We start from the raw sequence: 67,910 nt of genomic DNA on the forward strand, positions 1-67,910 counted from the left end.
TAAGTTTTTCTGCACTACGCGTGGTAATCACTTGTTATTTATACTGTTGATATTGCTAATTAACTTGCAATTATCAATAGTTGGTCCATATGTCGTCGATATTTTGTTCTTAAGTGTAGTTAACTACAACGTGAATTGATTGACAAAATATGTGTTCCATCAATGATCATAACTAACAAAACCAAACATGTATAACTTTTTTTTTTCCACCAAACAAAATGCAAGATACTTTCTATTTATTAAATATCTGAAGTCTTAGCCCCAATACATATATTATGATTATTGTCTTGCAGTAAAGTAAAACATACCAGATATTGACATAGTAACCTTGTTGCAAAACACACATCCTGTTAACCAAATAACATGGATATTATATGATATAATATCAAACTCTAGCATATAATTCGAGTGCATCCTCACGAATATTGGACGTGAAGTATGTAAAGTATGCACCAAAGTTGAATGGCTTGTAGAGCAAAGGATGCTCTTTGTCTATAAATTCCTGAGGCACTTCAATCACCACCTCCTCTTTTGGCAAGGAGAATAGGGCATACGAGTACCTCTCTTTGTCACCACTCATCATAACCCTGTGGGTCACTGCATGAAGCCTCCCATTGCTCCAAGCCTTAATTGCATCCCCAACAAAGACCACAACAGCTCCCTCCGGGACCATCACTTCAACCCATTTGCCTTGTTTGGTCAGAATCTGTAGGCCTTGCACACCGTTTTGGCACAGAATGGTTAGGGTGCTTTTGTCAGTGTGAGGTACAAGGCCCAGGGCAGCTGATGGCGACGCCGACAGTGATGTTGATGACGAGTTAGCATTAATGTTGATGTTGCCTGGAGTTGGAGGAGGAGGAGGAGGAGGAGCTTTGTACTTCATGATACGAAAAACACTGGTGGTATTTTGGACATGGGAGTCATAGTGGTTTCCTAAACCAAAGCTCTCTAAGATCATCTTAAGGATGATGAGATTCAAGTCCATCATCTTAGAGCACATGGATTTCATTGCCTCACTACAACACAAGAAAACAAAATACATATATAGTCAACGGTAAAAACAACATATATCGTTTTCTCATTCAGTGAAGTTTATAAGTGCAAAGGCGACCACTAGGAAATTATAATCAATCAAGGAAATAAGGGTGCCGGAAGATGTATATGACATGTGGTGCATTGTATCAGGTTAGGTTAACTTGTAAGTACAATCATACAATTGTGCATAACAATACCCATTACTTATTATCCATAACTAGCATATATATACTTGATGTACCTTGGATTTTGAATAACAATAGTCTTAAATAATCTAAATTACGAAGAAGAAAATTGATTTAGACATGGTGCAAAATAGGGAACACTACTGTAGCCATTTTGGTAAGTACACATCTGTAAAAAAAAAAATGAGGAGTATGCACCTACCCATTTTGGTAAGTACACAAAGACTTTTCAAAAGATAACTCATCCTAGTACTACTCTCACACAAACTCGCTCGTGACATGGGATTATCAAGGTCATGAATATGCCCCAACCCATTATTATTATATATGGACTGTTGTGATATGGGTGTGATATATATTGAATCAAATTATATACATATTTGTTGACTATTGTATATAATCCAGGAAAGTGCAACTGGCTGCTGGGGGGTTTAAATGAAGCAGTTACATATTGCAAAAGAAACTGATGATCTTTCCCCCTTTCCCTGTGCTGGAGTTCTACAAGGGCATGTGCAGGCATGATAGCCAGGACTATATAACAATCATATAAAGCTGGCACTCCTTTAATTCAATCTGTTTGGAAGGGATAAGCCTTATTAAATGAGGCATTGGCTGGTAGCGAGGCTGTTGGATAGCAGCCATTGTCATGTCAAATTTTTGGAGTTGTAATGTCATCATATATAAACTACTCTTTAATGCTTTTGCTTCGTTTGAATGTGAGCCAACTTATTAAGGAAAGATTTTCAATCATATACAGTAGTAAACCCTTAAGCTAGCACAACAATTTTCTAATGTAACCTAAACAGGTAGTGATTAAGCTTCTGTTTCGTTGCAATTAGTATTAACTTATAACTCCTCAAATGGCTATTCAAACCTTTGAAGCCATGCATATGCACGATCTATGACCTTTCACCGGTTTCAACTTTTGGCAAACGAAAGTACATACGACCTGAGAGAAAGTTGAGAGATGATAGAAAAATGGGACTAAAACTTATTCTCGCTCTCCGTTTTTCATTTTACTCTCTTTGTGTGAGTACCTTGAAACAAATAGAACACTAATTTCAAGTGCAAAACACAAATTGAGAGTGAGATTAGCAGACGTCCTGGAAAACAAAAGCAAACTGAAAACTTGGCCTTGGATATATCTTGATGAGAGCTATGCATGCATATGTACACAAAAAAAGTCTAATGCAAGCTATGATCAAAGTCAAAGCAACATGTTTATCTATAATTGCAAAGTTTAATTAAAAAGCAAGAAAAATCTCACCAAAATGCAGGGTTTTCTTGAGGCCACATGAGGTTGGTGAAGGCCTGAGCTGCGTCGAGGCGGCAAGCGTCATCGATGCCGAAGCTTTCATTCAAGGGAATGACGGGGCTCTTGCCTTCGTAGCTCTGGTAAGGCTTGGGACTTGTGTGCTTCTTCTTGGTCTCTTCAGGCAGATCAAACAAAGCTTTCATTGCCGTCACCATTTCTTCACGTAAACTCATTGGGATCTCATCCTTCACTAGCAAAAGAAAGCAACCATAATCCTCACATGCCTCTCTCACTTTGTTACTCATAGCTTTCCATTCCTCACTCCCTTGCTTTACCACTAAACCATCTGAAAAATCAAGAATTGGGAGTACTTGATCATCCCTCTCCATCACTCTCTCTCTCTCTCTCTCTCTCTCTCTCTCTCTCTAACTGTCTCCCACTCTCCGAAGCCTCTCGTAGTTTTTTTATCAGAAAGGAATCACTCAATTTATAGGAAGCTAGTTCCATATACTGTAACTCCCCTTCCCCCACCAAAAAAAGTACAAAAATTAAACGTGTCTACACTTTTATCTGGTTATTTGCGCAGTACTACTCCATTATCTATACTCTTTTTTTTGCTTTTTTTTCTTTTTTTCTTGGGTTGAATATAGATTTTACTTATGTCACAATGGCATGTCATCACTTTTGTTATTTAGTAACTAAGAAGAGTAACGTTAGAGGGATTGTTTTATTTTACCACAATAAAATGTAGTTCACTTTATGTAATGTCATCTGTATATGGTAAATTCTTTGTGATAAATTTTACCCCAAGTAATTAAGAATCATCAACATATGAGAAATGTAGTACGTTGATATACTATTACAAGAATTAATGATTAGAAATTAACAGTTCAAATAATTTTCATATGGGTTATACTTTTTAGTGTTTCTATAAAAAGGACTTGTAGTTCAAAGAGTTGATGGTATTTATCCTTGTACCCGCGCGTGGTTTTTGTTCGAAACCTTCTTCTCAATAGTGTTTGACAAAAAATATAAATCTATAAAAAGCAGTTAAAAAAGTGGACGTCAAATACGTACCTTGTTGAAATTTTAAGATGTAGAATACATACCTTGTTGAAATTCTAACCAACAAAAATGAATACATACTACTAAAAAGGTTGGTCTGTAAAATGTGAATTGTTAAAACAACCCTACAACCAATTTTGTCTAGGTTATCGAGAGTGTGAATCTTATACCAGAAATAAGGGATTTTGCATGTTGTTATAAGTAGTGAGGCTACTTCTTATATTGTCCATTAGTTTTATGGTGGAACTTTAACTCTCTTCATAGTATGACAGTAGGTTAATCCACTTGTTGAGCTCCCACATGTCCTCACGTCAGCCAATATGTATTATCAACGTAGTGGCTTAAATGACTCCAGATGTGGGGGAGTGTACTGAAAACGTGAATCTCACATTAGAGAATTAAAGAGCATTGCATGTGCTTATATAAATTTGAATTACCCCATATATTGTCAATTGATTTTATGATAGAATCTCAACTTTCTTCGTAATCTTCACGTCTTTGTTGAGAATTCTTATAGTGATGGTAAAGTATAAGTAGATATAAGCCTATTGGTGTTATCTCAATTTGTGAAGGTGAGTGGAAAAATGGGTTAAGACTAAGTTAGCACTTTAAAAAGTAAGTAGAATTACGTACAAAGAAAAATTCACTACAAAGAAATAATTACTGCATCGATGGTTAAATTTCCAGTTATACAATTAAGTACAAAGAAAGAATTACGTACAATTCACAGTTCTCTGAGTTGAACTGTTGAAGAGTAAAGAGTTACGTACGAACTCACATGAGCGCAGGGCAGGGTGCAGATCCTCAAATAAAAGATAGGAGAAAGATTTTCTTCCTTCTTAATCTCTCTCTTTCATTCTCTTTCTTTATACTTGAACGGTTACAATTAAATCACTTCAACATCTTATTTTGAATTTTTTTATAAAGACAATAAGACAAAAAGCAAAGTTTGATAGTTGAAGGGGAGAAAAGGTGATGAAAATAGGAGGGGAGATAATCCTACTAAAAAAAGTTGTCCCAATTTAGTTTAAAGCAAATTCTATCATTTAAAAATGCATCAGTAAAATAATTTGGAAAAATAAAACCATTTTACAATCAATGCTAAATTTGTTCTTATGCACTATGATGTGGCTCCTCCCTTCTGTTCTTTCGTCTATAATTTCTTTTGGAAATTTTGAAAATGATTAGTGAGTTTAACGCGATGTACTATAAGTTGGAATGTATATGAAGATATGTATTGCAGAATTAGAACCCACAACACCACACAAAAAAACTTCAAAGTTTCCTGATTGATAATATGAAAGATAACAAACCTAATATCCTAGAGGTCCTATTCTAAATAGAAAAGATTTTAAAAATTAACAAAATACTATAAGCGTCTCTAAAATTAAAATTTTTAACAAAATACGGTTTTTTACCAAAAAAAAAAAAAAGCCATACATCACGTCAAATCGGTGAGTTTAATATCCATCAACATTTTCTTCGAAACAGTGGATCATGAATTCAATTTGAACGCCTGAGCCCAAATCAGCACTGGCTGATCTATTTTAGAAACATTGAAAATGATAAGTGAGTTTAATGTGATGTACATACTATAAGTTGGAAAAGATACGTATGAATAGATTAATGATGCGTAGTAGAGTCAGATGATTAGACATGCACCAAGAACTATATATGTATGCATGACTCGACATTCGACAAGTCGGCAAGTTACACATGGTTGTGTATGTAACATAAATTGCTCTATTAAGGCTTATTGACACAATGAATTTGGTTTCCAATTCGGTCCAACCACCATGTGCTATGGAGCTCACGACATTTATAGGTAAAAGATTCGTATTAGAAAGTCCATTCAATTTGTGGACTAAATTGAGATTTAGCTTCCAAGTCAATCAATCAAGGTATTATTCTTGAAAATCTTTGAGCTGTGAATTAAATGATGGAACACAAGTATTCCTTGGTGCGTTCACTTTTTGTTAGGGTTCTTGGTCATTTAATGTCACAATATATGACATTGATATCTCCCTCATATATACTAGATCAACAACTCAATTTGCCGACATGCACGTTAGGCCATTTCTAATATATTAAAAAATTTAGACTCAAACCTTATATAATTTAACCGTTTAAATATATAAGTTCAATCATTTTCAATGCTACAAGGCCGATCCTAAGGACAACCAGATAAGGCAACTGCCTAGGACCTTCGATCTCCCGCGGGGCTGTATGTGTAATATAAATAAATAAAAATTAGCCATATTTAACAAACAAGTAGTGGTTGACAGAAAAAAAGAAAGAAAAAAAAAGAAAAGAAAACAAGTAGTTGGGGTGGTGGAAATAAAGTGTGTAATATTTCTTGATGTTTGTAGTTTGAAACCCAGGGTTGTGCTCTACTTTACTATATATATATATATATATATTTTCAAATTTATTCCATACAAAATAAAAGATCCAACGTTAACCAATCGAGCCTATCCAACTATAATTAGGAAGCATAATCCATCCAAATACACTTAAACCTCCATAAATTATTAGCATGGAGAATAAAGAAAATGGATTAATTTAGCAAATATTAAATAATTGATAAATTAATAGTGTATTAATTTTTCGGTTAATTAATAACTTATTCTTTTATCAAGGAAAATTAGTTATTATTGTATCAAGGTATTCTTTATTTTCTTAAATATTGTACATTGTATATACTCTTTTTGTTTTACGAACTAACACTTCTATGTATTTGTTTAACTACGTAAAATTCATAAATCTACTATTTTCTCAAAAATAAATTGTACATTGTTTAATGTGCCACACTATATTATTTTATGAACATTTAACCAAGCAAAAACACTATGTATCAAGAAATTATTAATTTATATATTACGTGAGATGGATTTCTTATAATGTATTATTTTATAAACTTAATGAATTATTAATTTATCACATCATTCCCAAATCGAGACAAGCCAAAAAATATTATTTATGCGAGGTTATTAATTTATTGGATTTTAAATATCGAGGTTCTACTATACATCTAGGAAAAGCAGACGTGTTTTCCTTTATCTCTCCCTTTTTTAATTCTTTTAAATCTTGCCTTTTTACTTAACAATTAGGTTTCTTGAATGCATGCATTGCTTATAGAATATTGTTGACCATATCAATTACGTACATGTGCCTCTAGAAAGAAGCTTTACAAAGTTGGAGTTGATCATACCCTACCTTCGGCATTATGTCACAAAAAAAAAAAGAATTAAAAAAGAGTTAGCAGATAACCTTGACTCTATAAACTTAATTAATACTTTTGTGGCTAAAAACGCAAGGTAAATAATATTTCAGTAATGTGATACAATTATCAAATTTATGTTTTCATGAAATTTATATTTGGTGTTTTATTCTTTGTTACATTCTTGCATTATCTCAAGCATGATATAATAATCAATTAGTAATTATTTATCCAAAAATAAAAAAACCTATATGAATGTAGCTCGCCTTGGGCACTGAAATTTCAGGGTCGGCCATGTTAATGTGCCGCAGACTTAAAACTCATATAAATCTTAAAAAGTGAAACTCAAATTCGAATTTTAATATGAAATTAAGGTCAGAGTAGCGATTCAAACAAGAAAAATATGGCTTTTAGATGACGAGTGCAATGATGCTGAAATTGCTATTGACCTAACTACTCAAATTGTCAAAACTCAAACGACTCTAAGTCTATAATGTATTGACTCAAATCTTAAAATTCAAAATATAAGAATACAAGTCGGTGTTCGCATTAGAAGAGAAACACAAAAACTCAAACCTACCAACTTTTCTGAACTCAACTATAAATTTAAAAATATAAATCTTGCACTGTTGGCCTGTTGGCTTGTCAGATATATATTAGTATACTCGCAATTTGTAAAACTTATGTAAATTTATTTTTCTTTTATTATTTATTGGGAATTGTTTTGGATAGACTTAGTAATTTTTTATACGATCTGTTAATATGATACGTAAACGATACGAAAATAACGGGTTTTGGGTTGGCACGATAACTAATCAGGTTGTTATCGGATCACACGATAAGGATCCATTAATAACGAGTCCTTAACAGATTTACACAAGGATGACACGCGAGTAATTCGTTTCGACATGTTAAAAAAATTGCTATTTTGATGATTTTGACATTTTAAACTAATAAAAAAATTTACTATAAAATACAATAGCCATAATGTATATGTATATATTATATATTAAATACATATTATTGTATTATTATTCGATATAAATTTAAAAAATTTAAGTTTTATTTATATATTTATTTTTATAGTATATAATAGTCAAGGAATGAGATTAAAAAAATTATAAAACACATTAAAGATAAAAATATCAAGTAATTTTAAAATACCAAACACATTAAGAATTATAATAATTAATTTATAAGTGCAAAAAATGTGTAAAATTAGGCAAACGCTCGTAATCTCATCCTCTATGCTTTGAGGATGCGTACATCGCCGTTTGCATTTTTCGAACCGTAAAAATCCTCATGAATCGTATTTTTATGGGAGTTCAGAATAAATAAAATTCATAATCACTAATGTACAAGTCTAAAAAATGTGAAGCATATATAAACACTGGTGATTGCATCCTCAATATTGAAACCTAGCTCCCTTCATTTTGCATATCCTTGAACATTAATGTATTAGTGTTTTTTTTTTATGTTTTTCATCATCATTCGAATCAAATACTAATGAGTGCTGTGAATAATGAGTTAAGTGTGTTGGCTGACAGGGTAATTGATTCGTCAGTAGTGCATCATGGACAGTTAGAGACAAATGCAGACGGATTGCTTCTAGAGTTACAACCAACCAATAATATTGGTAATACCTCTGTTTCCCCACCTTGCAATTTGAGTAATACTCTTATAGGTGAGATTGGAGATAAGGCTAGTGAAGGAAATAATATTGACCATGTTGATTCTAATGATGATGAGGATGCCACACCAGGTTTTGGCTTGACGACAGAGGTTAATGTTGTGGATACAGGTAAGGATCCTAATGACTTTACCCCAGTTCTTAGTAAATCCCAGTAGAAGAAATAAAAGAAAAAAAATAAAAAGCTGATGCAACTAGGTAAGAAGAACCCTATGTTACTAGGGCAGGAAGACAAGTTATTTCAACCTCCAAATGAAGCCAGTTGACTGGAATATTCGTGGTATTGGTAATTCTGATACGCGTACGGAGCTTTCCAATGTTTGTCATTCCCATCATCCGGATTTGTTTTGCATTTCTGATCCTATGGTTACTTTTAATTCTATTCCTTCTATTTATTGGAATTCATTAGGTCTTTCTTTGCTTACTGCTAATAACAGGGGTGATTTACTGCCTAATATTTGGGTTTTGTATTCTACAAGTTATTGTTCTCCTACTATGAATTCTTCTTCAGGGCAACAAATTACTTTTCAGGCTTCTTTTGATGGTGTTCTTTCTCAGTTTACTATTGTTTATGCGGCTACTACTACGAGTCTTCGTCATGTTTTATGGTGCAATCTCTTAAGTATTTGTTCCAATACTATACTACATTAGATGGCAATTGGTGACTTTAATGCTACTCTTGGAGCTCATGAACAAATAGTGGGTCACTTGTCTGCTCAAACTTCGTGTGAAGACTTTCGTAGTTTTACTGAGCTTTGTGATTTTACTCATATGGGCTTTTTATACTTAGTGTAATGGTTGGAGTGTCTGTGGTTACTTGGAGAAGCATCTTGACCGCTCTCTTTGTGACACACGTTGGTTATAGTCTTGGCCTCATACGAGTTGTTCAGCTTTGCCCAGGGAAGTTTCTGATCACAATTGTCTTGTTTTCTAGGCTTTTGATACTCTTCCTGAATGACCCTGAACTTTTCGATTTCAATCCATGTGGACTTTACATTCAGGCTTTTTTTATTTGGTTGCTAAGTGTTGGCAGTCAACTATTGCATACGGGTCTCCCATCTTTGTTACGTTGGAAAAGCTCAAGGTTATTAAGCGTTGTCTTCAAGATTGGAACTCTAATGTTTTTGGTGATGTCCATAGAAATGTCACTATTGCTACGGAAAGACTTCATAATATCCAAAATATTATTTCTTCTAATGGGAATTCTCAAGAGAGGTTTAATAAGGAAGTTGCGGCTAAGGCAGGTGTTCTAGATGCTCTTCATATGCAAGAAGCCTTTTGGCGCGATTGTGCCCGTGTTAATTGGCTTACTGAAGGTGATTGTAGTACTGCTTTTTTCCATGCTTATGCTCAAGGTAGGCTTTCTTCTTCTAGGATTGTTACTCTTTTGGATGGTGAAAATGTACTCTCTTCCCTTCTTGATATTGTTGGTCATGTGGTAAACTTTTATCAGTCTTCATATAACTCTTCGTTCGCTCTAAGTGGAATCGAGGATGTTTGTGGTGTAATTCCACCTATAGTTACTGAAAAGGAAAATCTTGCTCTTTTTAGTTTACCTTATGCTGATGAAATTAAAAATGATGTTTTTTTCCATAGATCCCTCAAGTACTCCAGGACCGAACGGCTTTCCAGGTTCTTTCTATCAGTCATGCTAAGATATAGTTGGTTTAGATATTATTACATTTGTATAAGATATTTCTAAGCGAGGCTGCCTTATCCAAATGCTAATTGCAATTTTGTGGTCTTTATCCCTAAAGTAGAAGGGGCTGCCACCATTACTCAGTATTGGTCCATTGCTCTTGCTAACTTTCTGTTCAAAATTATTCCTAAGATTCTCGCTGTAACGACCCGTCCCGGATTTTATGGTTTTTATAATTTTTAAAGCGTGAATTTACGAAAATGTCCTTCGAGGCAAAAACATTGACTTTTGTTGACTGTCTGTTATGTCGCATAAGGCTCCTTTCCTTGATGTACCCTTGTAGTACTCGTCGTTACGAACGCATGGGCACAAGCGTAATCGAATTTGGAGTTAAAACGAAGACTTTACGAGATTTCGAACAATAAGGGCATTTTGATAATTTTTCAATTGGATATATTTATCCATCATGGACCATTAGGGGGACGACATGTGGCAAGTTACCCCTATTTTCTAGGGTGTTCCTTTTTGTCTTGTGACTCTTTCCCTCTCTTATTTCTCATTTTATTTTTCTTCTTTCTTCTTCCCTTTTTCTTTTCTTCACTCCCTTCTCTTCCTTTCTTGCTGAGACACACACACACACACCCCTACACATCTACAACCCTAGTAAGGCATCACCCCCACCATCATCCCTTGCAATCCTTGTGAGCCATTGGACCTGAAAATAGGAGAAAAACACCTTGAAAACTCCCACCCCGCGCTGCACAGTGCCATCATTGTGCAACATTTTTCTCAAGCGAATTCTCGCCATTTTTTTTGCCAAGGTAAGCCTCGAAATTGGTCCCCATCATTGTAGATCATGCTTGTGCTCCGCCGTCATCCACAACGGTGCCGATGACTTTTCCGGCGACCTATCTCGGCACATGGTAACGCGTGGCTTCTCGGGCCACCACCCAGTGGCGGCGCGTGCGGCAGCGCATGGGAGAACCCAAGGTCTCTCCTTAAGTTTTTCGACGTGCTGAATCCGAATCCGCTGTCAGTTTTCCTAAATTCGATTGTTTTAGTAGAGTTTTATTAAATGGTCTCTATTTGAGTTTAGGTGCATCAATTGGAAGTGATCCCTTCCTCCCTAGTTCGAGCAGCTCCTCAAAAAACATACTATGTAGTACTATATGAGTTTTCAAAATAGGGGGTTAGTATGTTTAGAAAGAAAATGGTTTTCTTATTATTAGTATTATTATTATTATAAACTTTGTCCACTCACCCTTTGTTTTGCACCCCCTTCAAGAGTTAGAATCGAAGCATACGATCCAGGCGTCATGGCATTTCCGCATAGGTATCTTCGAGTCTTCTCAGTGTAGGACCCATTCCTTTGTTCATACCTTTTTATAATAATTCTTTCACATTATTCTTGATTAATTGTATGTTCTGAACACGTTTCCGCATTGGCATATTTCTTTCTAATTACATTTTTTTATTTGTATGCATGTTTAAAATGGCTTCGTCACCCTCAGATGTTGGCCAGCATGTGCCTATCCTTGTATCTGGGGATATTAGGGTCGAGGCATGTCAGTTTAGTATCAAAGCATACTTAGGATCTCATCCTACTCTAGTAGTGTGTCGTCCTTGATATCATTTGGATGTTGCAGCTTCTGTTTATCGATGTCCTTCGGCACAGTTATGCAATCCTTATTCTGCCTGAATAGTTACCTCCTATTTGAAGCATAAGAAATTTGTGTCGAGATTGTGCCTTAACAGTGACGTTTTGGAATGATGGACGACTCTTAACAATGGACTGATACTCTGCATCATGCATTATCTAGGAATGGCAAGCAAAGTCGGATTTACATAGAAGTGATGTGAAATAGAGAAATCTTAGTAGGATGAAGTCTAGTTGGGACCAGCTGGAGATATGAAACAATGATGGTACTCTGTGACTTTCTTTCTGTTAGAATGGCTGGCAAAGTTAAACCTGTTGGGAGATTACTCAAAACGTCAGAGGTTTGTATTGGAGAAATTAGGGAAACACTAGTGGTAGGCGAAGTTAACAAGTGTTAGTTGGGTAGATTGAATCAACTTCCTTAGACTTATTGTTTCCGCTGAGGGAATTCGCGTGGACCCTCAGAAAAAATTTCTCAATGATTTTTTTACCGATAATATCTTTGTTTACTTCAACCACAAGGTCATTTTATTAAACATCAACAGCCAGCTTTATACCAAATTCCTCAAATGTCGACCTTGCTTAGATTACGTACCTTTCTTGGGAGACGTTAGCGTAGCAGAATATATTTTTCCCATGACAGTTGAAAATTGAAAAATCCTCTCGAGTGTCGTGAATTACGAAATACCATTGGTCGTGTTGATTCTATTAATAGTGATCAACAATTCTTTGATCATAGTCCTATTTCCATTTCCTTTGGCCAGGAAAAAGTCAATTTTATTGTGATGTGGAATGTGAACGAATATGAACGAAGTTCCTGACAACTGAAGTGTTGTCTCACATATCCATCGTTCTTACACCTTTCGATGATATCAATCAATTTTAAATCTTGCGGTGATGTCTTACTGAATTTGTAGTTGTGCGCTAATGCATCATGATCGAATGACGCTTATACCTTTCGACATTGGGAACACATGATGTGAACCATCCTATCTTCTACCTAGAGTCAACGGTTACCATCCTGGCTTGAAAACCGAATTACACCCCTTTCGGGGAGTAATGCATTAAATCCTTGTCAACCTCACAAACTTCTTAATTATCTTCACTCAAAAATAGCTAAATCTCATATAACAGCAGATAAAATATATCAATGTCTACGATTGCACCGTCGCGTACCACTCCAATTGTGTAATTGTAGTTACTGAAGACCGCAGTAGAAAAACACATAAGTACCTAAATACTCATCAATCTGTTATATTTCCACATTATGCTGAACTCCCGAATACTGTTATGACGTCATTTCTCAATCATCAGGAAACTGAGTTAGCCAATTTTCAAGTTCAACCATTTCAATTGTTGTTACCCAATCAAGTTAGGTACTTGTATGTACTCAAGCATTAGAGTTGTATATTCAATCCAGATATCTTGTACTCTATATTTAATGGACTTGTTTTGATCCTTAAACTCTTGAGTGTTCTTTTAGCCTTCTCGACATGGTTTCTTGCTAAATTTGTGAGGAATTCATGATGGATCGACTTGGATGAAATGTGCGCCCAATTTCATATTGGTACCAATAGGAACATTAGGAGCATAACATTTTCACAAGCCTGCCAGAATTACCAGGAAGAGTTCCAAGTGGTCTTAAGGATTGCACAATATTTTAGTAAGGAATTGGTGAAGGTAGAATTGTAGGTTCCGAACCTGGTGATTATGGGGTCAGTTTCTGTGAATGGTTTGAAATGGTAACCATTATTTGAAGGAAGTTGTCAGAGTGATAGTTTTTCTAATTATACCTCTCGATTGGGAGAACGACCATAGTGGTTAGTCATGAAGGAAATGTTTTACGACAAGTGTTCACCTCTACGCATCTTTCAAGTATTTCGCTCTAGGAACTTATTGTTCATATGTACGTGGATGTCGAAACACTTCTAACAACTCTGATTGGTGCATTTTTTAGGTAGTGCAAGAACGCGATAGAGGCGTGAATCAGACGATCTAGGGACATTCTCACATTGAGGGGCAAAATGGTAATTTTGGCACACTTGGGAACTTCTTACTTGCTTGCCAAGACAACGAGTTATCGACATTACATGATACAGACTGTAATATCGATGGCTTATTTCTTGGGTTTGCTAAGCAAGTAGGCAAGTTGGCCATCTACAGCAGTAGTTACTAATTAGTTATGGTTTGGACTCGACCTAAGACACACACACCCATTCTCTTAGTACGTGACGTTACGAATGCTTGAGCAAGCCCATCTTAATTTTCAGTTTTGATTTTCAGTTCAAATATTTTAAATTACATTATTATATTTATATATGTATTTTTGCCATTAAAAATTTTGGGTGAGTCATTTCCACTTTCAATTGTAAACTCAGTATAAGTATTTGAATCCTACATTAGTATATATCTATTTTTGTCGTCATCTTATTATACGCATATATTTTTTACCTTAGGTTATTACATAATAATATGTGTTTTCAACTTTATACTTTTATATATGTATTATACTATACTATATTATTGAGGAAGGAAGAAGGTATGAGCCATCCCGGATTTTATGGTTTTTATAATTTTAAAGTGTGAATTTATGAAAATGCCCTTCGAGGCAAAAACATTGATTTTTGTTGATCGTCATGTTGTGTCATGTAAGGCCTTTTCCTTGACGTATTCTTGTAGTACTCGTCATTATAAATGCGTGGGGCCAAGCGGAATTGAATTTGGAGGAAAAACAAAGATTTTACAGGATTCAGAATGATAAGGGTATTTTGGTAATTTTACAATTGGAGATATTTCTCCATCATGGACCATTAGGGGCGACACGTGGCATGTTACCCCCTTTTTTTGGGGTGTTCCTTGTTGTCCCGTGACCCTCTCCTTCTCTTATTTCTCATTTGATTTTTCTTCTTTCTTCTTCCCTTCTTCTTTTCTTCACTTATCTTCCTCTCTTGCCGAGACACACACACACCTACAACCCTAGCAAGGCAGCACCCCCACCATCATCCCTTGTAATCCTTGTGAGCCATTAGAACTGGAAATAAGAGAAAAACACCTTGAAAACTCCCGCCCCAGACTGGACAGTGCCATCACTGTGCAACATTTTTCTCCAGCGAATTCTCACCATTTCTGGCCAAGGTAAGCCTCAAAATTGGTCCCCATCATTGTAGATCATGTCTAGGTTCATGATTAGTAAGTTGTTGGGTAGTTTTGGTGGTGTAGGAACTTGGAAAACGCAAGAGAAATCATTGTGCAAAATCTGGAATGTCGAAACCGTGGTTGTTTGGCCACTTTCCAGCCATTTTTCTGGCTAACTTCGATCTTCGTTAGGCCTCCTAAGGGTATGAACCTCTTCTCCAAATCCTAACTACATTTTGGCTTTTGAATCACTCGATTTGGACTTGTATCGAACTTGAAATGAGCTCTTGAAGCTTGACAAAAAATCTAGAAAATTGCCATAAATTTGAAGGTGGCAAGTACAAGCGTACTCGCGGCTCGTGGGCCGTGTGTGGGTTGTCCCTCCCTGAATTTTTCAATCTGCCGAATCTGAATTCGCTTTCTGTTTTTCTAAATTCAATCATTTTAGTAGAGTTTTATTAAATGGTCTCTATTTGTGCTTAGGTGCGTCGGTTGGAAGTGACCCCCGACCTCCCTAGTTCGAGCGGCTCCTCGGTAACGGAATATTTGTGAGTGGACCCCTTCTCAAATTGCATGTTTTTATAAAATATTAGGCTTGCATACATTTCATATTCATTGAATTGAGCATGTTTTATATTATGTTTTACGGATTTCTATATTTATGGTTTACGGAGAATTTATGATTTATTTAAATTGCTTTTACAAGGTATATATGGTTTATCTATTTACGGTTTATAAAATGGCTTGTTTATAGAAATCACGTTTATGAATTTATTATGATTTTGGATGATGAGGTTTTGGTATTCTACACTTGGTATGAGATTTTGGCTACATTTTTCGATGCTAATCTGGTGGGTTATCATACAATATATACACACAACATGCATATGTAGACGTCTATGGCCATAAAACACAATTGATAATATTTATGACATACTCCCAGCATCATTGGTGAAACCAGTGTCGATGTGTTATGTATATGTTTCTTCTCTGGCATAGCCCAGAGTCATACAGCTTTACCTTTGGGTGATGGGACCTACCGTATTTCTTCACTGGCGTAACCCAGTGTCGTACAGCTTCACCTTCGAGTGATGGTTATGCCTTCAGGCGACTATGATACCCTTAGTTGAGTACGTCATTGATGTGATTTATGGAAGTGTTATGGATTTTCCTTCAGGCGCCTATATTACCATTACTAAGCACTTGGATTATATGTACCTATTTTACCAACGTTTTTCATGTCATACTAGAGTTTTCAGAAAACCTACTATGTAGTACTACATGAGTTTCCAAAACAAGGGCTAGTATGGTCAGAAAGAAAATGGTTTTCTTATTATTAGTATTATTATTATTATTATAAACTTTGCTCCACTCATCCTTTGTTTTGCGCCCCTTCAGAAGTTAGAATCGAGGTATACGATCCTAGCATCAGGGCACTTCCGCATAGGTTTCTTCGAGTCTTCTCAATGTAGGACCCATTCCTTTGTTCGTACCTTTTTATAATAACTCTTTCACATTATTCTTGATTAGTTGTATATTCTGAACACGTTTCTACATTGGCATATTTCTTTCTCATTACATTTTTTTTTTGTATGCATGTTTAAAATGGCTTCATCACCCTCTAGTGTCAGCCAGCATGTGCATGTCCTTATATCTGAGGATATTGGGGTCGGGGCGTCTCACTCGTTGATCGACTTAGCCCTATTGCCACTCACATAATTTCTCCTCATCAATCGGCATTTTTGAAGGGTAGACGTATTTCTGATTGCATTGGCCTAGTTTCAGAAATGTTCAATTTTATGGATAAAAAAGCATTTGGTGGTAATGTGTGCATAAAAGTTGATATCGCTAAAGCTTTTGATACTCTGAATTGGAATTTTCTTCTTCATGTGCTTTCTAGCTTTGGGTTTTCTCGTATTTTTGTGGATTAGGTGCATGTTTTATTACAGTCAGCTCGTCTTTCAACTTTGGTAAATGGCACGCCACATGGGTTTTTCTCGTGCTCACAAAGTATCTGTTAAAGAGACCCTCTTTCTCCGCTTCTTTTTTTGTTTAGCAGAGGTTTATCTTTGCTTTTCTCTATTGGATGGATTACTGCTATTTCAACTCCGCGAGGTTGTTGCCCTCCAACTCATTTGTTATATGCTGATGATCTTTTTATTTTTTATCGTGGAAATGTTCGATCTCTTCATTCTCTTCAAAAAAATTTGGATAAGTATGGTTGTGCATCGGGACAGCTTGTTAATGCAACTAAAAGTCCTTTTTATCTCAGTTCAACCTCTGCCCATCGCAGAGTGCATATCTCGAGATATCTTGGCTTTCATATGGGTATTGTTCCTTTCACTTATCTTGGGGTTCCCCTGTTTTGCAGTAAGTCAAGGAGAATTCATTTTCAAGATTTGGTAGATAAGGCTAAAGCTCGTCTTTCAGGTTGGAAAGGTAAACTTCTCTTAATGGCTGGAAGGCTCCAATTGATGCAATCTGTTTATCAAAGCTTGTTTCTTCATAGCTTCTCAGTTTATCAATGGCCAACTTGCCTTTTAAAGCATCTTTTTGCTTATGAACAAAATCTTATTTGGTCAGGGGACTTGGCTTCCCAAAAGTTAGTCACTGTTGATTAGAGTATAATGTGTGGACCTAAGCATGGAGGTGGGCTTGGTCTTCGTGATTTGGCTTCTTTGAACTTGACAACTTTACTTAGTTTTGGCTGGGATGCTTTACAATCTTCTTTTTATTTGGGTTTTTTTCCCTCGTCAACATTTTCCTTTTACGCCCTACAAAAAACAAGATATTTATTTACTGTCTTCTGTATGGCATGGTTAGAAGTGTGATTTGCCTATTCTAAATAATAATAGTTGTTGGATTAATTGGTGATGGAAAGTTAGTCTCTTTTTGGTTCCACAAATGGTTGGATGGACCGATTATTGGCCCTTCATTATCTTTGGTCATTTCACCTACAATTCTTCCTTGGGTTTCAAATGCTATTAAAGCTCAAAGGTGGCCTTTTTCCTTTATGTGGTCTAATAGATTCTTTGTTTACATTTGGCTTTAAATGTAGAGAATGACAAACTGATATGGGAGCCTTTGTCGGCTGGGAAATTTTTCTTTTCTTCTGGCTATCATCTTATTCGGGAAAAACATAACGATTGTGCTTGAGCTAAGGTTATTTGGTGACATTTTATTCCGCCTCAACTGTCTATTTTGGCTTGGCAGCTTTTCCATGACAAACTTATTACCAAAGGTGCACTACAACGATGTGGTATCTCTCTGGCATCCATTTGTTGCTTATGTCATAGTTATGAGGAATCTACTTTTCATTTTTTTCTTCGGGTGCCGGATATCTAAGTAGCTTTGGAGGTGGTTAGCAAGTCAATTTGGTACCTCTTTGCCTTTCTCAGATACCCTAGCTGCTTTTTGGGATACTTACATACGGAAGCCTTTTTCCCAACAGTTGCACAATCTCTAGATTTTTGGAGCTCTTTCTACTATTTAAGCTATTTGGAAAGCTCGAAATAATTTTATTTTTTAGGGTCGCCCAATATATTTTCGTCTTCTTTGCATATTTATCAATTCTAGGATCATTCATGGTGGGAAGTTTATTCCTGGTTATTCTCAGGGTTTTGATGCTAGTATCATTTCTTCTCTGGGAATCCAACCTATCCCTTGCAAGGCGCCAACTATTTTTCCTATGATTTGGTCTTCTCCTCTATTTCCTTGGATTAAACTTAATATAGATGGTTTGTCTAAAGGAAATCATGGTCCTGCTACTTGTGGAGGAGTTCTTCAGGATTGCCATGGTCAGTTTCTTGGTGGTTTCTGCCAAGGAATTGGTCATCCCAACTCTTTTTATGCAAAATTATCAGCAGTTATTATTGGTGTATAGTTTGCATATCATTGGGGTTGACATTGTCTTTGGCTAGAAATTGACTCTTCTAATGTTATTTCTGCTCTCCAATCGACTAATTTTCATCCTCCTTGGCCTCTTCATACGCAATGGTGTATCTATTTGGACCGCATTTTAAATATGACTTTCTATGCCTCTCACATATATCGCAAAGGAAATGTAGTTGCAGACAATTTTGCTAACATGGGCTTATCTTCTCTAACTTTGGTATGGCATGATTCCCCTTCAATGGTTGTTCATGGCCACTTTATTTTAATACTATATTGGCTTTCCTGGTTTCCGCTTCTCAAATTAATGTGCATCTCTACATACAAGTTTGTCTTACCTTTTTGTTTTATTTTTTCTTAACCTTGTGATGTTCCTTGTTTCTGTTTTGTAGATTTAGACCTTTAGGTTTGGCTTTAGAGGGGTTAGGTTTCATGTCCCTCCTCTTTTTCTTGTATCTTTGCTATTTAGCGTCGAGGTTTTCTACAAAAAATACAAAATAAAATCTTCAATGGGTAACGGATCAGGTCATAGTACCTAATAATATTAACAGGTCGATTTCGGGTTTGGTCATATTGCTCGTTTATTTTAACAAGTGTTACACAACACGACCTGTTAAGATATTGGATATGTCACGAAAACGATACGAACACGAAAAACGCAACACGAATGCCAGGTCTAATTTTGGAGTAGAGTATTAGGATTTACTAGAAAACAAGCCCGCGCGTTGCGACGAGAACCAACTGTTTCAAGCATAATTGCATAAATAAGACACATTTAACCTGAATAAATTCAACACAGTCATGAATGAACAGAGAGACACATGAGTGAATGAGGTCGATAAGATAAGCAGCTTGGCTTTTATATACATTCAACTTAACGTTGCAAAAAAAGTTCTTGATCACATAGGAAGAAACTGAACGTTCTTGATCACAAAGACATGGTTGCCAAAAAAGTTCTGTTTCCATAAGAAACAGAAGCAACATTCAGTTCACACATATTTGCCCTTGTAGTTAAGATGGTAAAATATGTATCCTGCAGGGCAAGCAACTATTCGTCACTCACAATTTTCTTTTCTCTCTCTTCCTCACTCATAATTTTAACCTAACTATAAAAAGGAGCTTTATAACACCACAATCAATATCATTTTAACCCAACTAAAAAGAAACTAATTCCATGTCATAAGTTTATAAACATGCATAAAATATATAACCTTTCATAAGTAATCAAAAGCTTACAAATGCCAAGTAAGTGTATACTCAAAATAATGAATTTCGCGGTACATATTTCAATTAACAAACCACAAATAAAGTGGAATTCAAATTGATAAACTGGCAGAGGAAAATGCATTAACATTTCATGCTATCCACCTTGATGACAATATTCATGAGTATAAGATTTTATAGAAATAGATAATTAAATGAGCAAGATAATAACAAAGAATGTTCATCCTTTTTCAACCAGAAGAGCAATCCAAAAACAAAAACAAAAAACAGAACTAAAAAAGAACCCTTCTTTTAGTTTTAGCTCTTTGACACCATTTAAAAAACATTACAATGAAATTTTGGAAATCGTTAATTATCATTCTTCAGAAGCATCTTTATGATTTCTAGACATATTTAAAAAAAAAAAAAAAAGTAGAAATATGAATCCAAACAACCTCCAATGGATACACTAATAGGATCGCCCAGTCGACCACCAAATACTTCCAAAGATTATAAAAAAGAGGTGTCTCTATTACATGCTTTTTCGAGACCTGGCCAGAAAAAGGAAGGCAAAAATCTAAATTTGCCTCTGCCTTCGGTTACAAAGTTTAAACTAAAATAGTTTTAATTTGAAACCAATCAAGGACTATAGCTATCCCCTAAACCACCACGTTACCCAAAATTCTTTTATTAGCAATCAGAAAACCACTAAACAACCACCATTCCAATAAATCTCACAGAAAACCCAAGAAAGAACAATGCAAAGAATAATAGAAAAAAATTGAAAGACAGAATTTACCTGAATGTTCACAATAAAGAAGAATTCTCACCTATCATGTGCCGCATATTTCTGCAGAACGAAAAAATTTCAAAAAATATGAGTCGCGTTTTAATCACCATTTCTTAACAACTATTCAGTAAAGGATCAAACAATCATGCCATAAAACTAATTTGAGAAAAAAAGGGAACTAAACTTGAGTTGAGTAGGGTAAATAATTGAAGTGACTTTTGAGACATTTAGGGTAAGATTTCTGTATAGTGTTGTCAGCCCAGATTTGTAACATAATTTTGTTCTGTTACATATTATCCAAATAGCAGATGTACCATTTTAATACAATAGCAACACATTGCTTACAATAATAAAAGACAGATCACACAAATATACAGGTACACCATCATGTATTTGTCTCATTTGTTGAGCCATATGGCAGGAACAATTGATATGCAACACATTTAGCCCGCACATTGTTGCAGGAATGTCAATTGGATCATAAATATTGTAAGTGTTAACATAAGGGAAACTTCTGAACAAACTATCAGTTGGCATGAAAGTTCTTTATAGGAAGGAATTGTTATGATGCGATTACTACTGAGATAATTGCGAAACTGATCATGCTCAACTGGATATATTTAAGTATTGATAAAATGAGGATTACATATATGAATGCCATGTTAATTTTCATTATGGTTCTTCTCATAACCTTAAAATAGGGCCAAGAATTTCGACTCACCATCCCCCTTTAGCACAGAGCAACTCGCTTCCTTTGTTAACAGATCGTGTTGTTCTCCATCATGTTCCATAACTCCAGTGACTGTAAATATTTTCTCAGCTAAAATTATCAGTAAAGGATCATTTTTCCAGGAAGTAAAATGGGATCGCACATCCTAACTGTTTAGGAGAATAGTGATTTCCAGGAAAAGATGTAACGAACTTTACATAAGCATAATAATGCAGAATTGACTTGCCTGATAACAGCCAATGACCAGCAGTGAAGTATATGTAGGATGGAAAAAGCATGAATGAAATTTATTTCCGTTGCAGCTCAACTCATGAACGCATTCCCCTTCACCTCCAGCTCCAAGTGTCCAAACTCTTACAGAGTCCTCGCTGACAGATGCAAGGAACTCGCCAGAAGGATCCCAACACACAAAATGGATAGCTTAGTATGCCCCTGCATTCAAACCCGAATTCCAATTAAAACAGTTGAGAATGCACATAAAAATAACATAATCAATTTCAATCACAATTATGAAAAAAATTGGTGAGAGAAAATGTTAGACTCCTGTAATGAATGTCGACAAGTCTGAGTCTCGACATCCAGTGTAGACACAACATTCTCAGCGGCTGCAGCAAGCAATCTTCCAAGACGGGGTTGAAATCTCATTTGTGCTGTGCCACCCTAATACATTCAAGCATACAAGAACTTAACAAAACATAAATAATATGAAAACCACCACTACCCCACCCCCATCAACTTCCTGCATCCCAGAAGACAAGATTCTACCTTGAACACGCTCGAGCAGCTGCCATTGTTAATACTCCAGTAGCGTATCTGACCATCACTGTCACAAGAACAGATGAGGTCATCTTTATTTGGGTGGAAATCTAATGACATAACGAGGCCGAATGTCCCATAAAGGTACGGAGAGAATAACCAGGCTGCAGATTAAAAACATAGAGAAGGCTTAATACAGCACATCCACAGCATGTCACAGGGAAGAAAAACAAAAAAGATAAATCATCCTTTTAAGAATAGAGCCACCAACTCGGCACCCGAGCAATGAAAAAGATTATTACAGCATATATATAAACTTATAACGGCGAAGATTACAGAATATATGATAGAAAGCAATGAAAAAGATTATTACAGCATACATGTATATAAACTTATAACAGCGAAGATTACAGATAATATGATAGAACTCAAACTAGAAGTATTATACTTAGTTTGACTACTCAGTCTTCAAATCACGAATCAATAGGTTAAAATCAGAGTGAAGCTAAGTAGATGAATAGGACAGAAGAATTTTCTACTAACATTGTCAGCATCCCAGACCCTGACAGTCTTGTCGAATGAAGACGTTGCAAGACACGGCATGCTCGGACTAAAACGAACATCAGTTATCAAAGCTGAATGTTCTTCTAGCGTACTTTATGGCTTTAATATATCTGTGTACCATAAAACAGCCTGCATAATAAAAAATAAATAACTATGATGAACCAAATAACACTTACAAATGCAATTCCCTGAAACCAAGTACACAGCCAAAAAGATGTAATTGAATAGTAAGGTTGCAGAAAAACAGGTTGAAAAATCTTTGATTAGTTGACTGTATGCTATTTACTTCCTATGATAAGTTACATCTACATCCTCTGCACTGGGTTCAATGACTTCAACTATGTGAAAATATAAGTGCTTTGAATCGGTATCAGATTGTAAGAAAAAAGATACACAAAGAAAATGAACGTCTTTATGGTAAAATTTGTTCGGCTGGATGAATGTTGAAACTCTGAAATGTTCCAAGAAGTAACCAATCATAGAACACCTCACTTCGTTGGGAAATAGATGAAGTGACATCTTTCAAAGGGAGAACAAAAAACTCTTTGCCGGCTGAGACTTAGATAGGTAACCAACAAAAATAGGAGAGTGTTGTTTAACCAAACTGAAGGTCTCCTAAACCAGGTAGGTTCTACAAGTTTAGTGTTGTTTAACCAAATTAAAGGTGTCGCAAGTCGTGGACACAGTAATGTTTAACCAAACTGAATATGTGCCAACGTGGAGGGTTTAGTAAACAATTAGTGTTTTCTCAAGGTGTGAGAAGTTTTTACGCGAAGAGTTGATTTGTGTGTTAAGTTAAAAATCCCTTTCTCGTTGCGAAACCTCTTTATTTATAGGCAAGGTTTCAAGGATGAGCAAGTTTTCCGAGGTAGAGTCTTGATACGACTGAGCTTCCACAACATTTTTCCTGAATATTCCAACTTATCCTCCTTCAGCTGAAACTTAACCATGATCTAGTCTTGCCCTGTCCATTCGAACATGGATTCTGAACCTGATCTCTTTCTAAACTTAATTTATTCTTATTGGATTAAGCATGAATTCTAGTCCCTTAAACAACTCCAATCTTATCAGAAATCAATTTCCAATCCTTACCAGTTTTAGTCCATCTAGGACTCGACCGAGCCCTGCTCAAGCGTGATCTCTCCACAGTCCTTCAAACAACTCAGCTCGGCCGATGACGTCCTGGGCCGAAACACCCTTAACTCACAGATCCAATGTTGGGCCTAATATCGAAGATATTACCAGCTTGCAACACAGATATCAAGGAATTTCACATTTATGTTCAGATATATTTAAGAACTGATAATTGGTCAATGTGCATCGCAGCATTGAATTCTCCCCACAGAAGCTATTGGAAATTTGAAAATCCTGACTCACCCACCTTATTATCAAGGGTAAAATACAAAAAACTACCTAAACTATTGATTTCACGACATTTTCATACCTTATCTTTTAAAATTGACAATGTCATACCTCATCTTTAGAATTTGTGTCAATGTTATACCTTCCGTTAGCTTGGCCATTTATTTCTCAGTTAAATGCTTACGTTGCTTGATCTGGGACCCATTTTTTATTAAAAAATTAACAAAATATTATTAAAAAAATATTATTATTATTTAAATATTAAAATAATAAAAATATATACATAAAAAATAAAAAATAAACCTCTCATTTCGTCCCTCCCTCATTTCTCTCTTCCCCATCTTCCTGCAACCCAGAAAGAAGAAGGAGGAAGAAGAAGAGGAAGAAAAAGAAGAAGAAGAGAAAAAAAAAACCCCAAACCAAACACAGTTCGTCCCCCTCCCCCCACCACAAACCCAACCCCCTGCAACCTAGAAAGAAGGAGGAGGAAGAAAAAGAAATTAAAAAAAATATTAAAAAAATATATATATAAAAAAATATAAAAAATAAAAAAAAAACAAAAACCTGCAACCCAGAAAGAAGGAGGAAGAAAAAGAAATTAAAAAATTAAAAAAAAAACTAAAAAAAAAAATCCCCAACCGAACCCGAAGGAGGACGTAGAAGAAGAAGAAGAAGAAGAAGAAGAAGAAGAAGAAGAAGAAGAAGAAGAAGAAGAAGAAGAAGAAGAAGAAGAAAGAAGAAGAGGAAGAAGAAGACAGAAGAAAGAAGGGAAAAATATTAAATGATTTTTTTTAGTTTTTAATAATTTTTTAATAAAAAATGGGTTCCGGATCAAGCCATATCAGCATTTAACTGAGAAATAAACGGCCAAGCTAATGAAAGGTATAACATTGACACAAATTCGTAAAATGAGGTATGACATTGTCAATTTTAAAAGATGAGGTATGAAAGTATCGTGACATCAATAGTTAAGATAGTTTTTTGTATTTTACCTTATTATCAAAGCCACCACCACTAGCAAGAACTTTACCATCTGATGAGATGTGGCAACTCACAACCTTGCTTGCAGTTGCACTTGCTCTAGCATAGTTTATTTCCGTAAATGTGAACCCTAGCTAAGTCCCAAGAAAACTATCCATGTTTCATTTGGAGTCCATTTAGTAACCATTTCATTTTTCAGTTTTTAGCTTTCAATTCTCTTTGTCAGAGATAGAGAGGGAATACATGGGAAAAAGGAGATGAAGAACAGTGGAGGAAGGATGCATGGTCGGTTGGAATGTGGAAGAAATGTATATGCAAGGGAACACAAAAATGAAAACCAAAAACTCTTAAACAATTTTAAATTGTTTTCAATTCGAGTTTTTTGTTTCATGCATCCATTTTGCTACCGCATACATCCTCTATCGCTAGCGCACAAAATAAAAAATAAAAAATTGTTATCAAATGGGTCCACAGAAGGAAAAAAGAATTTAAAAAAGAAAAAAAAAATTATACCCCACATTTCAAGGACAACTAGATAACAAAGTCACTAATGTACCTGTAGATTGTGCATCATCAAGAAGTTCATCATCTTCTGCATTTTCTGCATCGTCTGCAAATTGATCCATATCCGTCTGCAATCGAACCTATTTATCATCCCATTACCAAAATTATCAATTCCTTGTGATACCAAGGAGATGAAAAGATTACTCACCAACTGAACTGCTAGTGAAAGAATAGCATCAGCACCAGACATCATCAGAGGCTTAAGGAGTTGTGGATGTTCTCTTTGGAGAAAAATATTTCTCCTCTCTTCTCAACTCTTTTCCTTTATCATCTTTCCACTTTCTAATAATTTCATGTTTGCTGGTGGAGTTGACGCCAAAGTCCACTTGACATTATTTTTCAAGGAAAGGATCCTTCAACTAATCCTCCTCATCAAATAATCTAAGCCTTTGAAATTTGATTCAACGGCTAAAAATATGAGTCTACTTTAAAAGTTATAATAAATTTAACCGTTATATCAAATTTCAAGGATCTGGATTGTTTGACGAGGAGAATTAGGTGGAAGGGATCCGGAGAGGATCCCTTTCCGTTTTTTAAATGCTTAATGAGGGTGCTTTTGTTGAGACTAAAATTTTTTATTCAATTTTAATTATAAGCAATATTTATGATCTAAACTAAAGAAGGGGAAAAGAGTTTGAACACAAAATGCAATGAATTAAAAAAAAAAAAAATTCTAATCAACAGGACACTTCACCATTTGCGCGGCTCAATTTCTAGTTAAATTCACTCAATCAAAACTTTTGATCTATAATATTCCAAAATTATCCTGACAAAATGTGGAAATAAATTGCGGTTGTCTATGTTGAACTTTACAGAAACCATCCAAACTTGTTTCAGTTTTATCTGTAATTGGCGATGAAATTACAATTACCAACATCCCACGTGAAATTACCGTTACACCAAATAATTTCTTCGTTTCAAGCATGTAAACCCTTATGTTCTACATTTGAACTGCGAAACTGGATCTTGATGACAAAAGAATTATCATCTCAAAGAGACTCGGCTAAACCAAAATGACACGAGACATGATAATCTTTCCCCTTTTTCTCTACTACGTATACACCCCCATTTAATTAGGGTGATGCTATCAACACACCTATGTTTACCTCTCATACATCCCTTATTAATTATGCTCTTGGATCTTTTTCAGTTCATTCGATCAAGCGGCTATAAATTGAGAAGAGTGTATGGGAAGTAAAATGAGATGTAGATAGTTCTACCCTTTAATTATGTCACTTGTTTTCATTTGATCTTAAGCCCATATATGGAACATAAATGGGCTCCATAAGTCTTTTTCATACAAATGTTTCCTGAAATTAATCCACATCATCAAGATGGTCCTTGAAATTGAAAATCGATCAATACGGTCAGTGAAAATAGGTGTTATAAATCAATGTGGCTTTTTTGTCAAAAATAAGTTATATGTTGATGTAGCACATAAAAGATTTATGGGACAAATGGTCCTTGAAATTCAAAATTGATCAATGTAGTCATTGACAGTATATGTCGCAAATCAACATTGTCCTTCTATCACAATTTTGTCATAAAATTTGTTATGTGCCGATGTAGGCTTAATAATTTCTTAATTAATTAAAAAATTGATAGATCTTGCAATTCTTAGCGTCACCAAGATAACCAGGGAAACGCCCAACAAGCTCTTCAAGATTAAGGTTGTGAGGATGTCGATTGCCCAAATGTTAACAGAGATGTCACATAAGTCGTCGTCAATCCAAGCCGTTACCAAAGGTAGTCTCAATTTTGGTCCAATTTTGGTAAAGGGTGTCCAAGGATACCTTGAGTTGTTTTTTTTTGTTTTTTTTCAAAGAATAGATGACAAAGGCTACCATAGATGAAGGTATAGGAGTGTGGGTTGCGATCAAATTAACTAAACTTGTGGAACCCATGAATGTGTCAAATCAAAACATAATAGAATTTTTGACAAAATTATGACAAAATAACCATATTGATCAGAATCACCTATTTCTAGAACTACATTAATTGATTTTCAATTTTAAGGACTATCTTGATAGTATGAGTTAATTTCAAAGATCATTTGTGATTAAAAAATAATAAATAATAATAATAATAAAATAAAAAAGACTTCTAAGCCCATTTATGTGTCATATCAACACATACCAGAATTTTTAACAGAATTGTAAAAAAATAACATTGATTTGCAACACATATTTTCGAGGACTATTTTGATAGATTTTCGATTTCAAGGATCATCTTAATGGTGTGGGTTAATTTCAAGAACCATTTTATGATAAACCCTTTTAAGATTGAAACACAATGAGAACGATAAAATTTTCTATTTTACTGTTCGAAAAACGTTACAAAGAGCTCCATGAAGCATGTAAGAGATCTCCACGTTTTAACTGTAGTAATAAGCGTACAAATACAACAATAATATTACAAGGTCAGTTTCCGGGGGTCATGTGGAGGCAGTTCGAGATCCATTAAAAGCAAAAGACGATGAATCCAGCAACCAAGAGACAAACTACAAGCGTTGGACCAATACTGGCAGAACCTAATCCTACTCTGTGAAGTTCAGTTAATCAGAGTAACGACCATTTCATTTCCAGAGCTTGACATACTTGTCGTGACTAGCCGAAGCAACCAAACCAGTACCAGTTGACACAGACAACGCAGCAATAAGTCCTTCGTGTGCTGATAGAGTCATCGTCTTGTTCTCCGTCATGTTCCATAACTCCAGTGACTGTAAATATTTTCTCAGCTAAAATTATCAGTAAAGGATCTTTTTTCCAGGAGGTAAAATGGGAACGCACATCCTAACGGTTTAAGAGAATAGTGATTTCCAGGAAAAGATGTAACGAACATTACATAAGCATAATAATGCAGAATTGACTTGCCTGATAACAGCCAATGACCAGCAGTGAAGTATATGTAGGATGGAAAACGCATGAATGAAATTTATTTCCGTTGCAGCTCAACTCATGAACGCATTCCCCTTCGCCTCCAGCTCCAAGTGTCCAAACTCTTACAGAGTCCTCGCTGACAGATGCAAGGAACTCGCCAGATGGATCCCAACACACAGAATGGATAGGCTTAGTATGCCCCTGCATTCAAATCCAAATTCCAATTAATGCAGTTGACAATGCATATAAAAATAACATAAACAATTTCAATCACATTTATGAAAAAAATTGGTGAGACAAAATGTTAGACTGACCTGTAATGAATGTCGACAAGTCTGAGTCTCGACATCCAGTATAGACACAACATTCTCAGCGGCTGCAGCAAGCAATCTTCCAACACGGGGTTGAAATCTCATTTGTGCTGTACCACCCTAATACATTCAAGCATACAAGAATTTAACAAAACGTAAATAATATGAAAACCACCACTACCCCACCCCCATCAACTTCCTGCATCCCAGAAGAAAAGATTCTACCTTGAACACGCTCGAGCAGCTGCCATTGTTAATACTCCAGTAGCGTATCTGACCATCACTGTCACAAGAACAGATGAGGTCATCTTTATTTGGGTGGAAATCTAATGACATAACAGAGGCCGAATGTCCCATAAAGGTACGGAGAGAATAATCAGGCTGCAGATTAAAAACATAGAGAAGGCTTAATACAGCACATCCACAGCATGTCACAGGGAAGAAAAACAAAAAGATAAATCATCCTTCTAAGAATAGAGCAACCAACTCAGCACCTGAGCAATGAAAAAGATTATTACAGCATATATATAAACTTATAACGGCAAAGATTACAGAATATATGATAGAAATCAAACTACAAGTATTATACTTAGTTTGACTACTCAGTCTTCAAATCACGAATCAATAGGTTAAAATCAGAGTAGAAGCTAAGTAGATGAATAGGACAGAAGAATTTTCAACTAACATTGTCCGCATCCCAGACCCTGACAGTCTTGTCGAATGAAGACGTTGCAAGACGTGGCATGCTCGGACTAAAACGAACATCAGTTATCAAAGCTGAATGTTCTTCTAGCGTACTTTTTGGCTTTAGTGTATCTGTGTACCATAAAACAGCCTGCATAATACACATATCAAGAACACGCTAAATAAGAACAGGCATCACAAATAAAAATAAACATTAAAGCTTTTAAAAATTAAACTAAACAAAAGATTTCACATGTAAATGTTCTGGAAGAATCAATTAGCCAATATGTAGCAGCAGTTCTTAATCCTCCCCCAGAAGTTATTAGCAATTTAAACATTCATTCCCTCACCTTCTTATCATGGCCCCCACTAGCAAGAAACTTTCCATCTGATGAGAAGTGACAGCTTGTAACCTTGCTTGCGCTTGCTTTAATAGAGTTTACTTCTGTAAATGCGAACCCTGCAGTCAAATTCAAATTCTGAGCTCTCAAAGTAAACAATAATATTTACAAATAACCAGGTTTACGTATTTTAATTATTTCAAAAGAAAATAAATAAAAAATAAATAACTATGATGAACCAAATAACACTTACAAATGCAATTCCCTGAAACCAAGTACACAGCCAAAAAGATGTAATTGAATAGTAAGGTTGCAGAAAAACAGGTTGAAAAATCTTTGATTAGTTGACTGTATGCTATTTACTTCCTACGATAAGTTACATCTACATTCTCTCTATTGAATGTTTACGAAGATAAGGAGTATTGACAATGTTTGTGAGTTTGTGGACAACACAATTACCAAAAACACGTGGTAGTTAATATATGTGAGATAAAAATTAATAAAAGTAAAAAGACAAAGATCATTGATTGAGACTTGTGATTCAATACCTATGACTTGCACCATCCTGGTTTTTATGAATGTATATATCTACCTAACATACCTATGACTTGCACCATACTGGTAGATACTACGTTCAGGAAATGTAAAACGAAGAATTTATTCAACAACATGGCATCCACCGCACCTTTGCTGACATCCATACATCGACCAACAGCATCTCTATGATCCACATCATCAGGGGATAAAAAAGACTCGACATTATCATCAAGAGACCCATCCTCTACAAATCGGTCCATATCAGCCTGCAATTCAAGATCTTTATCATCCCACTGCCAAAATGGAATCCCAATGAGAATCCGTGCAAGGAATTGCCAATTCCTTCTAATACAAGAAGATGAAGAAGTCACTCACCAACTGATGTGCTGGTGAAGTAAGAGTACCAGTACCATCAGCGCCAAACATCATCAGAGGCTTGGAGGAGCTACCACTATGGGGCAAGGCAGGCATTGAGATTACATCTCCAGGAGTGTGAGTCGAGGGAGTTGAAGGGGCTGAACTCGGGGAAGGCCCAGCTGTGTTTGCTGTACCCGTGCTATTGGCAGGCCCTGAAGATGACACTGGCTGCTTTCTCTTTCTTCCTGCCTGGTTTTTTGAAACCTTAAATTGCATAGGCAAAACTGTATCAGGAGCTTCACAAGAATTCTAAAGAACATGTAAATAAAAAGTTGAAAAATAACTACTCTACAAGGTTGATTTTAGAGCAAGTACATGTTTTTCAGACATAACTGTCTTAGTTTTGTTTATATGAACATTCCAAAACGAGCTTAGTTATAGAGTAATTTTATAAGCATTACAAGCCTGAGTTAATTGACCAAGAAAAGTTCACAAGAAATAGCCATAAAAGGACAGACCTGATCATTTCCTCGAAAAGAGTTTGACATGCTACCATCCATAGTGATGCTGCCAGCACCCCCCATTTTATCTTGCTGATGGGGATTGAGATTTGAATTTTGCGACTGCTGATTAGGAAGACCATGCTGTTGAAGCTGTTGAAGCTGTTGCTGCTGCTGTTGGGGATTGCTGTTTTGTTGCTGCTGTAGTTGAGCCATTTTTAACTACAAACAAACAAACAGTCTCAGAAGCCAAAGAGAATGAACTGTTTGATAATATGTGGAAGTACAGAGGGGGTAAACACTGCCATCATAACAACTACAAGTGAAATGAACAGAGATTAACAACTACAACTACAAGTGAAATGGACAGAGATTGGAGCACCTTAATCAGCATATCTGTGTCTCCACGAGGCAAAATAGGGCCACCAGCTTGAAGAGGTGATCCCATATTTGGTACCACGTCACCAACAGAATTTGATAGGCCATCCTTCCCAAGACTGCGATTCATTAGCATTCTTAGTCGTCTACTTTCATCACTGGCAGCAGACGGTGATGTCATATTTTGCTGAGCAAGCATAAGTTGCTGGTGTTGTGGTGTCAACATCTGAAGCTGATGAAAGGGCTGGGGAGCTTGTATGAAAGGTTTCTGTTGCTGAAGAAGTCCAGAGCGAAGCTGCTCCAAACCCTAACAAGGAGAAAAACAGTTGTAGAGTATTGATGAGTGATACTCCAATCTTCAGAAATGCAATGAAACAAATGATAAGAGATTTTAATTTTAAACGAACATTGGTCACTTCGAGATTCTAAAGTTCAGAGACAGACAACAAACAAACTAATAGAGTTTCCAAATTCAGAAACAATGCAATTTTGATGCATTTAGCGCAACTACTACCATTGTTTTAATAAAAGATCAGAAACTCAAGAAAAGAAATGGTCCAAATAGACATAAGAATTCTCTAACAAAGGCTACGAAACAAAAAAAGTACCCAGCCATCAAAAACTTACAGTGAGCGGCCATCCTTTTAAAGTCAAATTGTTTCCACCCTGATTTGATCCTGAAATCAAAGAATCTTACATGTAAGGTACAAGCATCATTATAAAATACCATCAAAACCTACAAAAAAATTTACCTCTATAATTACTAAGTTACTAACTCACAAATTACTTTGGAATAGCAGGCTTCCAATATCAAAATATAAGCAGACCAATATGCAAACAATATTTCAAAAGAGTGAGACATGGTCAATCAAACATCGAAACAGACAAAACAAGAATACCAGGAATTCCTATCAATGATCCCTCAGGACATGCAACTCTGGGATTCAATACTGGATTGATTTCAGTCTTTATGTCCTGATTCCATATACAAGTCAGAACAGATAAACATGATTCAAAAGACATATAATGGAATTCCACATAAAACTAAGCATACCGGTGTAGACCCTGGCAATTGCTGATTTCGAGCTTGGACTTGTTGAGTCATCCCACCCGCTGTACCATGCAAAACTTGCCTGCAAAAAAGAGCTCACTGTTTTATATATAATGTTGATAACAGGATTAAGTAACAGCTTCCACATCCAAGACCCTGAATGAATGAGTAGTTATGCGGGCACAGCATACGAACTAACATTTTACAGTTTTCCGAGATATATGCCGGGTGACCGGGGTCGCACTTTACTCTAAATCCTAAAAATACAATATCAGAGCAATCCCAATTTTCCTATCATCAATATGAAACTGTTTTCTGCGAGCCCTAAATTTCTGTGCATTTAGTAGATTAGAAGATAAATTGCTTAGCATAAACAAGTCCACATCATTTCTCAATGTATCCAGAGGCTAAACAAGCAAATAAGAATAGTTGAAAAATATAGTCTTAGAGAAACGCACCCTGAAGGCTGGCCGGTTGCTGCGGCTGACTTCAATATTGAAGTATGATTTTGATCCAAAATCTGGCCCACATTCTCACCAAATCTCTGCTGCAGATTGTTCCTAATATGGTCAGAAAACTGTTAAGGTCATTCTATTCAAAATAATAAGGATAATTCACCTACCTTCATAGATGCATCATCCATAGAATCTCTCTGAAGAGGAAGTTTTAATCTTTCCTCATACATCTTTGTAGCCATGGCATTCGCTGTTCCAGGATTTTGTCGCATGAGAGGATCATTTCCAACAAGCCCATTTGTAGGTCCATTGTGGAGATGTGCCCCATCTCTTCTCTGATGCGGCTGTGGCGGTTGCTGTTGCTGTTGCTGCTGTGGTTGCTGCTGTTGCTGTTGCTGCTGCTGCTGCTGCTGTTGTTGTTGTTGCTGCTGCTGCTGCTGTTGTTGCCTTTGAAACATGAGTTGCTGCATTTGCAGCTGCTGCTGCTGTTGTTGTGAGTTTTGCGGTTGCTGGGAATGTTGCTGTTGTTGTTGTTGTTGTTGCTGCTGCTGCTGTTGCTGCTCCCTTGCTTTAATCAACTGAGTCTGCAGTTTGAATATGTCATGAGCTTCCAAAAGGCACTACCTTGTTTATAAGAACTATAAGAAATACCCTTGTAAAGCTTGTGATTATCGGTCCATATCACAGGAACCACAAAGACATCAAATTAATATGGCTAATTCACTATAAGTAACTTTTGTAGAAATATACACGCAGCTATAGTAGACAAACAAACAGTATTCCTCATGACTATTTGATGCTTCCACTGAAAAAGATCGTGCTTATTAGTTACTATTAAGCGTGAGGTTGAGCGTGTTCATCCAACTTAGGGATTACAGTCAAATTGAGAGGCTCTACCGATGTCATGTCATTAGTGTAGAAGACGAACAGATATTCACCTTGGCCTACACATGAAGTTCAGTGAAAACGCACCAAAACAAAAAGAAAAAGCACCCTTCTCCAGGCCAATACTGTAATTATAAGCTCAACAAAACAACCCATAAAGCAATTAGAAATTTGAAAAAGTGGTTGAAAGATAGAAAGTTCTTGTTACTCAAGAATGCAAAACAATCAAAAGTTCTAACACTCATCTGAAATTGTACAGGCCAGCATATTTTCAGTTCACATACAACCATCAGGGGTTTAAGCCTTACGACCATCAAACAAAATGTGAAAATAAAGTTTGGTGAAGGGCTGAATACTTGTACATTGTAGCATATCTAGAACCTTTGAGTTTTAATAATTGTTTGCGAAAATTATAACGAAGGAATAAGATGTCTTGATGAATATATGATAGAACATAAAGCAGATGGAAAATCAGAAGCAAATAAGTCAATACAACTTTTTCAGTGATTCAAACTATAAAGGAAAACAACATAGATCAGAAATCCAGGGTGAAAACTGAATGTTATTATATAAACAATAGTCACAAGAATCGGAGTAAACTTTTATCAAAAGAAGAGTCAGAGTAAAACATGAAAGGGATCGACTGCAGTAGATTCGGAGAATGGTGTAACTGAGAATATAACAATTCACATATAGACTAAAGAAAGAAAAAGCAAGAATAAAAATCTCAAAATCTACTCCAACATAGGATCTCCATTTAGTTCTGTGAAAAAAAATAAGAAAGAGACTCCCCTGGCATGAGAGTAGAAGTGCATTCCATTTAAATTGACTTGTGAAGAAAACATGAAGCATGAAACAAGCTCAACATTAACTATTCTATTTAAAGCTGGGAACTATCAGCTACAGAAAACACACCCTTTTCTTCTCTCTTAAAACTCTCATTGCAAATGATATATGGCCTACAGTATATACCAAGCTAATACATAATAAAGCATTCTCAAACTAACCTCAATGTACGATGCAGCAACCTCTGAATGCTTCTCATTAGTCCTAGCAATGAATATATCCCAGAAAACCGACCACCATTCAAATAGGAAACCTCCTGGTGCATCAATAGCTGTAAACCCATTTCTCAAAAACATTAATAAATAACGAGAATGGAACTTATAGCCAAAAGAAAAATCAAAATGCAAGTTCAGCAAAGGAAAAAAAAAACTCATTTAAAAAGTAGTAAGAAATATAATTTCCATTACAAGGTTTTTGTACCCCTTAGGTCAAAATTTCTGTGCTTACCAACCGGATCTGAGGATACTTTTCCTTCAGCTTGGAAAGCTTGTGCAGAAGCTTTTAAATCCCTCTTCACTAAATAATCATGGATATACACATCCAGCCTGTTAATCACAAACATTATCAGTCACACAAGTCGAAGGAGAAAAATCGAAACTTCAGAGAGAAAAACAGTGAAAGACTATATTTTGGTTAACAAAAACCCAAATATTACTAAGAATAACAGAAATTATAGAGAGCTAAGGGATGTAATAGACAAGGCTCAGTCCAGAAACCCAATTTCCGCTGTAAAAAGTGAAGTAAAAGATGGCCCAAATTCATACCCGTTATAACAAACAAACCCTAGAATCCACACACTAATTGAAATTAACATACAAAACAAAAGAAAACAGGATAAAGAACCCAACTTTAATCCAAGCTCTGCAAAAACTAACAAACCCCAGAAAATCCCAGAAACCCAGAACCTGAATCGACCCAGAAAACAACGAGGCCAGCAAAATAGAAAAAGATAGAAACCCAGATAGGGAACTAGGGCAGAAAATGAAGAACTTTACAATTTACAGCCCAAAACTTACATTTTGTCAGCTTCCCAGTTGGTCTGAGACATGCTGTTGAAAAGCAAAATCTCACCCAAACACTGAATAATAATGCCAGATTCGCAAATGGCAACTTCTTCTGCTACTTTTCAGCTCTGAAGCAAATCAAACCCAGAAGAGAAAAGTAATAAATTATTGGTACAAAACATGGAAGTTCATAAATACAAAAAGGAATGTGCAGTAAGAGCTATAATTTTACCAAACGAAAAATACAGAGACAAAAAAAATTGCAAATATAATTTTCAGCTGATGTCAGATTTATAAATTAATAGAGAAAGGGAAAGATGATAGGGATACCTTCAAACCCTTTTTCCTTTTGGGAGTTTATCTTTAATGTGGTTGTTGTATTTCTTTTTTCTTGTTTTTATTTTTTCTCTTTCTTCTCAGGTGACTAGGAATTTTTCTGAAAGTGTTGAAGTTGGAGTTGGACTGTTGGTGGAGCTTGAGCTGCCGTTGCAGATATCACAATGGTTTTCCCCGATTGAATTTACTTAATCACCCCTCAAACCCTGTCAAATTTCAACCTAATACCACCGTGATCGTGCAAAGCTTTTTCTTGTAATGACTGAATTGCCCTTTCATATTGTCTTAAAGTAATGTGTTTATCAAATATAAAAAAAAAAAAGTTAATTTCAATTTATCAGCTGAAGTCTGAGATTTTCAATATTTAATACATTAAGTTTTTAGAAATTGTTATTAGTACTTTTAAAACCTTATTTGACATTCTAAGTTTTCTATAATTAAAAAATAAATATATACTTATGAAAAATGTAGAATATAATTTTTGAAATGCTAATAAAAATTTCTAAATTTTTTTACTTGAAATTTATAATTCTGAAACAATTTCATATATGTTTTAAAATGTCTGTTAAAACAGTAGTTAACCATGACGTAGAATTCACGTTGCGTCAGCATTAATATGACTCCATGAGTATTAAAATTTTAAAATAATTAATAATTAATAAAAAAATATTCTATGCCCCTCCGTTTTCGACTGCCCGCAAATCCCAGATCTTGGTCTCGATTTCAATGGAGGAGGCGTCGGAAGGAGAAAATCAGAACAAAAATCATGATCCAAACCCCAATCGAAGACACGCACCGCCGCCGTCCCCTCGTCCATCTTACCCCGACCCACCGGTATCCGATTCCGACTTGACCAGTACCTCCATATCTCCTACAACTACGGCCCCAGCCATTTCAAAGACCTCCTCTTTCTAATCCTCTTCCTCCTCTTCGTCCTGGCTACCTTCGCCATCGGAATCTTCGCAGTCGTCCACTGCAACCAAAACTACTCTGCCATTTCCTCCTTCGCCTACGACTCCGACTCATCCTCATGCGTCAAAAACGAAATTTTGACCCGTCTCCCCAACTGGGTCGGACAAACTTTCTCTGCTTACTCGTCCTCTCTGGTCAAAGATTTGACATGGACCCAAGCAAGTCGTCTATGTCTTCCTCCCTTTCTTCATCGTTTTCCCAATTTTCTTCAACGGGTACTGGTTCGTCGCCTACACTCTCAGCTCGACCTGCAGCGACGTTCTCCCTTTAGCTTACAAAATTTTGCTTCTGATTTTCGTGTTTTTGGTAATTGGGGTCCTTGTGTGGATTCTTGTGGTGAATTGGCACCGGATTGAGCTCACTGCCGTGTTTGATACTTGGATTGGTGGTTTACTACGCACTCTTTGTTGTGTTCTTGGTGTATGCCGGGTTCAACGGGAAGATTGCTCCGCGAGAGTCGAAGGGAGTAATATATAATTTGGTAAAATACAAAAAATTATCTCAATTATTGGTATCACGATACTTTCATACCTCATCTTTTTAAAATGACAATGTCATACCTCATCTTACGAATTTGTGTCAATATCATACCTCCGTCAGTTTTTCTGTTAAGTGCTGACGTGGCTAGATACGGGGACCACTCACTAATCCAACTAGATTAAAATATAATTAAATATATTTTTTAATAATTAAAATTTTAAAAAGATTTTTTAAAAATAATATTAAATCTCTCTCTCCCCCGTCTCTCTTGCCCCTCTCTCTTCTCTCCATCCCCCAAACGGGCGAAACCCCTTCCGACCTGACCCATTCCCACCCGTCCCCCCAACCTTGCTCCACCACCCTCTCTCTCTCGCCTCTCTCTTCTCTCTCTCTGGACACCTACATGCATCCCTCAAACCCTTCCCACCCTTCCCACCCGTCCCCCCCCAACCTTCCTCCCCCTCACCCTTTTTTCCCTTCGCTCCCCGTCTTCCCCAAACTCAAAACCAGAACCACCCAACCTAGATCTCACCCCGCTTCCGTCTTCTCCGTCTTCCCCGAACGGTTTGGACCACACCCAGATTCGACAATCCGTCAACCCAGTATACAACGTCCTGTCGTTCGACACTGCCAATGCATTCACGACGTCCTCATGCGCCTTGACCGACTCGACGCAGTGGAGATCCAGAGGCATTTCTCGTGGCCCGATGCGGCGTAGAAGAGGTTGTGGTTGATGGCGAGGCAGGTGATTAAGAGAGAGGGGCGGCGGGCCGAGAGAATGGCGAAGTAGAGGTGGGAGACGGAGAGGTCGAGGGGCTCTAGATGGGAGAGTTTTTGGAGGGAGAGGTTGCGCATAGAAGATGGGTGAGGGGGAGGAAGGTTGGGGGGGATATGTGGGAAGGGTGGGAAGGTTTTGGGGATGCAGGTGGGTGTTCAGAGAGAGAGAGAAAAGAGGTGAGAGAGGAGAGAGAGGGTGGATCCACAATTTTATATAAAATTAAAAAAAATTAATTTTTTTAATTTTTAATTATTAAAAAATATATTTAATTATATTTTAATCCAGTTGGATTAGTGAGTGGCCCTAGTATCTAGCCACGTCAGCACTTAACAGAAATTTTAACAGAAAAACTGACGGAGATATGACATTGGCACAAATTCGTAAGATGAGGTATGACATTGTCATTTTAAAAAGATGAGATATGAAAGTGTAATGATATCAATAATTAATGTAGTTTTTTGTACCTTACCCTATATAATTTGACAATTAATGAGGGGCCGAGCAAGCCCAAGCGCCAGATGAAGACCCCATTTCAGCTCGAAACCCTCAAAAAAGCATATGCCTGTAAGTTCGATTCCTTCAATTTTTTTTGTAATTTTTGTTTTGGATTTCTGTGAAAATTGAAGTATTTGTTTGTTTTTTTTATTTTTTTTATTTTTTATTTTTATTTTTATCAGTGGAGACCTACCCGTGTGGGTTGAATTGAAAGAGGAGGATGGGGAGATGCGGCAGTGATGGAGGTTCCTAAGGTGGAACAAATTTTTAATTTTTTTTTAATGTTCATGTAGGCTTAAATTGACACGTAACATCTAATCATTGTTTACGTGGGCACCACGTCAGAGATTAGCGGCTGTTTTAGCTTAACATATGTATGTAAGTTTTCCAAAATTATGACTTTAAGTACCAGACTAAGACAAAAAAAACTTTATATATAAAATGTTGAAAATTAAGAAACTTCAAGTAGGAAATTAAGATTAACAAAAAAAAGAACAATAAAAATTATGTGGTCAAATTGTAATTTTATTATAGGTAACCAGAAGTAATTTGCAACTTTTATAGTAGTGTTCTTCACACACATCTTTTTGTTCATGCACACCCTTGTTAATATTTGTCCATTTATATTCTTGAATTCATTCGATCGACAGTTGGAAATTGTAAACTGAGATTAACAACAACAAAAAAAAAGATAAATGTTATGTGGTCAAAGTGTAATTTTCTATAGGTAACCATGAGTAATGTGCAATTTTCATATGGTAATGTTATTCACACATCTCTTTTTACCTTTATAAAATCTTGTTAATTTTTGTCAATTTATATTCTTGAATTCATTGGATTCACGATCTGAAATTGAGAGGGATGTGTGAAAAGTAAAATGGTTGTGTGAATAGTTTTCATATAGGGACGTTTTGATATAGGCACCTTGTTTTTCAATTTCGTTGATTAAACATTTGTTCTTTTTAAGAATTTGATTAAACATTTTTTCTACAATTTTATTAGAGGTACGTTTGACTATATTGGTACGTTTGTTTATCTATAATATTTGTACATTTTATTTTATAGTACATTTGGATTTATGTACATTTTGTTTTTTGGTACATTTAGAATCTAAGCGTACCAAAAGTCAATACATTTATTTTCAAATGTAATCCATAATCCACTTGGATTTTTACCAAGAATTTGTATCAAAAATATTTTTACCAAAAGTGATTTTAGTCATTTTCAAAACACTTCCAAACGAGTGATTAACATTTAATATGATGATATTAAGAAAATACATACATGTTATAACATTAATATTAATAAGTCCTTAAAGAATGGGATTTTCTTAAAAATGTATACTAAAGTTTTCTTATTTTAATTAAAACCCTAAACTTTGATCATTTTGATTCTTCTACACTTTACGGATTCTCTATACTCATCTCATGTTTGGTGGCTTGCCTAACTCTAACTTGATTATATATTAAACTATGAAATATTTTTGACCTCAAAAATGATGACGTTAGAATATATTGCATATAATTGAAGATTAGGGTAGGTTAAGATCGTCCAAATGGGTAATCCTAGATTCCAAGTTCCCAAACAACCTTACAATTTCCAATCCTGTCTATCTTGTATCGTATTTCATGATTGAAGAGCTCTCTTCAACAACAAAAATTTTTAAAAAGTGTTTGTATTCAAATGGGTACTTCACGTGTCATAATATATGTGGTGAAACGTAGAATAAAATATCTTTTCCTTCACTTGTATTATGACACATGAAGTACCAGTTGCATACTTGACAACTCCTTCACCAGCCCCTCAAACAAAAAAACATAGATCTCTTCCAGTTAATGTATTATCACATTTTGGGCACGTTTCAGTTTTCGTAGGAAGCAATTTTGTTCGTAGGTACTTTTTACCAGAAAAAAAAAAAAAACAAAAAAAAGGTTTTCGTACTCATTTTAAGTATTTCAACTAAACATATACAAGAGTGTTTTTGGTAGTTATAAAGCGTTTTTAGTCCTTTCAAAGACAACCTCAAACGGGCCTTAGTAAAACTATTAAAGAAAAAGAGTAGATATTAACACTCCAAAAATATCAGCATGGACTTTGCAAAGTTTAGTTTCTACCTACTTGCAAATATAAAAGTAGGGCAAACAGAATGCAAAAGGGCTTTTGGATGAAATTGCAAGGTAGCTTTTAAATCTACAAGACATTCAATCATTTTGATAATTTGATATGGCCATTACTTTTTAAGGGCTTCACGCATTTGATCAGATGAGCTTTTTGACTCAGACTATGTTCAAATTTGACGTTTCAGAATCAAATCTAAGGCAGAAAGAAAAGGGTAAGCACATGGACTATTGCTACAAGTACAGCAAAAGACCAACTCATCTCATCTCATTCCACTAGTAGTAGCGTTTTGTTTTTATCTTTTTCATGGGATACAATATTGTTATAGCTAATTTTACAAGTCACGTAAAGGCATAAAAAAATAATTATAAATGACCATTGCTTATGTTTCATTACGTTTATATTACTACATAAGACAAAAAGTTACTTTAGCAAATTCTTATAGGCTTTAAAAATACAATTGAGGCTTAAAAAGTTAATGCTATACATGGTATTGTGAAGAGAGGAATTACAAGGATTTTTTTTTTTTTTTTTTGTTGAAAATGGGGCTTATAGCTCAAACAAACTAATTACAAGGTTGATTTTTCACATCACTTGGAAGTTGATTTTTCACATCATTTGAAAAAACATTCATTCCAATGTCTAATGTCTAAATTGCTCACCTTATAACAAGGATATTACGGTGCGTTTGTCGTATAATACTATCATGGACTTGATTAGCTTCATGACTAAGTTTGACTAGCTTAGAATAGACTGACTTAGTGAAACATTTTGTACAATGTCAAACTCAAAAGCAGAATAATTGACAGAATATAATATTATATTATTTCATGCATATCTACTAATATTTTATTATTAATTCACATTTTTTTCCTTTTTTCTATAAAACTCTACCTCCACACAAAAACTTCTCATCTTTTCTCCGTCTTTGGCTCCCACCATTTTCTCCTTTTCTCCCTCTTTTTCCTGCAGAATGCAGATCCTTCAAAATGATTTTTCTTGCAAAACGCAGATTTTTCGGTCCAAAACAAGATCATCCTCTTCACCCTTTTCACGCCGTTAAGCATCTCCACCTTCCTCATTCTCTTCTCTCTAAAACAAATTCAGATCTCAATTGTGTTGTTAGAGCCCGAGATCGAGGCACTAATTGGTATGTGAGTGTACCTGATGGTAGTATCCCTTGGCGACTCCAGTGATTAGATTATGCAGTGTGAGATCACCGTCCTGATAACAGCGCTCGTCTTGCACTTGCAACAACGCTCGTCTTTTGGTGATTTGGTTTTCGATGGAGACCATCGGCGATACAAGTCTGTCGTCGATCATCTATTTGTTGGACGGCTAAGAGGACGGTGTGAAGCAAACTCGACGAGTCTTAGGCGAAGTGAAGAAGGTGTTGGAGACGGGATTAACAAATCTCTCCTTTTGTGAGGTCTCGTTAAGACCACCTAGCAAAGCATCTAGTCTACACGAGTCTGACTTAGTCCCATTAAAATCAGTCTCTGCTTGCACCAAATACTAACTAAATCAATTCAGTCTAACGAAACTTAGCAAGGCCAAACAAACGTGCCCCTATTGGATTAACGAACAAATTTTAATTTCTATTACTAGAAAACACAAATATGAGAATAAGATGAGGGAATTCGTGATTCGGGAAAGTTAGGAATAAGAAATAAAAGGAATGAGAAGGGAGTTATACTACCCTAATTAATTTAATTTGTTATTTTCAAGTATTGGATTACATATTGAATGTGTGAGAAACATATTTTATTTAGAATAATACTTGCATTCTCCTCACTTGGGGATGAAATTATTCTCTTACCTGCAAATAACGTATCTTCATGAACCATTCAATGTCCTAATATTCATTGAACATTATTCCTGCAAAGAATTTGGGATCGTTTACTCATTCAAATATATCAAATAAATCAATGGTGTAGGTTCTAGGTAAAAGTTAAGAAGCCACAGAGGCATAGCAAGGTCGTGCTGCACCTCTGGTTGTTGGAAATCGATCCTAAGAGTGAGAATTTGCACCTCTGATTCTTCTGAACTTGCATGAAGTCTCTCTCTCTCTCTCTCTCTCTCTCTCTCGCTTTTTTATCTTTTTTTGTTTGGCGTTTTGTGTTTTGTTTATCTGTGCGGAGCTGCTTCTTTCTTCTCAGTTAGGACACCCACAAGCCTATGATGAAGTTTCGTGATACAACTGCATTTTGGGTTTTTATTTTGTTTACAGAGTTGGATTACGCGTTAGGCTTTATTGTTATAGGTTGTGTTAGGGGCCATATCAAATAGCTGCAATGGCCCACCATGTTTCTTATAAAACTTCCAACACAGGTATAAAATGGCTTTTTTTTAATTGAAAAATAATATTAGCAATTCAAAAATGACATCATGCACTTCTTATTTATGAATACATAAGCGAGAACATGAAGAAATGCTTGATGACTTTTGTAGAATGTCGATAACAATTACCTTTTTTGTTTTTTGATAATGGCAAAAAAAAGTATTACTCATTGTACCTCGAATTGTTTTAGGGAAGTGTTATTGGCATTCTAAAAATCTCATTCTACACTCCTCACAAATATATTTTTCTTTCTAAATATAGAAAGTTTAAAGTGTAGAATGAGAATTTTAGAATGCTAATAACAATTCCCTTGTTTTATCATGGCCTAAAATACAATATAAAATCCTCCAAAGGCCCCAAAAAGTCTTCAATATTTAAAATTATTTCAAGTCATTGACCTTTCTAACCTACATTACATCTAATTCTACATGTTTATGGGACCTTTTACTCCTTTAAATTTCGCCTTTTTCCCTCGACAAGTCCTGGCTTTACCATTGCCAGGTAACATATAAAATATGAATAGTCCATTTATTTGATAAATTTGGAGGACTAACCAATCTCTATTTCGAATGATTTTTTATAGGGTTGATCTTCAAATGAAAATTGAGACATCGAACAGTTCCAATTACGAAATTTGTTATGATGAAGATACGTTATTTGCAAGTGAGCAAATGAGCTTATTGTTTATTTATTTATTTCATATGTGTTAGTAACACTGTTCTAAAAATCCCCGCCTAGCGCCGCCTAGGCGTTAGGTGGCTGGCCACTGCCCCAATTAATGCCCAGGCGTTTGAGAATTAAAAAATGGCACTTGCACTTGTTGAGGCGCCCACCTAGACATCCTAGGCACCCATCTAGCCCACCCAAACCCGACTAAGTTGCAACTACTAAGACAGAAAATAAATAATTTTCTTTTTGCACTTTATTTTTTTTAATAAATTATAAGAGACTTGTTGAAAACTTAAATGAACACACCGTATATGTTTGTTTCTAAGTTTTTATTATGTTCCAATACTTCCTAATATATAAGTCATTTTATTTTGTAGTTTATGATGAAATTATATATATTTTAAGTATAAACAGATACTTATTTACATGAAATATAATATATTTATTTAACTCCGCCTAATCAACCTAAGCGCCAGACCCCAGCCCACTGCCCGACTAACGCTTAGCTTATTTTAAAACCTTAGTTAGTAAATGAGGAAATTAAAAAAAATCAAGAATCATAACAATTCTAATGAAATGAAATAATTCTAATATTCATTCTCAACATCACCAGTCATTTATTTGTATTCTCAAAAAAATGAATACACTTTGTGCAATAAAAATTGGGTTTGGTCGCACCAAATGTTCACGGCAAAAAAAAAAAAAAAGAAAAAAAAAAGAACTTTACGTGGCAAAGAGTTTTCTGACGCAATAGATGTTTGCTCAACGACCTAACCTATTCATCAAGCAAACTCTAAACAAATTTGTGGGTAAAATGAGGATTTGACGCCAATTTTTGCATGTTAAATGAAATATTGTCGCCCTAGAAGAATTATGCGACGAAGTCTCTGAAATGGTCGGTGAGGAAATAATGGCAAAAAAAATAAATACGACGATGATGAAACTTTAGGTGACGAAGGCTTCATCGTGCAAGGGTTCACAAAATTTATTAAAGTCTCAAATCCGTACCCTTCTCTCCTCACTTCCTATCTTCCTCTTCTTCCCCAATTCCAAATATCTTTTTTCTCCCCCAAACTCCAACACTTTCGCTATCCCATATCCCAAATCTTGTTTTCTTTTTCGTACTCTCACCGTCGACGATCGAAGATTTCCATAGTAAGTTCCTATTTCTCCCAATTAAGAACAAATTCTTTTTCAGTTATGAAAATTAGTTTTTGAATGTTTAATTGTGTCTCAAATTTTGTGGGTTTGTGAATTTATGGAAATTATAAATTTGTAGATATCATTTTTGTCCAATTCCGCATCCGACAATGTTGTGATGAATGATCAGCAGAGGCACATCAACTATGATTTCATGTGGCAAACAGAATTGGAGAGGAAGGCACACTACATTCTTGTGCATGACATAGAGTCGTTGGTCAGGAACAAATGTCCTATGGAGTGGTCGTCCTAGGAAAAAGTGCCGGAGGAGATGACGAAGTCTTTGTTGAATGACCTATTAGTAAGTGTCAAATAATAATTTAATAATTATTTTTTATATAATAGGTATTATGATTATTAATATTTTAATATTTTTGCTCATATGAAATTTAATATTGATGATACTAATAGTAACATGATTTATTATGAATATTGTAAATATTTCCTTACTTGTATTCGAATTATAATATTTTATTTAACTTTTATAGATGCTTAACACCCTACAAATTATTGATTAAACCACACATACTTAATACACCTCACATTTGCTTTTTCAATTAAAAATTATCTTAATACACCCCACTTCCTTCTCCATAATACCATCACACTACACATTCTCAATATACACCTTACATTTTCTGCATACACCCCATATTTTTTATACACCCCACATTTCTCAAATATTATAACGCTCATTTTTAATTTTGCCGAATGAAAACCATCTGAACGTTAGTTTGCTGAATGATTTCAAATTGAATGATTTGAAAAATGTTTAGGTTCATTTGAACATTTTTCAATAACAATAATAATGATTCAAAGCTACCATGTTGTTTCCATTTTCTTGTGCATATTTTGCCCACAACAGTGCTGTTCACAGCGTGACTGGCAAGTCTCCTTTCTCCCTAGTGTATACTACTGTCCCCAAGCATGTAGTGGACCTCGTCAAGCTTCCTAAGGGTCCAAGTGTGAGTGTAGTTGCTGAAAAGATGGCAGAAAGCATCCAAGCTGTTAAGGTAGAGGTTCGTGAACGTCTGGCACAAACACCTGTACATACAAGATCATTGTCATTTGCCACTAATAAAATGCTTGTAGACATGCTAAGTTTCCAACCCATATGCTATTCCCTATTATAGAATCCTTGATAGATTAAAGACTTTCGAAATCTAACCAATTGAAGGACCAATAAAAGTATAGAATACAAGAAACAAAGTCTAACCATTTGTAAGGGTTTGATAATATACTAAAAATAGTTACCTCGTCAGTTTTAAATGTGTTTGTGTAATTGACGACGATTGTTGTTGCAACCTCAGTGTCCCCTGTAAAGGTATTGCCTTGTATGTTATCCTGTTTAAATACACCAAAAATTTGTATCAAATCCTCGTTTATTTACTAAGAATCATACATCTCAATTATTTGCTAAGTATCATCATACAACTCAATATCAATATTAGTCTAATACTTTAATCGGTAAAGGGAGGCGTAGTCTTATGCTCTGTTAGTCGTATGCAAATAATCAATAAAGCTTCTTATTTGGACAAAAAATGCAGCCTGGGATTTAAGCATATGTGGGTTTGTTTTCAATTCCACCATTAAAACCCATGTCGTCTATTTTTAATATTAGGTTGTAATTTTAGGTGTTTAATTCTTAATGTAATCTCTGTGATCGCTAAAAGATGAATACGAACATAGAAGCATAAATAACACAGCAAAAGCAAGATTAAATAATTATTGATGTCGTCAAAATCACTAAAACAATGAAAAATACGAAGTTTTACCTCATGTGAAGCTTTCAATACACCGATTTCGTGTTCCATTCGTCAAAAATAATTTTTCTCAATCAACATGTTTGTAGTTTCATTGGTTAGGATTTTATTCAACAATGGAGGATGCGAAGGGTTTGGATGGTTGAAGAAGATAAATAATATGTTAAAAGTGATTTGGGGTGTATTTAGAAATTTTGTATTTTTTTTAAACCTAATAAGGTCAAAATTGTCATTGCGTAGTAAGGTAAATAAGTCATTAATAGTAAATTTTAATGTGATGTGCATTCAACATTTTGTAGGGTGCTAATATAACCAAACTTAAATATTTGCTTAACTTGTATTCAAATTAAATATTTACTTTAAATATATATAAGAATGTTTTGAATATCTTATTTACTTAATTTGATAATAAAAATAGAATCAATAAAATTTATGAAAAAAAAAAAATGAGCGCAACGAAGATCATGTCGTCGCACAAAGGCATATTACGTGATGGGAGTTATGTTGTCGAACAAAGGCACCTTACGCGATGAATGATGTTTTGTTGTACAAATGGGTCTTACGCGACGAATGCTTCATTGCCTAAAGTCCATGAGCAATTAGGGTTTCGTTTGGATTTGGGCGATGATAACCTATATTGGGCGAGGAAGGCTTTGTCGCTCAAAACCTTCGTCATTTTAATATCTTCCCTAGCCATGAGAAGCAGATTTCAGAAATTGCTTTACAATTTCTAAACTCCTCTTCCTCCATCTCCCTCTTCATCTTTGTTCCTCTCTCTTCCTCCCCATCTTTCTCTCCATCTCCATCACCCTTTCTCTCTCCCTCTCTATCTTCTCTCAATCTTAATTCAAATTTGTCCATCTTTATCTCCTATATTTTTCCATATACAACTCCTCTCCCTTTCTCTATCCCTCTTTATCTCGTAAGCGATAACTGTTATTTTGATTTTGCCATTTATATTTTTAATTTTGAATTCGAACTAACAAAATTAATTTTGTTTTCTATTGGGTTGTTGTATACGATTATTGTCGAAGAAGAAATTTGAAGGTAATTTCTTCATTAGTTTATTTTGTTGTGATATATATTTTTTTTTAATTTATGTGATAGTTTGATAGAAGTAATACATGTGTGTATTTTTAATATTTTTGTACATCATGTTCAAATTTATTTTGTGTTGTACGAAGTTAATAGTACTTAACTTCGTACGATTTTGTTCAAGCTAAGCTTAGTTTCACATTAATAGGAGCTCTTGTTTTTTCGCTTGTTTGCTAGTCTTTTCTTGCAAGTCACCAAGCTTTACTTTTGTCTATGAATTCAAACCTTTCTTTCAGTTCTCAATTATTTTAACCTATAATAAAAAATCAAGTAAAACATGACAAGGGCAAGTCTATAGACATTGAGTTTCTTCTCCAATTCTTGTTGACATATTTTTGTGAATTTTTTTATTTGTAATGAATGGCTTTTCTAATATTATGTTTTTTGGGATTTTTCATTTTTGGAGATCAAGGGCAAGAGCCAAAAAAGTAAAAACTCAAAAAGTGCCAAAGGGTGCAACAAAGTACAGACAAGTTTGGGTCATCATTGGGTTTGGGGAGGGATTTTTCAATGCGATCGTCACACGGGATGGTATACCACGTGTCATTATATAAATGGTGGGATATGTGTGTTAAAAAGTTAATAACTTAAAAGATAAAATTTTTCACGATTTACATAAAAACACGTGGTGTATCACTCGTATTCCCGTGACAACTAAAAATTTCTTGGATTTGGGATAACTGGGCCTTCAACCGACCTTGCTGGTTGGTCCTATTGATTGAGCTGTTTTCTTTTGAAATTTGGCCAATTTTTGTCGCTTGCATAAGTCCAAGAGACGACCAGTCGTTTACAGATGATGTGTCAAACAACCCTAATACAAATTGAAATACACAAAACCTTCTGCCTTTTACAGTTTACAACTTGAATGTTTAAACTCATATTAAGGGTTTGTTTTAATCAGTTTTGTGTTTGATTTGTTTCCCCGACTCTTAGTCAAAAATAAATAAAAAGCTCTAAGCTTGAAATAATGAACCCAACTAACTTGACATAACGAACTAGGTATGTTTGACAAAAAATAAAAAAACTAGGTATGTAAATCATAGCATATTAACAATTTAAAAACATTACTATATAGTAATAGAATATCGTCACGTGATATACACTATCCTCATGTTACAAAATGTGAATAAGTACTACCCGATACCAATATTGACACAAACCATATTTCACATAAATTATATAGCTTAAACAAAAAGAATTAAGGTAAGCCATTGGACATTGTCTCTTACCCCATACCATTCTTTTGACTGTCGGCAAAACAAGAATAAAGGAAAAAGGGAAAAAAAAAAAAAATCAGAGTACTGACATTCATAAAGTAACAAACAATGGTTCACCAAGAAAAAAAATAAAGTAATTAACAGTTAGCCATATGTCAATATGATAAAAAGTTGAAGTATGAGGTTCAACTTTGGTGTTACATATAGTATTAAATGTTACGAATATCAGATGATGTGAATTTATAGAACTAAATAAAAATAATAATTCAAGCTAGGCTAAATCATTCAATACTCGTAGCATATGTAACATGAAAGAGAATTTATCAAAAATATGATATAGATATTTCAAGTAGTTAAAAGAGAGCGAGTTATTAGGGTATGACTGGGAAGAAGGCAAGAAGGTTGGTCATCGAGAGGTCCTTCTCTTCCAACGTTACGATGTGCAATTATATATTCCTGTAGAGCGCCTACTCTGTTCTTGTATATATATGTGTGTCAGCTTGAGCTAAGCTGCTGCAAAAGCAACATGCCACTGAGATCAAGTGGGACCCAATCTATCAAATGCGTAAGAGAATTTGGAAGAGGATCTCCTCCTGATTCGCTTTGTGGGAATCCTAGAGATCTTCATATCTTAATTATTCATCGTACATTGTGTGCTCAGTTTTCGTTAGATACTATTTATGTTTAATTAAAAATAAAAAAAATGATTTATGACAGCATGCACAATGAATAATTAAGATGTGAGAATCCTTAAGATCCCCACAATTTGGATCCGGATAGGATCCATAACCAAAGAATTTCTCTCTGATCTTGGCAACTTGGGACCTTTTTGTTTTGAGAAGAGGATCCTCTGTAGATCCACTTTGAAGGGATCTTCTTATCCGTTTATCATATATCGTGCTGTCAGTTTTCGTCAGGTACTATTTGTGTTTAATTTTAAATAAAAAGAATCAAATGATTTATGACCTCACGATGAATGACTAAGATGTAAGGATCCCTAGGATCCCCACAATTTGGATTCCGATGGGATTCAAATCCTTTGTTTTGTATTGTGTGTGTATATATGTAGAGTAATAATAAGAAGACTAAAATTTTAAATTAGAATTTTAAAACAAATAATGTTTTGTTAATAGGAAATAAGTACGTTAATCAATACTTAAGTAACAATCCAATTATCAATATCCACATTATTTGGCTTACAAAATTTGGTTTGGAACTTTGGTATCCCTAGCATTACCCTTTGTAAATTACATGACTTGGTCATTGATGATTGAATTATGACTTAAGTGTTGATTACTGTGCTTATTTTCTATTTATTATACATCCCATAATTTGCAAATTTGGTCTAAAAATTGGTTTATTATATATATGAATATTTATAGTAATTTATTTTTTATGTTGTCTAATACCCTAGTAGATAGAGTGTTGGATTTCTTTCATGCGTCTCAAAACTTTCCCCTCTCATAAAGTATTGTAAAACTTTTAAACTCTTCCCGTCCCTTTAATAAAATAACCCTAAAGAACATGGAAGTTGATGATTGGTTTATTACTTAAGCGTTGATAACATTCTCATTTATATTGGTGACACATAATTTAGTTTGCAAATTTTATCTCCAAATTTAGTCTTCCTAGCATTACCCTATAGTTAGGATTCGGGACACACATTGACACATTGTTTGATAAAATGATCTTTGAGGAAATACCTAAAACAGTGGATTGTTAAAACACATTATGCAACCGTAAAAAATATATCAAAAAATATGTCACTCAATCCTGAGCCATATAAATATATAAAGGGTAATGCCAAGGAGACTAAATTTATAGACAAAACTTACAAACTAAATGATGTGTCACCAATAGGAAATGAGCATGCTTATCAACGCTTAAGTAATAATCCAATCATCAACTTTCATGTTTTTAGTTTACAAATTTTGTCTATAAATTTAATCTCCTTAACATTATTCATATATAATATTTCTATGTGTGTAGATATTAAGTGAGAACTGGCATGGCAGAAATTGAACGTATTTGAAGCTCTATAGCTTATAGCTTGTCTTTGTGCTTACGTATACAGTGGAAACTTAACGCATGGGGATAAGCTAAGGGGGATGGCATGCATGCACAACCACCAGTTTGTGATTCAGTACATTTGCATGCCATGTCATGCCAACCTATAATTTCATAGATACGCCCTGCATCTAACTCTGCTGAGTCTCAGTCGTATTATTTATGCCACAACCCTAACTTCCCCATCCCTCAGCGCCTGCTGAATATACCTACCTATACATAGAGGATGATGTTATTCACTCATTCATTTTTAACTCTCACATATCTTTGTTAATTTTTTTTTTATTATTGTTCTTCTTCAATTTATTTGATCTAACAACCGAAAATTTAAAAAGATGTGTGAGAAGTAAAAATAAGTATATAGGTAATGTTATCTTACATATATAAAGTATATACCCCAGTACGAAGTGCTTATATTACATTTGCATGTGGTACGCATATGTATACGTGTTGCTCTTACATACAAGTACATATATTAAGAAAACTTATGTTAACATGAAGAAATTAAGAAATTGAGTTCAACTTTAAGGTAAAAGATGAATTACATACGTATCAAGAAAACTTATTCATTCAAATTCTCCTCAAAATAGTAGGGTGAGAATGAATAGATTTCTTTCATGTTTAATTTCATCAAATGAAAAATCATTCATATTTACTTCCAATATAGTAAATTATCCAAAGCATTATCTCATCCTAGATACCAAACGAAGCCATACTCTTATATACATATGCAGGACTTTCTCTCTGGAAGACGTCTGGTAGTGGGGATTAGTTACCCGGCCTTTTACATTGTTAGGTGCTAGGTTTAACGACCGGCAACGAGTAATTTCCATTGTTGTTTTGCTTGATTTGACCATTCTGACGTGAATGTATGTTTAAGCGTATATAACTACTCATGGAGGTAAGTTTGTGTTATATAAGCAATCCAAACCTCAAAATTACCAATGAACCAACATTAGAGTTTAGTTATAGAATTGAAATCTCAAGGTCATTACATTAGTTAGATCATTCGCTTATGCTTGTATGGATGAATTTAATGGTTAATACATGATAACTTTCATATATATGTTCCTTTCATATAAAATATCAGAACTCATTTACACACATGAGTAACTAACCGTAGCACAATTTTATTCGAGAAACAGTTTTTTGCAATTTGCAAATCGTCATGTGTAGAGACAATAAATTCTTAGCTTTTTTCCAGAGGAGTAGAAAGGCCAAACAGGGGTGGTGGGGTGGGGGTCTCTTGGCATCAGGTGGAATGCAAAGTGCACGGTAAGAAATGAATCTAACAAGAGATCAGATTCTCAGAGAGAGAGAGAGAGAGAGAAGAAGAGGAGAGAGTGTGTGTTCAATCAACCATGCAATTTGCCTCTCAGTCCTTTCTCTGTGCTCTGTCTGCAGAATGGGTCAGTACTAGTACAGAAGAGAGAGGGAGAACAAGAGGTAAGCATGGCGTAAGTTCCTGGCACCGTAACGCGTGCATGGAAGCGTGTGAAGTGGATTTCGAATTCAATACACACCCCCGCTTGGAGCTAGCTAGCTTTTCTCTCCTTGGACTTTTTCTACCCAGTAACCCCCATCTATATCTTTCTCTTTCATCACCATGCATTGTCTTATATATGGCGGCAGAGAGAGAATATTAACTTCGATTTCATAAATCTCATCTTATTTAGCAAAAATGCTATGGTGCTTTGAATTATTTCCGCAAAAATATAGTGCTGCATAATATATCAAATACTGAAGCTTTTAACTTTTAAATATTGATTATTGCATTTTTTTTTATGACTTTTGAAGGGTTAAAATCCTAGAGTACATATATTTGCTAATTTTGTCATATGTATAATTGGGGAAATGGTCACGCCTGCATGCATGGCAATTTGCATCAGAGAGAGAGAGAGAGAGAGAGAGAGAAAGAGATGGATGGAAATGGAAGGAGAGCTGTCAATCGGGTTTTCTAAGAGCTTCGTACGATCGTGTATATGCATATGGGAGGAGGGGTCAGAGCCCCATCATTGTCTCAATTATCAGGTCCTGAGAATTACGTGAGAGAGAGATTGTGAGATTGTGAAATTGCATATTGGTTGATCTCATCGACCTAATTACCTACACAGACCTTTTACCTGCTGTGTGTCCTCATATTTATTGATGCAAACTGCTGTGCCAAGATCTTCTACTAAAACTTGCCTGACCTCATCTTCACCAAAATATTATGTGTATATATCTCTCGAGAAGGAGAGTGGGAGGGTGGGTAAATGAATTAGGACGATTCCTTCCATTGTAATGTGTTTGACTATCTAATAAACCACATGACATGTTAATCTCACGTTATGAAATGTGTAAGAATATTAATACATAATGCGAGACTTAACATTGTATAGACATGTCAGGATTGTTGAATATCCCTTTAAAAATGCACAATGTCTGATTATCATTGTTGATGAGCAAATTCAATAAGAAAAAAAATCTCACCTCCAAATATTTTAGCAAAATGAAAAGTTGAGATTTAACTAACATTCTCATGACAAAAAAATATGTGAAGGGGAATTTTCAAATTGAGGAATGTTATTAGTCCAACATATATGGACATGGAGACTATAATTTGATGAAAAAACTGAATTAAGGCACATGAAAGAATATAACATTGTTAATAAAATGCATAGAAATATAAATGAAATACTTCAATATTAATTTAAAAATATAAATAGTCTGAACTCTCTCTATCCTAGTATCCTAGCTCCCAATATAAGCCATAGGACTATCATGATCATCACATATATCATGAATGCAAGGCAGATATTAAGGTAAGGAAAATTATCAAAAGAGCAAGTCTGAATGTTATTTGCTCCTCCTAGACTGCTTGCACGTAAACCTTTTCTTAGAAACAAAACAAGAAATCTTGAGACTGTTGTACAAATATTAGAATTTTAATTGATTTTATGCAACAGGTACAGCTCCTGTAAATTGCAGATAGAAATGGAATTCTAGCTTGGAAGACCGAGGAGCTCATTTGACGATGGGACTGTGATGGAAAGCTGGCAGCACAGGAAGCAAGAAAATAGCTGCAGTATTTTTTGGTGTAATCAAAAATAAAAATAGCTGCAGAAATTTCTGCAAGGAAACGAAAAGTTTTTTGAAATCTTCGAATTTTGCATTGAATGACCAACTGAAAGGTCATGCACGTGGAACTCTTCTTTTTACCAAATTTATTTACAATCACACATTTTTTTTTTTTTTTTTTGAGAAGTATTTACGATTATACTTGACTTCTGAAAGGCGACTAGAAATTTTTACTCAAAATTTTTTGTGTTCGAGTCATAAAATTTGGTGCTTATGATCGAAATTGCTCACATTATAAGTTATTATGTAATAATCATCTATGCAAAAAATAAATACAAATTAGGCAATGAACTATATAAAAACAAATAGACGAATTCAATAAAGCATTACGAACTGTCTATCTGTTTACTACAGTTGATTAACTAAATGATCTTAATTTTAATTGATTTTTTTTTTTTTTTGCAGATATGATCTTTATAGCGTGATGTATAGTATGATTAACACGAAGTTATGTGAATCAATCATGAAAATTTTTGAATATAACTTCTCACTCATCTTTGAGTAGTCAAAATACAACATACAAAATTCAGCATTCTAAGATTGTATTGGGTAAGTATTATGTCCACACTCATTTTATCAAATTTTGCCAAAGTGGGTATATAATTTGTAATATTTTTATGGTACGGAGTGGGTATATAATTTGTAATTTGAATGAGCGGTACTAAAAATGAATAATTGAAATTAAAAATAAAATTTCAAATTTAATAATTAGAAAGCACTGAATGCTACATACCCATTAAAGCGACACCCATAAATTTGTCCTCCAAAATCCTAAAACTTGAGAAAGAGATATGTGAAAGTACAAGGGTAATTTTTTGTTTGGTGAAAGAGAAGATCGAGCGAGCGAGCTCATTCATTCATTCACCAAACCTACACTACACGTTTGGGGACTGCCAAGAATGGACAAAGGAGATATAAATATGAGAAAACGTGAATGAGAATTGTGGAAGTGTAAGTGAACAGAGAGTGGAATGCATTCCACTACATGTTTGTGAGATATTTTTTATCTTTTTTCCTAAAAAAAATGAGACAACTGATGGTAAACCACGATTATCTATCATTTATGCGGCCCGAAAAGACTCACAAAGACATTTCAGCCTCCCTTTGACCACAAGTCTGACTTCATTTTTGTAAGATGGATATGTCCCTCATTAATCAATGGACAACCACTTAATCAGTTCAGCATATGTAAATGGATCAATTTGACCTGCATTAATATTCAAAACCCCAAAATGGATCATTAGTTATTTGGTTAAAATTCTTTTACCAATTAGTTTCAAAATATGCCGGGTGGATTTTTTTTTTCAATCCACTAGCTAGCCACTGCATTTCAGGTTTAAACACTTTCCTTTTTTTACTGTGTAGTAATACTATCGCTTTTAATTCTAAAAAATTATCAATCATCAACTAGCTTTTTTTTTTGTTCAAATCAACTAGCTATTTGTTTGGTGATATCTAAGGATTTCAAAATCGATTGGAAAGATTCACCTTATGGATTAAGTTGGAAGACTGATGCCAAGCCCCTCTACTTGTCATAAAATTTCACCCACCTTATAACTAAAATATACATGATAAATTAATATAAAGTGAGTGAAGAGGATATATTAAAAAGTCTTAACATAGTAGCACTCAAGTTGAAAGTCTTATTAATTTAAAAAAAAAAAAAATCAATCGAAGAGGATATATTAGAAAATACGAAGAAATTAATTGCACCTTCATAAACGAAACCAGATAATATAAATTTATTTAGAAAGGTGATTTGTATACAAAATTTTTTAGCTTCTCATTCACTCCTCTTTATTCATGACTATTAGATTAAATAAATCAAACAGAAACAACAAATAAGATTAAACAAGAGTGTGTGTGTGTGAGACAAAAAAAAAAAAAACAGCTAAAAAAGTATGTGCGTGTGTGTGTATCATTTTCCTTCATTAACATAAAATGTACCTATTTCTAATTAAACAACTACAATATAGTTAACCAAACAATAAACATTCAAATATAACGGACAAGTAGCATATAACTTGTATGTTAGTAGAAATTTAAAACTCAAAGATGCATAGACTAGTAACATAACTTGTATGTTAGTAGAAATTTAAAACTCAAAGATGCATAGACTAGTAACATAACTTGTATGTTAATAGAAATTTAGAACTCAAAAGTCCATGACAAATGATACTCCATTAGAAATTCTATGTGTTTTTAATAGAATTAAAAATGTAATTTCTAATGAGCTGAATGTTTGAGTTTTTTTTGGTGAACTAGAAATGCATTACCAGAGCAAACGCCTATAGACGCTCATTTCACATTCTTGTGTTTATGTATACTGTGTACATCAACTTTATTAAATGTTTCTGTTGTAGACAGTTAAATTCAGAGAAACACTAGAGTGATAGAAGAGTTGCAAATCTTGTTTAAAGTGGTAGATGCAAACGTTAAAAAATAAATCCAAAATATTCCAGCCCATAATAGAATAATGCTTTGATTATTCAAGGATGAGTAAAAATTCATACTCAAAATTCTTTCTATTCGAATCTAGAATTTTGTGCTTATGATCAGAACTATTATATTATGAATCACTCTGTAAAGATCATCTTAGCGAAAAATAAATTAAAACTAAAATTGTTTAATCAATCTATTGCAAAAAGTAGGAATTGGTGATTTAAGTTAGATTAGACACTTAAACTTTGCTTTGCTTCCATCGTTTTAAACCTTTGAGTTGCATGAATATTGAGCCCCTTTATTCAGTTTCATATTGTTTCCCTTCATGTTTCAGCCTTGTTTGATCCTTGATTCAAATATATTTGTTTCATTTCATTGTTTAAAATATAAGTAGCATTTCAACTTATAATAAATTCAGACCTTCTGAATCATTTTCTTAGTGAAGGCGTTAGGACCTTAAATTTCCATGCAGAAATAACAATTTCATACTATATTTTGTTGGCCCGGAAAGTAGTAATCCAACCTTTTTTCTTGGTTAAACTTGGCAATCATCAAGTTAAAATAATGATTGGCCTGCATTCATTTAAGATGAGAATCACTTGAACGATGAAAATTCCATGCAGAAGTAAAACGTAACCATAACTGTTTGGAAGATGAGAATTTACTTGAATAATGAAAATTTGCGTATAATTAATTGAAACTTCTCATGAATAACGGAGATAGAAATACATTCTATTTCTGAAATTTTTTGTACAAACTACAAAGCTAAGGAACATACACGAGACGGAAACGAAGTCAAAGCCCCCAGCAAAATTGTTACGTATACAAACCCAAAAGAGAAAAAATTGAAGTGCAAAGCATTGCTAAGGTGAAATTAAAATCATTATCCCCTGTAAATACATTAACTTAGAGAACGATATAACAACTCTCCTATTTTTTTTTTCCTTTTTTTTTTTATACAATTCAAATTTGTGGAGATTATTTCAGTAGGATAACATGGGAATTACAGTAATTATTCCTGCAATCTTTGTTTGTCTTCCAAAGCTGAGTAATATCCTTGGCTATCGCAACAGCATCAGAAGCCGTTCCAAGAAGCCCTCTTCTTGTGAAGCCAACTGTGTAGAGACCATCACTTCCTTTCCAGCAGTTGGGAAAGGATGTTTTTGGCATCCCATCTTTGGTGAAAAAGTCACAACCCTAATATACCAAAAAATCAAATAAAAATGTAAATATATTTGCTGAATAGTAACCATCATACATGAAACCCCACAAGGTATTTAGCTTGCATATGTACAAAAAAATATAATATGAAATGAATTATAGGTGGAGAAGAGAAGAGATTATGAAGTGTCATTGAAACTTGAGTCATTACTTCTCGTAGTGTAACGAGTGTATACATCCAGTGACACTAATGTAGAGATTATGCCATGTCACTAAATATATACACCCGTGTATTACTACTTCTATTCCTCATAGCGTAACTAGTATATACATCCTACGACACTTTGGAATTTCTCGTGGAAGAGTCCAAACAAAAAGACCAAGTATTCTTTTGGGGGTTAGAAACAAGAAAACTCTCAAATTGTTTTATTCTTTTTTGCATGGAGAAAAGAAGGGGTTTGTAGGTATGTGGAACTATGTGGCCTATAGTTAGTGAATGTATCCAAGAGAGAGTGACAGGTGAGTGCATAATAAGTTAGAAGTAAAAACTAAAAAAGAGCAAGCTGGTGAGGGTTACCTTGAGCCAAGTAGGCACATTGCTTTTGTACCCAGTTGCTAAGATTATAGAATCAAACTCCTTCTCCTGTCCATTTATAAATCTTGCTCCATTTCTTGTTATCTCCTTCACCCCTTCCATCACCTGCAAAACAAAAACTAACAATTTAGCCAAAACCCTAATTCAAAAATTAAAAAAATTAAAAAAAAAGGGTAAGTTTCTAAGTACCTTTATTTTGTCAGATTTAATTTGTGACAATGCTCCAACATCAAGAACTGGGGTTTTACCAGTGACATTCTTGAGCTCAATTGGGCCAGTTTTAGGCCTCTTAAGCCCTAATTGGTCTGTGTTGCCTAGGATGAAACTGGCCACTAGCAATACGACACTGTCCACAAGCTTCAAAGGCAGCCATTTAAGAAGTGCCATAGCGATCCCAAATGTTGAGAACCCAAACATCTCTCTTGGCAAAACATGAACCTGTAAAACCAAAAACCCTTAATTTAATCACATAGATTAACAAAACCCAGAAACCAAAATTTGAAAATAATCAAGATTATATATAATATTATATGTGTATAGAGAGAGAGAGAGAGAGAGAGAGAGAGAGAGAGAGAGAGAGAGGAGAGAGAGAGAGAGGCTTACAGTGTTTCTAACAACCATATGAGGGATGGCATTGTATCTACAGAGGTCAAGGCTGACTTCCATGCCAGAATTTCCACACCCAACAACCAAAACCCTTTGGCTTTTGAAATCAGAGCCAGACTTGTACAGGCTGGTGTGAAGAACAGGGCCTTGAAACTTATCCATCCCAACAATCTCCGGTACAACCGGCTCAGCATTCTCTCCTGTGGCAACAATCAGCCACTTGGAAATGTACTCATAATCCTGAGTCTTCACTCTCCAAAACCCAGAAACGGAATTGAATTCTGCGGTCTGGACGGCCTGGTTGAACTTTGGTTTGATTGAGAAGTGGGAGGCGTAGGACTCCATGTATGAAATGAACTGGGATTTTGTAGGGTACCTTGGGAAATCTTCAGGGAACCCCATGAGAGGAAGCTCGCAGAATTGCTTGGGGAGGTGGAGTTTGAGACGGTCGTAAGTTTTCTGCTGCCATAGAGAAGCTATGCAGTCGGATTTCTCGAGAATCAGAGAAGGGACGCCATTGTTAGAGAGGCAAGCTGCTGCTGCGAGACCAGATGGTCCTGCGCCTACAATGATAGGGCCTTGAAGAATCCCGGAATTGGATTCTTGGTTTTCTTGTTGGGGCTTTTTGGACGAACCCATGTCGGAAAATCCCAAGAAAGTTGAAAGAAAGTGTAAGATTTAGACAGGGGAAGCGAATGAGGGCGAGAGAGAGAGAGAGAGAAACCTTTGAGGGTTTCTTTTTACTTGCTCTGTTTCTAATGGAACTGTTAAGGGTGGTGTTTCTTTCACTCTGTTTTCCTGAGGAAAATCATGGTGAGGTGGGAATGAATTTAAAGAGGGTGGTGGGGGAGGGAAAGATTTGTGCTTTTAGGCAAGTGGGAAGAAGGGTTTGGAGATTTTAGAGAGAAGATTCAACACAAAGCGTATCAGGAGCGTGGGGTTTCTGAGCGACTGATGAGGAACTTTAATGCATAGAAAACAGAATAGGAAATGCAGAAAAAAAAAAAAAAAACAAGGGTTATAATTAGAAGTGAGAGAGAGAGAGAGAGAGAGAGAGACAGAGAGGAGGAGGAGTGGGGTTGTGTAATGGAGGCGTGAAGGTTAAGGAAAGGATTTGGTTTTCTTCAGCTCAAGGCCCTTTCTTCCTTCTCAGTTTTCTTCTGTGTGCAGAGAGGAGTTTTTTGGGAGGGTAAAGTGGTAGTAGGAGTAGGCAATCGTGTAAAGAGGGAAGATATTTATACATTTATGTGGGATTTTAATTTTTTAGGTCGAAATTTTGGGGAGGAATGCCATGTTCCACTCGCACTTTACAACATTGGTTTTCTACACAATTTTTGTTTAGAAATAATATCAGAGAGATTAAATTTTGTAAACTAAATAACATGATAATTGATTATTGGAATTGGATTATTAGTTAAATGGTTAATTAACGTGCTTATTTTTTTTATACACATAATTTAGTTTACAAATTTAGCCTAAGCATTATTTTTTTGTTTAGGCCAGCAGATTGAAACATACCCGGTTGAGAATTATAAATGGGTAATGTTAGAGAGATTAAATTTGCAGACTGAACTTTGTAAACTAAATGATGTGGAAGTTAATGATTGGATTATTACTTAAGTATTGATTAACGTGTTTATTTTTTATTCATGATACATCATTTAAATTATGCAACTATTTAAATTGATATATTGTGTCTTAATGCAAGTGAATGATGTATATGGATTTGCTAGCGTTTGCTACCTCTGGAGGTTATGGGATTTGTCAATAGACACTAGTAAATTTTGCACTTCTTAACCTTATTATTATAAACCTAACACGTGTTGAATAATAAAAACCGCAGAAAACCCATACAAGATTTGACCTCCTTTTTTGTTTTTTTTTTCTTTTCAGAAAAGAGAATTGGAAAACTGATAAAGAGAGTTTCAATGAAGGACTCGCCGGAGGCGCGTGGCGTGAATCCCCAAAGTAGTTGGCCGAATGGGGCACGTGAGATGCTGCTACGTGGATGCCAAGTCGGCAGGGGAGTGGTTTTGTTGCACCGAAGGAAGCAGCGGTAATTGTTGCTTCCGTCGACAGCCCTCCGAGCGAGTAGTACTGCCTCTCTTTCGTCACGTGGTGTAGTTCTTGCCGTCCTCTGCCGGGAAAATAACAACTCGAAAATGATACTTCAACATTTGATGTGGATTGCATTTAAGTATTTAATTTAAGTATCACTTTGGTCCCATGTTGCGATTTGAGATACAGACAGTTCAGTGATGATCTTAAACCAAGTACATAGTAGTCACATGCTTTTGGTTATTTGACTTGGTTGAAATTAGAGGTGGCAAACAGTTGAGTTTGGCTGGTTTGAGTTAGTTAAACCTAACCTGTTAAGTTTGTGGGTGAAATGATTGGGCTCAAATGCCCATTATTTTTAACGAGTAAACTGTTTTACCCATTAAAATTATTTATTAATGTAATCCTCGAATCGAACACTTCATAATTGCCCTCTTCTACCTCCTCCCACAACCCACAAACTCCACACATCTCCCTAAAATTCGTCCACTCCCACTCCACCCTCTTCGCCATCGTCATCTCCGCCATCCACATCCTCATCTCTCACTTCCTCGACAGGATCCAGCTCCTCTTCCTCCCCTCCTGACACCTCCATCTCCCAGGTTCCGCCTCCCACCCCGACCGCGTTGGTGCCTCCCTCGCCCCTTGCATCGCCAAGCTCCAAGTGCCCAAAAAAGAATGCCCCGACACCAAGCTCCTCTTTTTTTTGGCTTTGAGCTCGATGCCCTAGGCTCGGACATCTCTATAAAGCTTATGAATTCGTGTCGGAAGGTGCTCAGGTCGTCATGGTTTTAGTTGCCGCCCACCTCAGCTTCACAATCGGCACCGAAAACGGCTTATTCTCCTTCCTCGAGTAGTGCTCCAGAAAGTCGGAGTTCTAGGGTTGACCGTGGTCACACTTCAGTCTTCACCATCAAAATGCTAAATTTAAAGATTACCCAATTGATTAATTGTAAAAGTGAATGGGATTAGTACCTAAAATCAAATAAAATCGAGGGAAGTGAGAGGACAAATCGAGGGATTAGTACCTAATCTAGAGTTGTTTGATACCCATTTCATTCTCCGTTTTAGTTTAAAAAAAAATTGAAAATTGAAAATTGAAAACTGAAAATCAAAATCAAAATTTGTCTTTGAGTTTTCATTTTTTTTTTTTTTTTTAAACTAAAAACTAAAAATGAAATGGCAATTAAATGATCCTAGAATAGTCAGAAATCACAAGACATGGAAGTACTTTTGGGTTGAACTTGATGTGTTTGGAGCTTCATGGCTAGAGGGATTGCTACATTTTAAAAGAGACGGACATCAAATTATGCGGTGGCTCTGATATGTATTTCGCATGGTTGCAATCACTACCGCTTTGGATCTTTGAAGATCCGGTCTCCATCGCTTTGGATCTTTGAAGATTCGGTCTCCACTGCTTAGATTTGGTCACCACAGCCTTGGATCTTTGAAGATCTATGAGGAGCTTTCCGCAGAACAGGATAATACATAGGCACTGATTGGTGAGTATTTTATGTAATCATTTCCTGATTTGAGCGAATAAAAAAATGTTAGTGTGTTCCTTATTTTTTAAGAAAAACTAACGAAAAGTTCAAAAAAAACTTATCTTTTAATAGAAGGCTCTCTTTAAAGGTATAGTGAATAGTATCAGAGAAATGTATAAATGTGGTTTTTCATTAAAAGTGAACAGTAGCGAAAGTGTTTTGTTAAATTTTCCTATTTTTTAAAGCCCAAGAAAAATTAATGACATGTTCATTATTTTTAAACAAATAAAACATGAGTTAATTATGAGTTAATTTATCAATAGGTAAAATCAAAAGATAAGTATTCACTAGTACGTACACAAATATTCTCATTGAATAATAATAAGAGAATAACAAGCCTCCCACGATGAGAGATGGAACAAGTAGTGACAAAAAAAAAGGATTTTTCGGATCTTAACATTCATTGTATTATTAATATGGCATAGAGTTTCTTTTTCTTTTCTTTCTGTTTTGTTTATTGGGTATTGGACTTTAAGAAAGTGTCACTATAAGTGACACAAGGATTTTTTTCTTTTTTAAGAAAAATTTATTCAATGAGAGAAATTACGAGTACAATTAAAGAGTAAAGCATTTTTAGAACTAGTAGGTAAAGACCTATCCCAAATATCAGTATTCTGAATGGAGTGCCCAACACTACAAATGACATCAATAAGAAAATTTGCCTCTCGAAAGATATGAGCCCAGGTTATAGAAGAAAAATATCATTCAAGCCATCTGATGTCCTCAATAATAGTCTTCAAGCGCCAATGTGTTATGCGCTTGTTCAAAACATGATCAATAATAAGCTTGGGGTCACCTTCTACATAGACATCTTTAAAACCTTTAACTTTTGTGGCAACCGACCGATTAAATTTTTAAGGCTCAATGTCACTGTCTAACAGTTTCCTTAAAAAAAAACATGTTAAGTGATGAATTTTTCATAAGTTGTCTAATCTTATTGTGTATACATGTAAAAAAAAAATAGGGCAAATGACAAAAAACTACCTTAACTATTGGTGTCATGACACTTTTATACCTCATCTTTTAAGATTGACAATGTTATACCAATGTCAGACATCCGTCAGTTTTTCTGTTAATTTCTCTGTTAAATGCTGACGTGGCCAAAGACAGGACCCACTTACTAATCCAACTAGATTAAAAAATAATACAATATATTTTTAATAATTAAATATTCAAAAATTTAAAAACTAAAAAAAATATATAAAATGGCCTAAGGGATCCGGCCTTCCCTTTCATCCACCCGCACCAACCCTTTTTCTTCTTTTTTTTCGATAGCCACCAAACCCTTCCCTATCCCCCCAACCTTCCTCCACCACCCTCTCTCTCTCTTCTTTCTCTCCTCTCTCTGGGATGCGGTCTCCCTCCTCCGTCCCTTTCCCCACTCGCACTCGTCCCGTCCCCTACCTTTGTCCCTCTTTTTGTTTCAGAACCCCCTCCCTTCTTCGATCCAAACCCTAACCCTAATTCCCCAATTTCAAACAGAAAACCCCAATCCCCCTAAACCTTAACCCTAAATTTCAAATCTCCATGCTAATTTTAAACAGAAAACCTCAATTCTAGGTCCTCTTCTTGGGGCAATTTCAAATCTCCATAGTTGAGGCAATGCTGCAAACAGACTTGCAGCTATTGCAGGTCATCTTCTTGGGGCTCTCCTTGGCACCGTAGGCGGGGGATTCATCGCCTCCATTAGAAGAAGCACCGGTGGCCTTGCTGTTGTGCTCCCACTTTGAGGGGTTTGTTGAGCGCGGAATGAATGTAATTGATCAAACCCCACGCCTTGAGGAAATAAAAAACCCTCTGAACGGAGCCTATGTCACCAACTAGAGACTTGCGGGCCTCCATGAAGGTGAGCTTCCAAGAAGGGTTGACGGCCCTAGATTCGACGACGATGGTGTTGCGGTAGTATTTGTAGAGGCTAGGGTTTTTCGAAGGGGATCGAGAATCAAAGAACTCGGGGAGGAATCGGACCTCGTAGTGGTGGATGTGGTCCGGTGAGAACCAGCTGGAATAGTTGAGGACGTGGATGACGTCGGCGTCAGAGGTGGGCTGCGGTTGAGGATGGCGGGGAGCGGCGGCGGTCAGAGTCTTGGGATTGGCGGGGATTGGAAGAGGAGTGGGTGGGGGTTTGGATGGGGTGTCGGAGGAGGAGAGGTCTTGGGCCTCTATTTGGGTCGAAGATCTTCGAAGGGACAAAGGTAGGGGACGGGAAAAGGTGGGGGATGGGGGTGGGTCCCACATTTTCTTAATAATTTTTAAAAAATGATTTTCTATATTTATTAGTTTTTTTTGTTGAAATATATTTATTAGTATTTAATTAATTTTTTAATTTAGTTGGGTAAGGATGTGGTTCCCACACCTGCTAGCTCATAACTTAACGGTCAAACTTAACAGAAAACTGACGGAGGTCTGACATTGACACAAATTCGTAAGATGAGGTATGACATTGTCAATTTTAAAAGATGGGGTATAAAAGTGTCGTAACACCAATAATCGAGGTAGCTTTTTGTAATTTATCTAATATAATAAACTCACACATCAAAACATAATTTAAGATAAAAAAAAAATTACAGATATTGTTTTTTTTAAGTCATTGTTGACCAATGACTTGAAATTTCCGACGCTCCCAACTACAAACTCTGGCACTGGCATCGGTGACATGTGGGTGCAATGGGGAGAAAAAGTGTAAGCGTTAATATGCTTAATTATAAGTGTATTTGGCCACAATTTGTGATTTTCCTTAAAGTTGGTATTTTTCCTTCAAACATTGTGAAAATTGGTATTCAATCTGAATTTGTCTTGATACATATTTTTCTATGATTGTTAATAGATATATTGAATAATGTCAAGATTTCAGAGTCGGACCAACGGTACATCACTAATCTCACCGATATTAATTGTCATAACCTAACTAATTAACTGCACAACTCAACAATTGTTGGATGTTATCACAAAAGACCCCAATGATATTAGAATGGAACAATTCATAGTAATATATTTTGTCAAGTTCTTATGTTGGAATTACATTCTACAACACATAATTGTATGCATTAATAATGATTTGAGAATGTTTATTTATTCAGAATATTGTTGCTTGTATTTATATATGCTGCTAACTCAATCACTAAATCAAAATAGACTAGAATATTAATCGGCTAGGCAGCTGGCCATCGTCTCGATTAATGCCTAGGCGTTTGAAAATTAAGAAGGGACGCCTAGACCTACTAAGGCGCCTGCCTAGACCGTCTAGACACCTAACTAGCCCGCCCAGACCCGCCTAGACACCTGCCTAGGTTGCAACTCACTTAGATAGAAAATTTATAACTTTCCTTTTGCATTTTATTGTTTCCAATAAATTGTAAGAGACTTATTGAACACTTAAATAAACACACATTATATGTTTGCTCCTCATGTTTTCATTATGTTCCAATACTTCATAATATATATGTCATTCTATTTTCTAGTTTATGATGAAATTATATATATTTTAAGTATAAACAGACACTTATTTACACGAAATACAATAGATTTACTTAAATCCGCCTAGCCGCTAGGCCTCAACCCGTCGCTCGACTAGCGCCTAATATCTTTTAGAACCTTAAGCAAAAACCATGGGAATAAATTCACTAACAAGTGGCTTGGTATCCTTTATTATATACATGTCAAATTTCTGTCATGTAAATGTAGCAAGCTTGCTTCTGGATCATACATATATAGTGAACTCCTGGAAAAGTTTAGGAGTTCCTCATACAGACAAATATAATATGGAGCGAGCAGAAAATCTCAAAATCCCCAACATTATATATCTTCTCCTTTGGAGGCCAAAAGATATGTTTATGTTAATTTTTGTACCCTAATCTATCCTCATGCTCTTTTGCTACCTAGTAGCATGCCAATTTTAGTAATCACAACTAAATTAATAGTTGAATAATAAGATAGAAAGTTGGGGGTAGTTGATATGTAGGTAGTTGTTCTTTTTCAGTTAGTTGCCAATTAGCATATTGTTAATCTGTACAACTGAACCAACATTATGTAATAAGCGACTAAGTAAATGAAGATATTATATGTACTCCCAAAAAGCCTTTTTACACGTTCATAATTGTATAAATGTAGGAAAAGTTTGCAGTGTCAGTAACAGCACAGTAAGTAAATTCTTTTAGGTGTTGATGACGCTTTACCCCGGTCATGGAAAGCATTGATGCCTATTTACCATGTTGCGGGTTCAGTCTCCACTGATTCTTTGTTCTCTAACAACTAAAAATTTAACCCACAATGTTATCTGTGGATGCAAATTTTCGCCTTCTTCTTCTTGGACGAAAATGCACCTGCAAAACAATTAACACCTTAGGTCAAAGCCAAGAGCCTCACGCGCCCATGATATTTTTTGGGGGGGGGGGGGGGGGAGGGGGCCAAAACCTCTGATGCCAAAGTTAGAATTCGAGGGAAAAGTATTTAGAGAATTTAGAGAATTTTTGCAAGAGAGTTGGAATTAGGTTTTTGGGAGAAATGGGAGCTATTTATAGGGGTGTGGCCAGCCCCTATATAGAGAAAAGGGGTCCGGCCACTTATGGTGGTTTTTGGGTGTAATTGCAAGATATTATGTCAAAATAATATCTTCCAATCAATTAGGAAATTATTTAGATAATTAATTAATTAATTTAGGTAATTAATCCTATTTTGAATGAATAATTGAAGGTTACCTTGTGGGGACGATTTGATGAGGATGGATGAAATAGATTTTGAATAAATATCTATTTTGATCACTTTTGACCTTGATTGAGTCGTGATTGTCCTCTGATTGCGTGTAGGAGTTCCGGTGTACCTCGAGGGTAATTTTGTCTTTTTTCATCCAAGAATCCACGTGTCGCCTCCATATTTTTCTCAATTATTTTTGGCTCCACAAATA

At 35.3% G+C, this 67,910-nt stretch overlaps 3 protein-coding genes across 7 annotated transcripts; all 3 read right to left on the bottom strand.

The window, feature by feature from the left end:
* Positions 1-212: 212 nt before the first annotated feature.
* Positions 213-2,896, bottom strand: LOC137718841 (probable 2-oxoglutarate-dependent dioxygenase AOP1). The gene is made up of 2 exons (XM_068458373.1): positions 2,488-2,896; positions 213-1,016 (listed from the first exon to the last, which is right to left on the bottom strand). The coding sequence occupies exons 1-2, from the start codon at positions 2,862-2,864 to the stop codon at positions 386-388; spliced, it is 1,008 nt and encodes a 335-aa protein (XP_068314474.1). The 5' UTR covers positions 2,865-2,896; the 3' UTR covers positions 213-385.
* Positions 2,897-28,015: 25,119 nt separating this feature from the next.
* LOC137717718 (transcriptional corepressor LEUNIG-like) lies at positions 28,016-36,426 on the bottom strand. 5 transcript variants are annotated; one of them, XM_068457175.1, is made up of 19 exons: positions 36,281-36,426; positions 35,963-36,078; positions 35,394-35,491; positions 35,108-35,217; positions 33,444-33,799; positions 33,219-33,320; positions 32,764-32,842; positions 32,609-32,684; positions 32,337-32,386; positions 31,714-32,016; positions 31,350-31,553; positions 30,850-31,095; positions 30,623-30,767; positions 29,947-30,056; positions 29,598-29,747; positions 29,138-29,293; positions 28,916-29,032; positions 28,596-28,802; positions 28,016-28,441 (listed from the first exon to the last, which is right to left on the bottom strand). In XM_068457175.1, exons 2-19 carry the CDS (start codon positions 35,992-35,994, stop codon positions 28,298-28,300), a joined length of 2,685 nt encoding a protein of 894 aa, XP_068313276.1. In that variant the 5' UTR covers positions 35,995-36,078; positions 36,281-36,426; the 3' UTR covers positions 28,016-28,297. The 5 variants fall into 5 exon arrangements, with proteins under 5 accessions (XP_068313276.1, XP_068313275.1, XP_068313273.1 ...); XM_068457174.1 differs by having other exon boundaries at positions 30,623-30,740; positions 33,219-33,304; positions 33,383-33,799; XM_068457172.1 differs by having other exon boundaries at positions 33,219-33,304; positions 33,383-33,799.
* Positions 36,427-58,021: 21,595 nt separating this feature from the next.
* LOC137718715 (probable indole-3-pyruvate monooxygenase YUCCA4) lies at positions 58,022-60,083 on the bottom strand. Its single transcript, XM_068458257.1, has 4 exons — positions 59,403-60,083; positions 58,989-59,237; positions 58,782-58,904; positions 58,022-58,240 (listed from the first exon to the last, which is right to left on the bottom strand). The coding sequence occupies exons 1-4, from the start codon at positions 60,042-60,044 to the stop codon at positions 58,022-58,024; spliced, it is 1,233 nt and encodes a 410-aa protein (XP_068314358.1). The 5' UTR covers positions 60,045-60,083.
* Between the last annotated feature and the right edge of the window lie 7,827 nt (positions 60,084-67,910).

The sequence above is a fragment of the Pyrus communis genome, chromosome 15, assembly GCF_963583255.1.
Source record: "Pyrus communis chromosome 15, drPyrComm1.1, whole genome shotgun sequence".
NCBI lineage: Eukaryota > Viridiplantae > Streptophyta > Magnoliopsida > Rosales > Rosaceae > Pyrus > Pyrus communis.

Excerpts from the sequence above, each read along its gene's own strand:
- LOC137718841 (XM_068458373.1), bottom strand. The coding sequence starts at position 2,864 with ATGGAGAGGGATGATCAAGTACTCCCAATTCTTGATTTTTCAGATGGT. Across the intron at positions 1,017-2,487 it reads CAAGAAAACCCTGCATTTTG|TGAGGCAATGAAATCCATGT; the intron begins GTGAGATTTTTC and ends CTTGTGTTGTAG.
- LOC137717718 (XM_068457171.1), bottom strand. The coding sequence starts at position 35,994 with ATGTCTCAGACCAACTGGGAAGCTGACAAAAT. Across the intron at positions 30,768-30,849 it reads CTTCACCAGCACATCAGTTG|TGGGATGATAAAGATCTTGA; the intron begins GTGAGTGACTTC and ends CCATTTTGGCAG. Across the intron at positions 29,033-29,137 it reads GCTGCTCGAGCGTGTTCAAG|GGTGGTACAGCACAAATGAG; the intron begins GTAGAATCTTTT and ends TGAATGTATTAG.
- LOC137718715 (XM_068458257.1), bottom strand. The coding sequence starts at position 60,044 with ATGGGTTCGTCCAAAAAGCCCCAACAAGAAAACCAAGAATCCAATTCC. Across the intron at positions 59,238-59,402 it reads ATATGGTTGTTAGAAACACT|GTTCATGTTTTGCCAAGAGA; the intron begins GTAAGCCTCTCT and ends TTGGTTTTACAG. Across the intron at positions 58,905-58,988 it reads TTAAATCTGACAAAATAAAG|GTGATGGAAGGGGTGAAGGA; the intron begins GTACTTAGAAAC and ends TTTGTTTTGCAG.